The sequence below is a fragment of the Peromyscus eremicus genome, chromosome 14, assembly GCF_949786415.1.
Source record: "Peromyscus eremicus chromosome 14, PerEre_H2_v1, whole genome shotgun sequence".
NCBI classification, from domain to species: Eukaryota; Metazoa; Chordata; class Mammalia; order Rodentia; family Cricetidae; genus Peromyscus; species Peromyscus eremicus.
Genome location: NC_081430.1, coordinates 22,538,054 through 22,610,142, shown reverse-complemented (window position 1 = coordinate 22,610,142; position 72,089 = coordinate 22,538,054). Strand labels below are relative to the sequence as shown.

At 43.6% G+C, this 72,089-nt stretch overlaps 1 long non-coding RNA gene, 1 other non-coding gene and 1 pseudogene across 2 annotated transcripts in view; 2 read left to right on the top strand and 1 right to left on the bottom strand.

The window, feature by feature from the left end:
• Positions 1-23,202: 23,202 nt before the first annotated feature.
• Positions 23,203-52,375, bottom strand: LOC131924574 (aldo-keto reductase family 1 member B1-like; annotated as a pseudogene).
• On the top strand, positions 44,806-44,912 carry LOC131924830 (U6 spliceosomal RNA). Its single transcript, XR_009383084.1, has one exon. It is a non-coding gene; the product is annotated as a U6 spliceosomal RNA (small nuclear RNA).
• A 19,580-nt stretch (positions 52,376-71,955) lies between the features above and the next one.
• The window catches only part of LOC131924311 (uncharacterized), a 735-nt gene continuing 601 nt past the window's right edge, over positions 71,956-72,089 (top strand). The window contains exon 1 of the long non-coding RNA XR_009382849.1: positions 71,956-72,073. This is a non-coding gene — a long non-coding RNA (uncharacterized LOC131924311). The remainder of the gene's footprint in view (positions 72,074-72,089) is intronic.

The following is a 72,089-nucleotide window of genomic DNA, read 5'->3' as shown; positions in this document are numbered from 1 at the left end:
AATGTAACCCATCTTTGCCTAGTTAAAATAATATCCCACAGCAATTCTCTTTTCTAATAGTTATTTATTTTTATTAAAACTTTATTATAAAGAACTTGCAAATAAAAAACACCACATAGTGAAATTAACCAGACCCAAATTCTATACATCCTGATGAACTTCCATATAATTAGAATAACCTTTCTGAAGCTGTGGGGACTCATACTGGATTTTGTACTTTCACTTTTAAATATATTGTTATGCACTTACATGCCACAAAATAGAAAAATCTGTGATAGAGCTATAACTAGAAAACAACTAGCCCTTTATCATTTCATGACTAATGCCCATTATCTGCATTTATTCCTTTCTCATCACCTAATATTTATCCTTTATTTTTCTCCTTTCTACATGTTATATTATGTTCACATGTACATTTGTTTACATGTACATATATATACACATACTACATGTTATGATCTGTATGAGGGAGATCATAACAGGTTTTTTTTTCTGAGACTGTGTGACCTTGCTTAGTAGTATACATTCTAAGTCCATCCATTTTCTTGCAAGTTTTTTATTTCATCTTTTTTCTGTATAGCTGAATAGTATTCCATGCTATATTCGTACCAGATTTTCAGTATTCCATGATGTATACGTACCAGATTTTCATTACCCACTCATCTGTTGATGGACAACTAGGCTGGTTCCAGTTCCTTGCTACAGTGAATGTAACAGTGATAAACACGTAGATAAAAATGTCTCTGTGGTAGGGTATGGACTTCTCTGGCTCTAAATGATGTTTTCATTTTGTGTTTTAACCCTAATTCTTGATGAAGTTCTGAACAAACCCACTATGGCCCCTGATAAGGGAAAACAATGCTCATGCTCCTCTCCTGTGGCCCAAATAGTAGTTCAAGCTAAATTTTTTAAACAAGAAGCAATTAAGGGTTGATAGAACTATTATTTTCATTCTCAAATCAGGCCTCTACCTATACTTTCACATAAATGATGGAGCTTGGAGATCCCAATTTCATGCCAAATCCTGCTCCCCCATATGGCAGAAAGGGCTGTTGCCACACAGGACAGCTGCTAAACTGTGGTTCAATCTGACATCGGGCACTCGCTGCCCAGAGGGTGTCACCTCCAGGATGTTCAGGCCTCCATCTCTCCCTTCCTGCATGCCTATTAGGCTCAGAAGCAGGCGTGCAGCATAATCACCCTGCATCTCCAGAATCCCAGAGGATAGCCCCTCCTCAGGGTGGAGCGTCTGTCATATGGCTACCAGGCATCTGGTTTCAAGCAGCTTTTTGTTGAGGGGTGAAATGGTGCCAGGATTGAACTGTTTTCCCTCCCTGTGGACTTTTATAGTAAATGATGAGAGCAGACTAAGCCAGCAAAGACCTGAGTCGGACTTGGCTAAAATGGATTGTTTGGAGCCAGAATCTTAAACCTCAGACACTAGAGAGCTCCGTCAGTGTTAAAGTGTAAGAGGAAAGGCTGAGTTGTCTTCTAGAGTTTACATCCTTTTCCACCTACCTCTCACCAGATGTACACTCACATTTTGCAATCTCTAGCGGGCTTAACTTTTTTTCTCCATTTACTCTCTCTATGTCCTTGTAGTTACATCAAAACAGCCCATACTTTAAACTCAGGTTGATGAATGCCACGGTTTTCAACTATCTCAGAAAAGGCTGAACAATACTACCGTCAAAAAATGCTATTTCTTCCGTTCGCCCTAGAAAGGGCTGGAACTAGAGACATTGGAAGACTAGCAAACAGAAAAGTAGAAATCTGGGTGAGAAGGATGTTATTCAATAAATAAACCAAGAAAGAGAGAGAAAAGAGATAGAAGGAAGCCAAAGAATAGAGACACTATGCAGGGATATGCACATTAATTAAGCATCTACTGTGAACCAAACCTTACAAGATAATTCCAGGTATGTTTAATCCCCATAATAGCCCTGTAACAGAGGCAGCCTTCCATTTCAAGAAGGTAACTTCCCTGGTATTATGGAGTCGCTACTAAGTGTGACACAGGACACAGGGTCACATTTATTCTGTTTAACACCTCTCTCTTTTAAATGCATTGTCCTGCCTCTCTAAAATCCAAATGGCTGGGCTCAAGCCCAGTCACTAAGAGATGAATGTAACTATGGATGCACTTCACTTTCACGTCAGAAAAAGCTGGGTGACGAGTTTGTAAAAACTGTACTACCCTTGCAGCTCCTCGGCCACACTAACTCTGTTTCTGAACAAACAGTTTTTAAAAAGGAACGTAACTGCATTTCACATGGCCCATAACCTAGATTAGGAATCGCTAAAGTGGTACACTAAGCCCAGGGCTTTGCAGATCAATGGAAGATTCAATATGATTTACTCACCGCCCCTTGACCTCAGATGCTAATAAGCCCAGCTAGTCCTTCTCACTAAAATTAAATGCTTTAAAAACTGCTGCCCATCTTAAGATAGTTCCCAGGGAAAAAAAAATCTGCTAATGAGACTAGTTTAAGCATTGTATCAAAAATTGCAATTATTCTTAAGGCCACACATATAATGATCATCTTATCACTGGGATTTATGCCCAGGAATTTCATTCCTATTATGAGCAACTAAATATATTAAAATATTTTAAGTTTTTTAGACAATGCTGTGGCTTGAATGTATATGTTAGCCCAAGATTCATTATGATAGCATTCCTCATGGGTTGGGTCGACAGAGGGACATGCATTCTGATGGCTGCTGTCACTTTCTATGACACTTTGCACAAATTCTTCCAACTGGAATCCCTGAAGCTCATGGCTTCTGTCCTTGCGAGATCTTACTTTCTGTTTATTAGTCAGCTTCTCCTAGAGGGTCAGAACATTGTATCTGGAAGACACCTTAGGAATGATTTAAGAAGAGCACACCCTACCCCCAACCATTATGTTGAAATTGAAGAAAGTTACTTTAATTTGCATTTAGTCTTGCTAAGTGAAAAGTCAATGATTTTGTCCTTGAGATTAATAGCACACTAGTATGAACAGTCTCGGAGGGCTTTCCTATAAATATTTCACTATGTTGCTATTCAGGGGGCGGGGGGAACTTACCTTGAAGAGTTATGATGCCATGAACTAGTTTTCTCCCTAATTGGAGACCTGACTACATAGACTATTAATATTTCAAGTATTTTCTGTTAGTGAAATGAGTTAAAGAATACAGAAAGTACCTCTGAACTTTATCTTAAAGTAGATCCTTTTAATACGGTATTAGAAGAAACTGTTTTAAGAATTCCCAAATCTCTGTGGCTTAGCACATTAATGTATTTCTTCTTGCCCAGATCAAAGGTCAGTGAATATTATCCAAAAGACTACTCACAAAATTATTCGATACCCAGATCCCTCCATCTGTAACTGTGACTTCCTTTGAGTCTTTGGATCTTCTGTTCAGAAATGGAGAATAGGGCTTCTCCATGGGACGTTTGTACAGGTCAGGCCCGGTGCAGGAGGTATCTCCCACTCCCTTTCCACTCAGCAGCCCAGTCACCAGGCAGCCCCTAGGAAGAGGTGTGCAGCCGTGACTACAAGGGCAATGTGGAATGAGGTCCGACTGTGTGCCCAAGAAGGCAAGCGCACGGACACTAGTGTGCCAGCTCTGCTCTATGCAGAAAGTTCCTTGACTTAAAAAAGACCAAGTCCAGGGTATTGATCTGAGTTAAGTTCCGTGGCATAATTTATCACATAGACATGCAGAATCTTCCCTGCTTGAATAAGCCACATGCACACATGCATGTACGCGCACATACTTTTTCAAAAAAAATAGATTTATAATGATATAGAAAAACACTGAAATTAAGCAATCAAGATATGCAAAATTTGCCTCTTAAATAATCAAAGTCAAAAAATGTACTAGAAGGTAAAGAAAGTTGAATGGTTAGGCCCCATTCAGAGAAAAGTATCTTCAAATACCCACTTTGGCCTTTCCTGGCCACCCCACCCCCACCCCACCACCACCATCACCACCCCCAGTCTCTTTCAATGCCAGGATAATCACTGTGAGTAAAGAAGAAGTGGGCAGAGAATCGGGCCACGTCAACTACAACCAAGTGTAGTCCTCAGAAAACACCTAATCTCCATGTTCTGCCCCTGATGTCACCTGAGCTAAGGAAGCATGGTTCTGGTGTCAGGAGCCATGAGGGACCTTCCCAGCAGAATTTCCTGTCTTCCGTGGGCAGAGTGACCCTGCTGTCACAGTGCTGCCCCCAAGCAAGAACCTGATCCCAGCGTTCCTTGTGTGATGAACTGCCCTGACTCACTCTGCTGCTATGCCACCTTCTCATTAATCAGGTCTTTGTTCTCTGTCTGGTCCTCCTTCTTTGGGAGTCTCTGGGATCATCCCTACTACTACAGGGGCTTCAGGTTTACAGGAAGAGCAGTGAACAGCAATCCTCTTTCTTAATCCAAACACCCAGGAGCAGAGAATGGCTGCCAGGAAGAACATGTTTCCCACCCAAATAAAGCCATTGGCCCTGGTGATCACTAAGATCACAGGTCTGGGATTATCCCTTAATAAGAGCCCAGGGTATGAGCGCCTCCCTCCTGGCACACCCCACCCCGGAGACTAAAGCCTCTTAGCTCCTGGTGTTTCCTAATGATTACCCAAAGCACAATGGCTAGGAAAGACAGGGAGGGGAGGCCAGGGCGGCCAGCAGGTCAGCCTGGAAGCAGTCGACGGTGGGTGGGGCAGGCTCTAAGGCTGCTGTTCTCCAAAGAGGGTCTGTTACTGACCTGATCAAAATGGCAACGTGAGAAGGGGGCAGCTGTGGCTGGAACCAACCTAAAGCCGCCTTAGCTAATGAGCTGGAAGGATCCAGAGGGAGTCGGGAAAGAATGAGTCCCCGGGGACATGTGGGAAGGCCTCTCCATCCATGAATTTTCCATTTTTAATTAGGCTGGATGATTTGGTGAGGATCAGAGTCTTCAGGGAAAATACAGCCAATGTCTACCTCAGCAGCTCTCTCTGGGTAACAGACTCCATACTCCCCCTTGCTCACGCTGCCTGACGTATTTTGATGGAGCCAAAGAAAAGAAACAATATATTTTAAGTATTTTTATTATAAAAGGAATATACTATAATTATTTTTAAAAAATCAAAACATATAAAGTATAACAGATAAAGAAAATGTAGTCTACATGCATCCATCCCTGACAACAGTTCTTTCATTTGGCTCGTTTTTAGATATTTAAAAACACTTACATGGGCTATCTGTATATATATATGTAGATAGTTAAGACAAAATTGATAAATTATGTGCTTTTTTACAACTTGTTGTGTTCTGACTATTATTGTTACTTGATAAATATACTTCATTTACTCTGATAGCTAAAAATAGTATTTTGTTCTAAGTATGTGTTTATTTAACCAATCTTGTATTTACTAGTATCATTACTACTCAAACTATTTTAGTAAACTAAAATTCCTTACAGAAGGATTACTAGATCAAAGGATGATATATTAATATGCATTGATGTTCTATTTTAATGGGTATTTCTAAATGATGACTTTATATGTTTTGTTAATTATAAGTATCCTTCCAAAACAAGTCTAGGGCAAGTTACTTGAATGATATGGACATTAGATAAAACAAAGGCATCAGAAGAATTCTTGCCCATCTAAGTTGCAAAATCCAGACACGTGGCTAAGGAAACAGGCGGCATAACTAAAGTAAGATCCGTCCAAAATAGACAAAGCATAAATGTCTATATGAGCATGCAAATCTGAAAATTGTTTTATTTTTAATTTCAGATTCTGGAAATTATTTTAAAATTGTACAATATCAAATTCTTTGAAAGTAAAAAACTTGTCCCTTATGTTTCTATTTTAAAAAAATAAGTATAGCCGGGCGGTGGTGGCGCACGCCTTTAATCCCAGCACTCGGAAGGCAGAGCCAGGCGGATCTCTGTGAGTTCGAGGCCATCCTGGTCTACAGAGCGAGATCCAGGACAGGCACCAAAGCTACACAGAGAAACCCTGTCTCAAAAAACCAAAGGAAACAAAAAAGTATGAACCAGAAATGGGGGCCATGGAGATGGGCGGCTGGGGAAGTGGCTCATTTGGTTAAAGGCCCGCTGTGCATGCCTGAGGACCAGCGTTCAGTACTCAAGCACCCATACGGGAGCAGGGTGGAGCCAGGCGTGGTTCTGCGACACCAGCACGTGGCTGATAGAGACAGATGGAGATCAGAAGCTCCTTGGCCAGCCATCAAATCAGTGACTTCCAGGTTTAGTGAGAGACCCTGTCCAAAAAAAAAAAAAGAAAAAAAAGGTAGAGAGTGACAGAAGCTGACACCTCTAGCCTCCACGTGCACACATGCTCATGCACAAGTTAGTTCATACATGCACCACACACACACATGCACTTGTGCACATGCCCACACATGATCATATATACACCACACACATGCATTTGTGCACATGCACATGCTATAGCGGAAGGTAAAATATATCCAAAAGGTATTTTCTACTATATGATTCAGCTATCAGAGAGAGGTCCACTGGCCCCACGAGAGGACGTGCCTGCCTCAGCCCTAGAAGATAACTCTCCTTTCTTGATTTTATAATTGTAATTACACATATTTATGAGGTATCGCGTGACATTTCAATACCTGTGTACAATATGTACTGATGAGATCAGGGAAGTTGGCATGTCAGTACAACCTTAAGCATTTATTATTGCTGAGAACACTCACAATTCTCTCTCGTAACTACTTAGAAACGTTTTGTTATTTTCAACCATAATAATCCTTTGGTGCAAAAGAACATGAGAAGTCATTCCATCCTGTCTCCAGATCCATCCCTCCCCACACCTCTCCCGTCAGGCTCCGGTCACCAATATTCTATTATCTACTTCTTTGAAATCAACTTTTAAGAGAGTGCAAACATTATTTTTTGGCACCTGACCTATTTCACTCCAGTTCCATCCCTATTCTAAAACTGACATAACTACATTCCTTGAAAGACTAAGAATATTTCACTGCATATATATATATATATATATATATATATATATATATATATATTCACATATGTGTGTGTCATATTTTCTTTAGATATTCACATGTTACACAACAACTAGGTTGACTCCATAGCTGAGCTCCTGTTCATGTGCTGCATTATCATACCTTCTCCTCAAGAAGCAGATGGTGAACAGCCCCGAGTCAATCACAGTTATGATTGATTGACTGTCTGACAGTGACTGGGAGAGGAATAGGCAGGTGACGTAATTCTGGAAAGTAAAATAGCACTAAAGAGGCGTAAGGAAAAATTCCCCATGTTACCCAAAGACAAACTAGACTTTACAAATTGTTGATGGAAGAGATGGTTCTTGGAGTCCTGTGTCAGGTAGGATAACACCCCCAAAGACATCCTCATCCTAATCTTGGGAACCTGCAAATATAATATCGTAGGTCTGGGGGATCAAGAGACGGCTCAGCGGGTAAGAGTGCTTGTTGTGCAGGCATGAGGACCCGGGTTCAAATCCCTAGCAGCCAAGTGAAAAGCCAGGCATGGCCCTACGCACATATGTAACTCCAGTACTGGGGGAGGTGGAGACAGGAGGATCACTGAGACTTGGTGGCTGCCAACACAGCTCCTGATCTAGCTATCTAACAGTACATGTCGGCTCACACGGAAAATGGGAATTAAGGTTGGAAACAGATGGCTGCTGTTAACGACATGACTCTCAAACAGAAGGGTTACCTTGGTTTGTTCAGGAAAGCCCGACATAACCACTCAGTTTCTCACAGGGAGGAGGAAGAGGCGAGATGGCTCAGAGGGTAAAGTACTTGCCACCAAGGCTGACGACCTGAGTTCAATCCCCAGAACCCACATGATGGAAGGAGACCCCAGAACCCACATGGTGGAAGGAGGAAACCAACTCCAGAAAGTTCTCCTCTGACCTCCACATACATGCCATGGTACATGTGCACACACACACACACACACACACACACACACACAAAATGAAGTATAATTTTTTTTAAATTGGGCTTATTTTTTATGTGTATTAGGGTTTGTGTATATATATATATATATATATACATGTATGTATATATGTATGTGTGTGTAGATATACACATACATGTATGTATAGGTATATATATATATATATATATATTTATGTATGTGTGTATATGATGCCTAAGGAATGACACCAAAAGTTGCCCTGTGACCTCCACGTGCACCTGCACATACCTGTGTGCCCTCCCCTCCCCCTGACTCACACACGAAGAAACAGTAGAGAAGGAGCCGACAGAGACAGGTTAGCTTGGTGTCTTAAAAGATCTCATTCAGTTTCCACAAGGACAGTCTGGGGCCTGTGGGCTAAATAGCTTCCACTTGCCATGGAGGTCACAAACAGAAGGAAGAATGAAGCAGCTATGTCAAGGGACAGTAAAGAAAGAATCGACATGCCATGTCATGCCTTGCTCCACGCTCCATGGAGGCCTGGATATATTCTAACTCGGGGTTCACGTGCGTCACCCCTATATCATCAACATTATTTTTTCCTTAGCTAGGACTTTTGTAAAGCTGAAGGTTGAACCTAGAACCCTGTACATGCTAAGCAAGTACTATACCCTAAGCACATCCCAACCCTTCCTTAGCTGATTTCAATGGCAGTCTGTTACCCACTTAAAAACACGTGTACAGGTAGAGCACTGGACACTTGTGGTGGCTTTGTGATATGCCAACATGGCTGAATGACATTACTTCCTGTGGATTTCAGTAAAGGTTGGACACAGAACCTTGCCTATGGGAGGCAATGTGCAGGAATGATGTGGACAGCCGTTCTGTTGCTCAGGACTGTGGTGATAGTGTGTCCCCCAATATATTTTGCACCCTAATAAACTTATCTGGGGTGAGAAAACAGAACAGCCACTAGATAGACATAGAGGCCAGAAAATTGTGGCATACACGCCTTTAATCCTAGCCTTCTGGAGGCAGAGATCTATCCAGATCTCTGTGAGTTCAAAGCCACACTGGAAACAACCAGGCATGGTGGCACACACCTTTAATCCAGCACTTGAGATCTCATGTCTTGCTTGGGAAAGACACATGCCTTTAATCCCAGGAAGTGATGGCAGGAAGCAGAAAGGTTTATAAGGCTTGAGGACCAGGAACTAGAGGTCTTTTTAAGCTCTTAGGCTTTTAGCAGCAGTTCAGCTGAGATCCATTCAGATGAGGACTCAGAGGCTTCCAGTCTGAGGAAACAGGATCAGCTGAGGAATTGGCAAGGTGAAGTGGCTGTGGCTTGTTCTGCTTCTCTGATCTTCTAGCATTCACCCCCAATACCTGGCTCCAGGTTTGTTTTTATTGATAAGACCTTCTAAGATTCGTGCTAACAACTTGCTCTGCTTCTTCCTCGAACTGCCTTCCACTGCTCCATTTCCTGTGTCATGTGTATGTTTACTTGTGAGAGGAAGAATTCTAAGAGCTACTTTTATCCACGTACCATTTCATCCAATGGAAACTAGGCTTACCGCCCAACCACTTGGAATCATTTTGCTTATCTGTCACTGAGTACACTGGCTTTGGTCTAGCCACACACAGTCTGATCCCCAGCTGCCTTCCCCATAACCTTATTAATAATCCTAGGGACCCTTCACCTTCTAGAAATATGTTAACTGCAGTGAGCAAGAATGGAACGAGGCCAAACATTTCAATGTACATCCCCTCCCTTATTTATTTAAACAGCTAATTCTGAGGATAAGGACAGACCAAAAGGAAACTTCAGTTAGCTTGGCTGGGTGGTAAAAAGGGCCCCAAGGTAAACGGCTACCTGATCTGACGACTCCTGTGAACATGGGCCACCACGCCAGCATCTCTCATCTTCTCTTACAGTTGACAGACATTTCTTCATCCTTTCTCTTCCTTCTCAGAACTGTGAATCATGTGGTTATGGAGAATGCCCGACGTGTTCCCAGACTCGTCTCCTCACACTGCCGTCCGCCTGGCACAAGTAGACACTCGACAATAGTTTTGCTTTTGTTGCAGAAGCTTGCACAAAGTCAGGAAATCCTAACCACCCCTGAAAGTCTGCTCCACAATCAGCAGATCCAAGTACACGCAGCAAATACATTCCAGCCACTACCTTGGGAGACTTACGAGTAAAAAGCAGAAGAAAGGAAGGAAACATGGCGGTCGCTTCTTATCAAGCCCACAATTCCAACTCAAGACTCCACTTGCTGCTGTTAACAGAGGACTTGGATCCTACTGCCCACATTTGGCTCACGGCCGTCTATAAAGGGAATCCCAAGAGTCCTGATGTCTTCCTCTTCTGGCCTCTGTGGGCACTAGGCACACACGCAGCCAAGCACTCATACACACAAAATAACAACAAATAAACCTGCTCAAAAGGGAACCACAAACAACTGAAAACTTTTCAAGCCAGCCACATTAGTCATGTCAGTTGCAAAACACTGTGCTTCTTGTGTGGAGGTGGGAAAATGAGGGATCATTTTGATGTTAAGAACAGATTTCAATGTTGAAGAAAGGAGAGGGGAGTGCAAGATCATTTAGGGATAAATAGCTAAGCAATTAAGAACACTTCCAGAGGACCCGGGTTCAGTTCCCAGCACCCACATGGCAGCTCACAACTGGCTGTAACTCCAGTTCCAGGGGATCTTATGTCTTCTTCTGGCCCTACTGTAACAGCAGACATGTACATGGTACAGAAATACATGTAGGCAAAACATTCATAAAATGTAAGTATTTTTAACTTTAAAAATTCAATTACATTACATAAAATTCATCTTTTTAAAACTAAAAGCATCACTATGAATTCATATTGTATTTTTACTTTAAATTTTTTCCTGTATCTGTCTCCTGAAAAAAAAAAAGCCCACTATAGAAATAAGGGATGAAATAAAATGAAAGCGATAAGCACCAATAGTACCTAGGTAGTGTGGCCTCTCAGACACTCAGACTTTCTGGAGACATGGTCAGCCTGTCACAAAGTAGAAAGTCATCAAAAACTACTAGGGTTGCACCCAGAGAACTCAGGAGCCACCCGAGTGTTCCAACGGACCAAATAAGGAAAAATTTAGAGCCTGGTAATGATTATATCTACAATGGCTGCTATGGGTTAGAACATATCCAATGTGTTTAGATATATGTGTTTATAACAATCCTATAAGGAAGCATTGGTTGGCTGAGTGTGGTAGCAATCCAGTGAGTTCGAGGCCAGCCTGGGCTACAGAGTGAGTTCTGTAGTCTAGCCTGAGGTACAGAGATAAAAAATACAAACAAGCAAGCAAACAAAAGAAGCGTTGGCCATCATGAGCACCCTGTAGGTACTACTTACTAGTTTTACATTGGTGAACTGAGGGGAGGGAAAGGTCCTCCTGCCTTTCCTTTATGAAGTGTACCTCAGAGAGAGGGTAATAGCTGAGGGGAAGCATTCCTTTGGCTGGAAATATTGCAACTAGTAAAGGAAGAAGTGGAAACAGAACACCCTCCTCTAGAACACCTTAGGAATTAACAGGTCTAGAAAATAATCATTAGCAGCCGTTAACATCCTGAAAAGGGAGAAGACACTGTGTACCTTCTGGTGACCCTACACTCCAGGAAGTATCCAGTCTGATCTGCCACTACATTTTCCTATCAATTTATACAGAAAAATCACTAATAGCATGGAAATACAATAAGCAAAAATCCAGATACGAGACATTCCACAAGGACGATGACAATAACCAACCTGCAAAGGGGCGGGATCAGAGCGGAGCCGTAGACTAAGAGAAACCTAAGAAGTGCAGCCTCAACAGTTAACGTTAGATCCTGACTACACCGAACGCTTAGAAAAGCATGTGCTCCTCGGACATTAGATGATGTGGAACATGACAGTTAGCGGTTTGGGTTTGATTGGGTTTGAATTGAACCTAAGGTCTCATGCATGTTAAGCAAGCACCCTACCGCTGAGCTCCATCCTGAACCATTTCTAACTTTGTCCTTTGAAATGGGATCTAAGTTGCCAAGGCTAGCCTTGAATTCACTCTGTAGCAAGCCTTAAACTTAATATCCTCATGTCTCAATCTCCCAAGTGTCTGGGCTTGCAGACCTGCACCACCGTTAGGCCTAGCTTTCACATTTTAATTATTGCTAATAATAATATATTTTAGGTAAAATGGGTATTCTGATAAAATGTTATAAAACAACTTAGGTATTTAGTTGTCTCTTAAGTATAATAATAGTTTGTGGTTATGTTTACTTATAAGAAAGTGGGCTGGAGAGATGGCTCAGAGGTTAAGGGCACTGCCAGTTCTTCCAGAGGTCCTGGGTTCAATTCCCAGCACCCACATGGTGGCTCACAACTATCTGTAATGAAACCTGGTGCCCTCTTCTGGCCTGCAGACATACATGCAGGCAGAACACTGTGTAAATAATAATTTTTTTTTTTTAAAGATACAGGGTTAGCCGAGCAGTGATGGCACATACCTTGAATCCCAGCACTCCAGAGGCAGAAGCAGGCAGTTCTCTGTGAGTTCGAGGCCAACCTGGGCTACAGAGTAAGTTCCAGTAAAGGCACAAAGCTACACAGAAGCCCTCTCTCAAAAAACCAAAAAAAAAAAAAAAAAGAGAGAGAGAGAGAGATACAGCGTTCAAAAACAAAAAAACAAAAAAAGCTTATTTTTTTACTGTGAAAATCTCTACAAATAAAATAAATATCCAAGAGTTTCTTTAAAATAGTTAAAAGTACCAGAGGAGAAAAGTAATGGAGAGATCTAGATGAAACAATTTTTTGTTAGTTGAGAATTATGGCAGCTAGATGATATGTGAGGATTCATTAAAATACTCTCTTTTTATTCATTTGAAATAGGTAGATAGAGGAGTAAATTTAACTGTGCTCTGTAGTGTGTAAACAGACTGTGGTTGTTACTGATAGCACTGCTGTCTGTAAGGTTTTCTGTGTGCCTGTTTCCACACTCTCCTGAGTACACGCCTGCATGGGATAGTATCATACAGTAACTCTGCTCAGAGTCCTGAGGAACTGCACATTGAACATCAACCGGAGAGGAGACCTCCAGCAGCTCTTCGTCCTCACCTGTACCCGGACTGTCTCTCTGATCCCAGTCACCCCAGTAAACTGTGAAGCAGAACATCAAGGGGGTTATATTTGCATTCTAAAGAAGATTCTTCTTCTTCTTCCTCCTCCTCCTCAGACAAAGTCATGCTATGTAGACCAGCTTAGTGTTAAACTAGCAATCCTCCTGCCTCAAGTTCCTGGGTACTAAGATTATGGGTATGTGCCGCTATGCCTAGCTGTAAAGATAACTCTTTTTGAGCCTTTGCTGCTCAAAGCCAGAACAGATCCTTTGAAATGAGGACACACTGCTTCAAAAAAAAAAAAAAAAAAAAAGTCAAGCCAGTTTTCAACAAGAGTAAGTCCTATAAAGAAAGAAAATGTGGTTTTGTGTGGGAGTGTTGGCTAGTAACTTGACACCAAAGAAGTGTACTGAGTGAAAACGTATTTCCAAGAACTGCTTTTTCAATAAAATGGTGTCAGAATAAGCTTTAACTCCTAAACCTCACAAGAAAGGAGGATGGAGGAAAGTAGGTAGCTGGTCAGTGCAGACAGACAGGAGGACAGCGCAGGTCAGTGCAGACAGACAGGAGGACAGCGCAGGTCAGTGCAGACAGACAGGAGGACAGCGCTGGTCAGTGCAGACGGACAGGAGGACAGTGCTGGTCAGTGCAGACAGACAGACAGGAGGACAGTGCTGGTCAGTGCAGACAGACAGACAGGAGGACAGTGCTGGTCAGTGCAGACAGACAGGGGGACAGTGCTGGTCAGTGCAGACAGACAGGAGGACAGCGCTGGTCAGTGCAGACAGACAGGAGGACAGTGCTGGTCAGTGCAGACAGACAGGGGGACAGTGCTGGTCAGTGCAGACAGACAGACAGGGGGACAGTGCTGGTCAGTGCAGACAGACAGCATTCGTGTTTTGAAGCAGTTCATATTAACGTGGACTGAAGGGTCCATGGACTGGACACCACTGAAGCCCTCACTTTGAGTTCAGAAGAGCATCCCTAAATGTCAGCGGCATGTTGGTGTGCCAAAAGATAGGGAAAGGCCTAAGAAAACATTCAAGAAAACTTTTGGAGAAGCCCATGAAGTTTAGCAGGAAAAAAAAATAAGTTGTTTAATTTACACAAATTAGTGGAACCAAAACAAATAACAGGATGTCACCAAGTTTTGACATTTTGAATATGGTACTTAACAATATAACATGAAATAAGCTGTTTATTGACCCTTCCCCCAAGGAGGACCAAACTGGTAAATCAGTCCTCAGAAGTGACTGCTTATATATTCTTAAAGAAAAACTAGAAAGCATTTTAGAAAACAAACTTACCAAGGCCCAGAGGACATGTTGGGACCATTCCCCAAGAAGAAATATCAGAAATTTTCTCTCGGAATCACTGTCCCAGTAAACCAAGGATAACACAGAAGGAGTAAGGTTTTCTTACACATTCCAAAAGCCTACCCGCCAAGAGATGATACTGCCCACTTTTGGATGGGCTCTCCTGTATCAATTAGCAATTAAGAAATGCCCCCACAGGCACAACCACGGGCCAATTAGCTGGAAGCAATTTCTCAGTAGAGCGTCTCTCTTCCCAGATGTTTCAAGTTGACAACAGGAACTAACCGACACAGGCCTTTTTGGAGAAAATGTTGAAATGAATTAAAATGGAGACTTTGGTGCTCAGATATAGGGATGATTTCTCAAGACTTAAACTTGATGTTTATTTTTCCTCAACTAGGTGCCCAACTCTTTTCCTATAGAGACAAGAATTTTCAACAGTGCACTCCATTGAAGCTTTCGAGTCTGCAGTCACGCCTCCAGAAAGACAAATACTGCTTGATTGAACTTCTGTGAGGAATCTGAGCCAAGGGGAGAGGAATGTGGCTCTTGCTTCGAAGATATGTAAAGCTTTAGTTAGATGATGAGTGAGTGAGTCCTGGAACTCTGTGGCACAGCATCGTTTATGGTTGTTCACACTGCATCTGGCACAGCACCGAGAAACGTGTTAAAGAATATGAGCCCCTTTCTTGTCATGTAGCAGAACACCTGACTGAACCAACTTAGGGGAGGAAGAATCTGGGCTCATGTGGTAAGAGAAGAGAGCCCGGCATGGTGGAAGACATGGACGCCTTCACGGTTGGGGGAGCATGTGGCTAGAGTACTCACATCTTGGAGGACTAGGAAGCAGAAATCTCTGGCTGGAACCAGAGCCAACTGACAGTCCCTAAGCTCCATCCACACTGGGCCTCGTGTCCACAAGGGTCTACAACCTCCTAAAACGGAGCCAATCAGCTGGGGACCACGGTTCAAACACATGAGCCCACGGAGGACACTAGACATTCAAATCACAAGGGGTAGGTTTTATGTTGTCTTCTTAGCACAATTTTAGAAAAGAATAATTGTTTGCAGAAAGAGGTAGGAGAACTATTTCCCTCCAAAGTCACTATAATAGAAACTGGAGAGAAAGGTCAGTGCTTCAGGGTTTGGGGGGCCTCTATCATGAAGACTGGGGTTCAGTTCCCAGGACCCGTGTAGAGCAGCTCACAAAATGCCTGAAACTCTAGCTCCACGAGATCCATCACCCTCTTCTGGCCTCTGCAGCAACCACACAGACACTCACACAAACATACACACTCATAAAAAAAAATAAAATTAAAAATGTAAAGTTTCCATAACTCACCCAAGGTGAACAAGTTCTTCTATGTCTGCCCAGTTCAAGAGGGATCTGAGAACTGCGGTTTCCAATGCTGTCATGATTACTCTGTGTGAGCCAGCCCTGAGGGCAAGAGAGCAGGAGCGCTGACCCCCTCCCCCCTTGTACTCCTCCTACAGTAACCAGTAGGGAGGGCCCTGTACCTTGCCTGGACAAAACAGTAGAGCTGGCCCTGTAGATGTGAGTGAGGGGGACCTGGATCTGAGGGCCTGAGAGCAGAACTGGCCGCACTCATTGCTGTAGGATGCATTGGGGAGGCAGTGCTGGAGAGCTCATCTGGGTAGTAACCATGAGGGAAAGCTGGCGAGCTGACCAACCCAGCTACCACCCAGGCCCAGAACCAGGGCTGAGCTGGCCTACCCCAACATCTGTAAACTGTTGGAGCATGTGAAGGGGAAGAACCTACAAATGCAAACAGCAGGATCTCCATGACACAGGACAACAACAGGATATCCAAGAGGAGCCCCAGTGAGGGCCCATTATCAGTACTGTAGCAGAAACCAGAGGCCTGAACCAGAACAATGACTCACAGCAATGAGTACACACAAGATGAACGGACTAAAGGGTAAACTGTGACTCAGTGGGCCACACGAAGGCTTCCAGAACAAGATTCTCCTTCTTCTTTCCTTTTTTTTTTTTTCTTTGTTTGTTTGTTTTGTTGGGTTTTTGGTTTTTCTTTTAAATTTAGTTTTGATTGGGGGAGTTGCAAGGGCAGAGGGCAGATTCAAGGAGACAGGGAGATAAATAGGATTGGAATGCATGATGTGAAATCTACAAAGAATCGATAAAAGTTAAAAAGAAAAGAAAATGCAGAGTGATTTTTATTAATGAAAAATTACAGTCATTGTACTAGCTTCTGACTAGTCCATTTCACCTCTAGGCTAATTTCAGGAAAGTCTGTAAATAAAACACGATGCTTAGAGAATATTTGTCCTCATCATCCACAGCGGTATATACGAGGCAATCAACGGTGAACAGATAAGGGAATGAGAGGGGAAAACAGATGTGCACCCAAAACACTACCCCTTCCCTGAGACACCACTCAACGCTTCTAAGTCATAACCAAGAATGCTGAGAAGCGGCTTTTAATTCAAGCAAAGAAAACTAATTCAATATAAAATACAACATGGATCTGCTGTAAAGATTTATTTTTATTCTTAATTGTGTGTCTGAGTGTGGGTTTGTGCATATGTGTGCAAGGCCTATGGAGGCCAGAAGAGGATGTCAGATCCCCTGAAGCTGGGGTTGTAGGCAGCTGTGAACTGCCCAGTAGGGGCACTGGAATCCAAGCTCAGGGCCTCAGGAAGAACAGTACATACTCTTAACCACTGAGCCAGCTCTCTGGGCCCCAGATCCACTTTTTAAAATCTTCTCTTTTGATAGATTATAAATAGAAATTGTAGACTCAGAACCGTCACTAATACTTAACAGAACAAATACCCATTTTCTGACCTAAGAGCGGTCAGGTCATCGCCTCGTCTGTTTTTCTTTGTTCACTAACCTTGGCTGTCGCCTGAGTGGGGGCTTCCTTGGCCAGCAGCATTTTTTTAATGTACAAATGTTCATGGAATTTGCCTGGAGATAATTAGAATTAGTCAGACGCTCGCATGGCTGCACTTTTTCATTAATAGAAATGTCTGCGGTTTAGAAAGCTAATCGTCATTTTCCACATGATGACTCTTCTCATCCAAAATTCACACACTCTATGGTCAGAGACAAGGTAGGAAAGGTACGATTTTAGTTCTAAATAAAACACACTTCAGCTTCACATCAAAGAAAGCATGTTTGCACCAAATGAAAAAAGATAAATCTACACAGACCTGCCATTGTTCATACGCATCCCTTCCCTACCTCGGGGTGGGGGCACATAAAAGTGGGGAAGGGTTACAAGGAGACAGTCGGTGGCATGTATTTGTTAACCTCCATCCTGAAGACCTTGAGTTTTTGAAGACGCGGAGCAAATGCGATTCCCTTCTGATCCTGCACCCAACATAAGATGTTTTCTTATTTATCTCGGGAAAATAAATAAGACTCTTCTGGGTTTAAGAGTCAAACAACATATTAAATTGGCCCAGGATCTGGACAACCACCTGAGACCACGTTGGTGTCTGAGGGCCCGCTGTCACCAGGGCCATACTGATCTGGGTGGCCTATATTGCCACCAGGGCCATGGTGATATCTGGCCTGGAGCTGCTGCTGAGGGCCATATCTGGATCTAGGGTCCTGCTGCAGCTGGGGTCTGTGATGATGTCCATGGCCCGTGTTGCCAGAGAGAGTCATAGGAACCATGCATGTTGCTGTGCTGAACTGGCCCAGCCCCTCACTGACCCTGTGATAGCTGACCCTGCCCCTCACTGGACACTGCAGCAGAAGAGCTGGCCCCGCCCTCCATGGGAGAGCTGCCCCCATACTCAGGAGAGACAGACCCACTCCTCACCATGGGCATGGGAGAGCTGGCCCCGATGGCATGGGCCTAGAACTGCCTCTGTCCCTCACCTGAAGGGGGCGGTCCCAGTGGTCCCAACCAGCTCAGCTACCACCCAGACTCACATCCTGAGCCTTGGGTTGGCCCAGCCTAACATCTACCCCATCTGAGACCACAGGATCTCCCTGACTGCAGCAACAGCAGGATACCCAAGGGGAATTTTAGTGAGGGTCCAGTGATGATGGAGTGCCAGAGGCCTCGAACCAGACCAATGAATGACTCACTGCAAGGAGCATTTTGCAGGTGGGGTGATTGGACAAAAGGATGTACTGTGTGACACATTGCAGCTCCCGATGCCACTAGGATGAATGAAGAGGCATTGGAAAGATGGAGGAGGGAGGTGGTCTTTGTTTGTTTGTTTGTTTTGTTTTGTTTTTAACTGGTTTTGGGGAACCTGGGGGTTGCTGCGGGAGTGAGGGAGGATGTGGAAGGACTGGGAGGTGAGCAGGATTGGGGTGTAAAATTCCCAAAGAATCAATGAAGGATTACGTTATAAAAAATGTTTTTTAAAAAAGATATTAGCCAGGCAGTGGTGGCACACACCTTTGATCCCAGCACTTGGGAAGCAGAGGCAGGTGTATCTCAGTGAGTTCAAGGCCAGCCTGGTCTACAAAGCAAGTTCCAGGACAGCCAGAGCTAAGCAGAGAAATCCTGTCTTGAAAAAACCAAAAGAAAAACAACAACAATAACAACAAAGGATATTAAATTGTAGAGGATTTGCTATATACTACCAGGCTATGAGCTTAACATTCTCTTCAGATTTCTAGCTTGGAAAGTCCACTTTTACACCTGGCAAACTTTAATCAACTGCTAAAACAAGGTGCCGTTTGACTCCTTGGAGAGAGACGAAAACAAAAGTTCCTTTCCCTACCATCTGCATTCTAGTAAAGGGAGACAAGTGATCAGGAATAAGGATAATAACTCATAGCCAATGTTAAGTGGTAAGTACTATGGGGGAAAATATAATACAACTGGCTAATGGGTACCATTATCTACCACGGGGGGCGGGGATCAATTGTACAGTAGGGGGGTGACTTTGATTTGAAACACAGAAGTCAGGATGGACTTCCTTACAAGGGGAAGAGCTAAACAGAGACCAGGAAAATGTAAGAGAACAGCCAGGTGGGCACTGGGGGAAGGTCGGGGAGACGAGACGCTTATGTAAAGGCTCCTATGTGGGAGAGAACCTGGCTGGTCTGGAAGCTAAGGACGAGCACCCAGAGCAGGTGGGCAGAGACGGCTTGAAGCCTTTGTGAAGACTGCTTTGTAAAACATAGTCTGATTGCAAATTATTTAATTCATATAAGTTATAAGTATGAATTATTTTATGGCGAGAAGGAGTACAGTCTGCCTTAGATGAAGGGAAATCACTCTTACTGCCTAAAATCCCTTCCTCCTACCTGCTTTCTCACCCCAGCTTCAAGTGTGTCTGTGTAAGTCTATAGATGCAGATAGGAGAAAGGGGATTTCTACTAGAAGAGACTGAATCAGGGAATAATAGGGAAGCTCTCGTCAAAATATCCACGAGAGACGGTGTCTGCAACATGTTCTCAGAGCCTCTGTCACAGAGCACAGCCTGGGGACTTAAGCAAAGGAAATCTGCAATCTCCTAGTTCTGGAGATTAAAGGTTAAAATCAAGCATTGGCAGGGCCGTGCTCCCTCCCTCCTGTTCCGGTCCTGTCTCCTTGCTTCTGGTATTTTCTTTTTTAAATACCGATGTAGGCTGGGTGGTGGTGGTGCACGCCTTTAATCCCAACACCTGGGAGGCAGAGGCAGGCAGATCTCTGTGAGTTCGAGGCCAGCCTGTTCTACAAAGTGAGTTCCGGGAAAGGCGTGAAGCTACACAGAGAAACCCTGTCTCGGAAAAAAAAAATGATATAGAGAAGAGGCTGTTTTTTTTTTTTTAATTTATTTTTAATGTGCATTGGTGTTTCAACATCGGTGTCAGACTGCCTGGGGCTGGAATTACAGACTGTTGTGAGCTGCCATGTGGGAGCTGGGAATAGAACCTGGGTCTACCTGAAAGAGCAGTCAGTGCTCTTAACCACCGAGCCATCTCTCCAGCCCCGCTTCTGGTATTTTCAAGCATCCCTTGGCTTGCAGATGGCATCTTCTCCCTGTGTCTCTGACAGTGAGGGTAGTGAGAGCTAATGCCAGACAGGACTTCAGAGTTTGGACACGAATTGTCTTAACACATTTAGAAGTGAGGGATCTTTAAAAATGAAATGTGATCCTGCGATTTTTGTCCTATGCAACAGGAAATGTAGCCACTCATAAGGGACAACCAACTTTGGGGGTACCATTTGGGCCTCCCTGCTTTGGGGTGTGTACCCTGGTAGTACCCAACAGATTGCATGCTCGGGCTCTAAGGCAGCATTCAGACCAAGGCAGTAGTCTCCCTGAACTGCTCTCAACCAATGCCCAACTACCGCGGGAGTTCAAGGGTGCTTCCAAAGGCTCTCTCCTCTCTGTCTCCTTATTTGCCGGGTAAGACTTCCTGGGAGCTGCAATCAGTCTGTGTTTCTCCACACCCATCCCACAGTCTTTCTTTTCACAGGTATCAGACAGACATGTCCAGTCTATGCCTTCCCTTTCTCCCTTTCTCCTATCTACATCTGTGGAGCTTGAGCAGACACACTTGAAGCTGGGGTGGACAAGCAGGTAGGAAGAAGGGATTTTTAGGCTGGATCATCCACTACTCATCTAGCAGTGATTTTGTTCCAAGTGATTTTAGATCATGAATAGTCCCTGGCACAAGGTAGGGACCAGCTGCTCAAGTTTTTACTGGTAGTGATGTGGGAACACGTCCCATTAAAGAGCATTCTCCTACTATGTAGACTCGAGCATAAAGCACAGCAGGCTTGGCTGCTCATCACTGTTACACTGCCCTACACAAGAATAGCTAAGCACCTAAGAATGCATGCTAACAGTTAAGTACCGCAATCTAATGGCCTTTTTGGTAATTTACAAAGAGACTCTTAATGCCCGTGGTGGAAAAAAAGACACTGGGCTTGCCCTATAAATATTTATTACTGTTGTGTAAATGTAGTATATGTACTATACATATTTTTTGTTCATTTGTATGTGTGTGTGTGTGTGTGTGTGTGTGTGTGTGTGTGTGTGTGTGTGTGTAAGCCATGGGTCACAGCATTTGTCTTCCTTTATTACTACCAATCTTTATTTTTTGACTCTTACTGATCCTGGAGCTCACTGACTGTTTAGGTTGGCTGGCTAGAAAGCCCCAGCCCCTCCTGTCTCTGCCTCCCTGGAGCCGGGGTTACAGGTGTGCGCCCTCCATACTTGTCTCTTTTCCATGGGTGCTAGCAATCTGAACTCAGGTCTCATGTTCGCATGGCGAGCACTTTGCTGACTAAGCCATTCCGGTACCTCCAGTAAGCATTTAAATGCCTAGCCAAAACAGGCATATTTTATAAAAGGCCTATTCTAGCAAGTCTTGGAACTGGATTAATGTCCCTGACCACTGTGAGGCATCAGGATTAACGTCCCTGACCACTGTGATATCTGCAGACTCACTGGAGCACTCAGAGCATACAGAAGTAGCCCACCTCTGTCTACTAGGAGCCAGCCTGTCTCCCACAGGGGAAGATTAGTCAGAATCTTCTCTGCTACAAGGCAAACATGTCACCTTTAGGTGTTGCCCCACACTGATCCCTGCCAAGCTGATAACTAGGGATAAATTCCAGCACAAGCTGTGCTAACACGTTAGCACTGACGAGAGAAGAATGAAATTACACCCCAAGGGAGCTGTGAAAATCCACACACATGCCCCAACAAGACCTTGGGAGGACCTCTGTAGCTGGATTTTGAGGATGCCTGATCAAGGAGGATGAAACACAAGACTCATATGAAGAGTAAAGTGACTTGGGGATGCAGAATTTAACACCCACGCAAGGACCACAAGGATCCGGTAAGCTTGCTAAGGTTCTACCAACCTGTTGGCTTGTTGATGCCTAAAACATCCACGACTGATGCTCAGAAAAGTGGACATGCTGAAATAGATACATTCTGTGATGCTGACCGCTTGGTAGAGGGCTGCAATTCATAGAAGAGCCAAGAAGATGCTTAATTCTCTGAGACCACCAGAAGTCTTCTGGTAAAGGTGAACCACCCAAAACTTCAGTCCTTCAGAACCTATAGTAGGCCAGGAAGCTGTGAAACTTAATCATGATTTGAGAAAACCCAATACCAATACAGGCCAGGGGGCAGTACAGAAGCCAGGTGACCAAAATTATTTCAATGATTGTCAGGGTTAAACATATAACTATCTAGCCAAAGGCCTGAAGAGAAAAATCTATCGGAAGACAAGAGATAAAAAGGTCCACGTAAACAGACAGATAGTTGAGAGCATAGAGGCAAAAAGTGTTCCATTCATGGATTCACCCTCCCGTAGGCACTGTGCAATCAAATGGGCAAATGTTTGGGCCAGTAGACATACACTGGTCTCTGTCGTTAATCGCCTGAGAATAACCTAGGGCCAGCGCACAAGACTCTTATTTACCAATCCCCTAACTGTTTTATCTTCCTACTTAAAAATTCCTCATCCTGGACTTTTTTTTTTTTTTTTTTTTTTTTTTGGTCACAAAAGCAGTGTTTATTTGAGACAAAGAGAAGTCTAACCCAAAAGATCACAGTTCTAAGCACTCAAAACTTTAACTGTTAGTGACACCACTTGGACTATAAAATCTTGCTTCTCTTTGGTTGGAAAGGGTACTTGTGTTAAAGGTTCTCCAGGGGGTTTAAGAAGAAAGACCAAGAACGGCTGGAAGAAACACCTCAGCTACTGATGCGCCTTTCCAGAGCCTATATCAAACTACATCAAACCCTCATTGTCTGATCTGCAAGGTTCCGCCATCCCAGAGGGACACAGGCCACAGGACACCTGCAAAAACAGATGAGGCAGGAAGAACAGGTGCCAGTCGCTTGGGGAAGAGCAGGCATCCACAGCATCAGACTTCTGTGTGGAAAGGGCAGTCCTTGTGTTCAGCACGGCTCATCAAGGCACACACCCTCCAGTTACTGTTGTAGCTGAGCAGAATGGTCACATCCTCGTGGCTCAGCTTGAAGCCAAAGACCTTCAAGTTCTCAACGATGCATGCTGGTGTCGTAGACTTGGGGATTGCCACCAAGTTCCTTTGTATGGGGAACCAGACCAGCACCTATAGTTTTATTGTACTTAGATGCAATTGCCTTGATCCTGGGATCCTCCAGGAGACAAAGGTCTTCAGGCTTGGCCCAGGGCCTGCCAGGAGAACCAAGGAGACTGTACACAGTCAACATGATGCTTCTCCTGAATTAGGTACGGGTGGCACTCCATCTGATTAACTGCAGGCTTACATTGTAAGCCAGGTTTGTTTAAGAGCCTCTTCATCTGAAGAGGGTTAAAGTTGGAGACACCAATCCATTCCACCAAACCTTCATCTGCCAGTTGCTCCATGGCCATCCAAGTGTCCACAAAATTGGTGTCACCGGGAATCATGTTTCCTGATGCATCCAGTGGGAAGTAATCAGGCCCAGGCTTGAAGCCTGTTGGCCAGTGAATAGGGTAGAGGTCCAGGCAGCCCAGCTGCAGACTGCTGAGCATCTTTGGAAGGCTCCGTTCACCATGCTCGTCAAACCTCCACCCCAGCTTGCTGATGATGAAGAGCTCCTGGTGCTTCACCACCTGCTCTCTGAGCTTCTCCTGAAGGGACATTTCCACCTTTCTCTCATTCTGGTACACCTGGGGGCAGTCAATGTGGCAGTACCCAATGTCAATAGAGCCTCAGTCACCTGGCCAGAAAGGGACTTCCAGGTGCCCAGGCCCACGTAGGGCATCTTGGCAACGTTGTTGAGCTCCAGGTGGCTGGCCAGAACTGCGGCACATTACACACCCTGCCCAGCAACCGTGCCTCATCCTAGATTTTAAGTAAGTTAACTATAATATGTCCCAGTGGAGGTCTCTTGAGAAACGCTTTACCTATCTGCACTTTAGGAATCTGTGGGTCTGCATGTGCGTGCCCAGCACCTCGTTTAGAAGGTTTCAGAGTTCATAGGTGACAAGGACTGACTGCATCAGGAACTGAAATTAAGAATGAGAGAGAGAGAGTAGGCAGTTTGAAAAGCAAATGTGAATGGTTGTTTGGTCAGAAATAGATGAATAACAGACAATTAGCGTCCTCTGTGTGTCTCCTCCAACTGTCTTGCACATGAGGAATTTTCTAAGTTATACGGATATTTAATACAGCTTGGTCACCTGAGACCCCATGGGGTCTAGAAACAATTTGACCTAGGCAATCTCAATGCTGCTGGAAGCTTCTTGGAAGACAAACAAGGCTGCTACCCAATTAATACAGACCACGAGGTCCCTCTTTCCCTGCCTTTCACTTGCATTGTGAGGTTCTCTTGGAGCATCGAGTTAGTGTGATGATAACTGTTGATATATAGCCATAAGACGTTCTAAAAGTAGGTGTGTGTGTGTGTGTGTGTGTGTGTGTGTGTGTGTGTGTTTATATCAACACCCAGCTACAAGAGGGGCTAGTATTAATCGCTGTCATACAGTTCACCTGGTCCACAATATGCTGTCTGCATGGTCTGTGGAGTAATTGAAATCATAACCTTCCTCCTTCAAGAGATAGCAAAGGTGATAAGAAAAAAGTCATAATCCTTGACATAGACCTCTATATATTTGATGCCTATGACTACCATACAGTCCCCAGCATCAACTATCTGCCCACACCCACAGAAATGGCTGTATGTTCCCGAGCAGACATCACCTGTCTTGATCCTGTTCAGTTTCAGCCAGATTGGCTCCCTCCTTTCCCATGTGCCTTTGATTTTGCAGTGCTGTGAATGTGGATGCTAGGCACATGTCATACCTCTAAGCTGCTTCCCCAGCCCTGATCTATTCATCCTATGACCCAGTGTTCACAGCTTTCTCTGGTATCACAGGTACATGTTAAATGTAGATGCCCGTGTTCCCCTTCTTCAACTTGGGGTTTAAGATATAGACAAGATATCACCAACTGTACTTCCATGGCCCCTGATCAGACAATGTGTACAAAGTAAAAGTCTCAGGTTTACGGTCCCTTGTGTAGCTGGCCCCACCACTATTTTAAAATGTTTGATACATGAAAAGGTTATCCTCTGGTTTACATATATGTTGCCTATAAAACTGTCAACATACTTAAATTCTTCCTTGATGGCTGTTTCTCATACAAATGCCCAGTTTAGTGAGCGATCAGAAGAACCACTTGTTGCCAGAGGCCTGGGCTGGGCTGGTGGTGAGTCACAACTTGTCTATTTAACTCCTCTACTTGTCAGCTGTGAGTGATGCTACCTGCTCTTAGGAAGGAGGGGAAACAGCATCATAATGAGCATCTGAGGCCAGATGTTTAAAATAATTGGCTTTATTCCCATCTGCTGCAGGAGGAAGCTTCTCTGGTGATGGCACTAGGAATGAGCTCCATGTGGCTGGTGCACTCCAAATCCCACTGCCTGTGTTACTAGGAGAGCTGAGGGATGATGCAATACAAAGACCCACAGCCAGACATTATGCAGAGAGAGAGTGGGATGGGGGGGAGAGAGGAGAGGTGGGGGAGAGAGACCTTTGGACACACAGCTCTAAATGGAATGTCTCCACCAAATCCCTCCTGCAGAGCTCAGAGAAGAGGAAATGGGAAGTGTGAGAGCCAGCGAGATGGAGGACACCAGGAGACCAAAGCCCCCCAGATCAACTGAGCAAAGCTCGTATGAACTCCCAGAGACTGAAGCAGCATGCACAGGGCCTGCACTGGTCTGCACCAGGTCCTCTGCTGTGTATTATATTATAGCTTTCAGTTTTGGATTTTCATGGGACTCCTGAGTGTGCAAACAAGGTCTCTGATTCTTGTACCTTCTCTTGGGGCTCTTTTCCTCCTGTTGGTTTGCAGTGTCCAACTTCGATGTGATGGGTTTTGTTTTTCTTATAATTTATTTTGTTGTGTTTGGTTGATACGTCTTAGAACCTATTTTTTTCTTAATGAGAGACAGAAAGGGGGTGGATCTGAATGGGAGGGGAGAAGCTATAATGAGGGTATATTATATGAGAAAAGAATCTGTTTTCAGTAAAAGGTGAAAATATTACATAAAAAATAATAGGCTTTAGCCATAATGAAACAACATTAGAAATTAAGTCCATAATATGCAAAAGCTAAAACGAAAGGCCTTTATTTTCTGAAATGAATTAGAAAATAACCAGCTGCTTCTTGACTGATGGGAAAAGACAGCACCTTGATCACATGTTTCTTTTTAAAACTCCTATTAATAGAATATTTTATTAATTCCTTGAGAATTTCATACTGTGTATAGTTTTCAATATTTTTGAGATTGTAATTCAATTTCAATATCTCTCTCTTCCCAATCCTCCCTCCAAACCCTCTCATATACCCCTTCTCACTCACCTTGAAATCCATGGCCTCTTTTATCATGATTGTTATTGTATACATAGATGTACTTGTGTATTCTTATGTTATATATATATATATATATATATATATATATATATATATATATATCCCTAAATATAACCTGTTGAGTCTGTATAATGTTATATGTGTGTAAGTATGTGAGAGTGTGTGTGTGTGTGTGTGTGTGTGTGTGTGTGTGTGTGTGTGTGTTCTCAGGGCTGATTGTTTAGCAATGGACAAACAATTGTTGTGTTCTTCCCTCAGCAAGGACGTCTCTCCAGCTCCCAGCTTTACTTAGTTGCCTGTAGTTCTCTGCCTGGGGTGGAGGCCCTGTAGGCTTTTCCCCATCCGGTTTGGAGTGTTTGATGGTGTCCCTCGTCTAGCTCATGTTTGGTGGTTATGTTGGCGAGACTCTACAGCCATAGCCTCCGACATACAGTGTATTCTGATCATGTCCACCCCGCCTTCTAAAATTCCTAAGACACTTGTGATATTTTGTTGTGATGAGTAGAGGAGACATTTTAATTTTTGAAGTATTCAAAGAAGTCATGGTCTGGATAAGGCCTGTGAGATGATGCCTATACACTGAGAGGCCATCTCAGAAGCTTGTACATCTGAGAAGAAAGAAAAGAGAAATATGTAAATGCTTCTGTCCTTCTGAAAATGAGACATTTAAATATCTTCCTTTAAAGTGATTTTCTCACAAGGTTCAGAATATACATATTCCGTAAAACCATCCTTCTAGATAATTCATAATCAACAAAATTAGACAGCTACTATGCTTCAGAAACAGAACCAGTCCAAAATGCACCCACTTTTTAGGATAAGTTTTATATCCAAATATAGTTTCACGTATACAGGCCTATGGACTAAAACACAAGGGATAGTTTTCTAAATACAAACTAGGAAGCCCAAAAGGCATCCCCCAAGACATCCTTTGCTTGGCATCAGGTACAGTTAGTGTTTATTTGGTTGGTTGATTTCTTTTGGTTTGTTTCCTTGTTCATTTGTTTTAAGACAGTCTCACTATGCAGCTGCCCTTGAACTCAATCCAGCCTGCCTCAGCCTCTCTGGTGAGGCCTGAACACAACAGCTGTTGGTATGAAGGCTCTTCTGTGGAGGTTTCATTTCCTGGAATGCCTAGAGAGGAGAGTCCAGGCCAGCCTCGCCTGTCCTTTCTGAGAGGCAGCCAACCCCGAGTGACAACCTAATTAGGGCAGCCAAAAAGTTTTAGTTTTGATCTTTTGTAAAGAAAAGTTGAGACTTTGCCCAAGTCAGCAGAAAAGGGAAAATATCATGGTGATTGTAAAGCCTCAGATGGTGTTTGCCTCCACACTGGGCAGGCATGTTCATGTGGAGGCTTCCTGCTTGCCCACCTAGGCAGTGGACAATAATGGAGCTCCTATTGTCTGCATATTTACATAGAAATTATATTTGTGGACTGTTTCACGTGACTCCAAGACATCTTAGAGAACGGCCTTCGGGATGGCAGATGGTCCTGAGTTAGAGAGAGAGCAAGACCCTTTGGCCTTTGTAAGGCTCTTTCCTGGGACCTCTAAATTAGCTCCTTGTTTCTTTCAGTGTTGGACATGGAGGAGGGTAATGAACGAGATAGCCCCTGCTGATGGGTAGCTGGCTATATGGTTTCAAACCCAAATCACAAAGTCAGAAATGTATCAGTCCCCAGCTCCACTTGCCTGCTATGTAAACCCCGAGTTTTTAACATCTCTGTGTGTTATTCACTACTACAGAACACAGGACAGGAACAATGTACAGGGATAAAGTTTATCTTGGCTTACCATTTCAAAAGTTTCCTCTGTCATCGTAGGGACGCATGGCAGAGGTCCTGGTGGCTGGAGCGTGTACATGTGAACACACGTGAACAAGGCAGCAGACCATGAGCACAGAACTAGATGAGAACCAGGGGTGGGTATGACCTATGACCTCCAGAGGCCCATCACTAGGGACCTATTAGCACTAGCCAGGACCAACTCCTGAAAAGCTCCACAGCCTTCAAAAATATCAAGCTGGGGCCACGGGCTCGAAATGTGAGCCTGTGGGAGACATTTCAGATGCAAACTCTAACTGCTCTCCATAAGCCGTTCTTTCCTTACCTGGAAATAAAAGAACAAACTGACCCAAGAATAACTTATACACGCGATACATTAATTACACGTGTGATACATTTAGCATACAGGAAGTTGTTGACAATTTATGTCACCCTTCTGAACCAGCAGAGCAATGACTGAGGAAAGGGGAGACAAGAAAACCCACTCCTCAGCTGTAACACTGTTGTGAGTGTAGAAATGGTAACACTGTTGCAAGTGTGGAAATGGTAACACTGTTGCAAGTGTGGAAATGGTAACACTGTTTGTGAGTATGGAACTGGTAACACTGTTTGTGAGTGTGGAAATAGAGGCAGGATCACTCTCCCCATTTACACTAGCTGATACTTTGGAAGACAAATGAAACCCCGGAACTGACCCCACAGGGAAAGAAGCACAGACCGTGTCACTAACAGAAGGCTGTGACCTCAGGACATGAAGGCACAACCTTGATATTTGCCTTCTTCCTCATTTTCCTAGGAAATTCACAGTCCCAGTTTTGCTGAAACACACTGGGATTTTAAGATGTAAGTGATGTTGAGATCCCATTAGCTCTTTAGTGCAAGAAAAATTGAAGAAAAGTACAGGGTTCCAGGAAATGCTATCTGGAAAGATTTTGTTAACAGGCCAAGTTCTCTCCAGTCACCTCTTAAAACAATCATTACATTTTTTTTCTATATATTGTGGGGGAATCATACACACCACAGCTCTGACCTGTGGAGGTCAGAGGACAACTTGTAGACTTTGGTCCTCAGCTTCTATCATTTGATTTCAAAGATGAAACTCAGGTAGGCAGGACTTGGAGGCAAGTCCCTTTAACCGCTCAGCCACCTCCCTGGCCCCTACCTAGTCACCTTTAGTAAAAGAGTTTAAAGTAAATTAATTCTATCAGCTATCCGACTGGGGTGGATAAGCAGGGAAATACCCCAGTCTTTATCAAAGTTCTGGCTGCAAAGGTTTGGTTTTGTTGAGATTCTTTCCTACACTTTAATGCCTTTCTTTGAAAACATTAAAAAGTCCAAAGTATTTACCAGCTGATATAGATCTGAAACAAAGCAGGGGGCCTTTTCTACCTTCTCCACGTGGCCTTGAGGACGCAACTTCCTGTATGTGTTCATGAGAAACCCATAGCCCAAGATCATGGTGATTCTCAGTCATTCAGAAGCTGCTGTTATCAATAAATAAATATACAAAAAAAAAAAAAAAAACCTTCATTCCTTGGGAACATCTATTTACAATGAAGTCATCGTGTGTTCTAGCTTCAGTACGAATCTATTTTCCCAGCCTCCACCCACTCAGATCACAACTATCTACGCTTTTTTAACTAAAATTCTTCTCAAATGTTCAGTTCTGGTTACACAAAGCCAACTTCCAAGCCTGCCTCAATCAGGGTAGCTCTACGTTTTCCTCTTTTAATTGTCACAAGCTTGCTTGAATTAAGGCTTCAAAACTTCTGGGGGGAAATTCATAATGCTATCCCTTAAGAATGAAGTCAGTTTTATTAATTTAGTTGCTGGCATTTTCTTTCAGCTAGTCATAGATATTAAAATGCTCTGTTCCTGTGTGAAAATATTTCGAAAGTATTGAGTGTTTGAGAAATTTCAATAGGCAGGGAATCTGGGCCTCCACATCCTGTCCCAGTTGCCTTGAGGGCCTGGCTGCCAAAAATCTAAGATTTCCCCCATGGGAGTCCCATATACACATCCAACCAGGAAGGTCACACTCCAGTCAGAACTCCAGGGAAAGAATGATCCAAAGGGCTGTGAAATCAGGCCAAGCATTTACTACAGACCAGAATCCATCTCTAACGCAGCGACCCAGTTAGTGAAGAAACATTACCCTCATCCCAGCACACTATTATTTTTGTGTTCCTATGTGGGTCACGGCACAGAAAATTCTATGGAGAATTTGCCGGGGGAAATATGGAAGTTACAACTGAGAATTGTTGGCCTTCCTTTTCTGCACAAGTTGTCTCTCGAAAGACAAGGTGAGGTCATAGGGTTTAAAACCTGTGATCATCCAAACAGGGGATTTCATAGATGGGGAAACATTTGTAAAGAGTTCAGAGACTGATTTATGGTTGTTAGCATTTTCTTTTGCCAGGAAAATGAACGTTTTTAACTTGTCACCAAAATTCCTTCCCTAAGGGAAATATAAATGTCTACCCTTACACACACACCCCCCAAGACTCAATGACAACAAACCAAAGCTTTGATTCCACCAGATTTTACCCTGGGGAACCCAAAAGTTTACTGGACTTACGTTTGCAGCATGGGTAAAGGGACACTGACAGAACCCCAAAACAGCCACACTAGGGCGTCGTCACCCAACATGGATGATGGCTTCCCCATACTACACAGATGGATGCCCCCCACCCCCAATCTTCCCCAGCGTATATACTCCAGCCCTTTCCAAAGACTCTGAGGCCATGTGCATTGGGGGCAGAACTGTGTGCATCTGGCTGGGGAAAGCGGTCAAATGCAGAAGTGTGGGTGACTCTCGACTCTCCCACACCTTCCTTCCAGGAGGTAAAGTCGGCAGTCCATGGGCTCCATCATGATGCACTCTAGCAAGTACATAGAACGTATCTCAAGTTCTGAAGATGGCGGTAGTTTGGCTCACAGGGTAGTACTTTCCACCTCTTATCTGTACCATTTAATAAAAAGCTGTTTTGACACTCAGGAGCAGGGAGAGTACAATCTTAACAGAAAGAAAAGGGGGGTATTTCTTTGTTGAGTAGGTCAATTGCCCCTCACCTACTGATGAAGGCACCTAACCTGGATCAAATATTTTGTTGTGTTTTCATTTTCAACCAATGGAAAGTAGTTTAGGGCAGCCCCAGTCAACACACTGGATCCCCAGAGTTAGGACGCTTGAAGATGATATGAGACAAGTTTCCAGCACAGCCTGGGCCTGAGCAGGGGGAGAGAGAGTTCAACAGGACAGAGGGGAAATCCCTGCATGACAACCAGCTCCCAGCTTGTGAGAGTCGATGGAAAACAGCACACTTAGACCTTAGGTCTTCACCTTCTTCTGCCCAGCCTTGGGAGACGGACAGAGGGACTACAACTCCACACCAGCTCTGCTCTGCTTCTCGGTGTTCCAAGCAGGTCCCTTTCCAGCAGGTGGCAGAGCACACACATAGAAGATTCCAAAGCCACCCAGCATTTTCTATTTATTTATTTATTTACTTGTTGTCTCTCAGACGGCCCACATTAGCTCTTAAGAAGTCAGCAGGGCTACATGTGTGCTTAGGGAGCACAAGACCTTGAGCTCAATTCCCAACATCGAAAATAGTTGTGTGTGTGTGTGTGTGTTTTTAATGGTCCAGGTGTTGGAAGGGATTCTGCAAGTCTTAAAAACCTCACTCACATTCCACCCTCCACTCCTGTTCACGTGACACTTTGGTTTTCACAGAGAAGCAACCACTCTTCAGAAAGAAGAGCCACCACACAAGGAAACCCTGCCAGTGACCTGCAAAGACCGGGCTCAACACCCTCCACCTGCTCAGGAACCCAGCAGGTGGCTTCTGCATGGACAAACAGCACCAGGCCTCATGGAAGCCTTGGCTAGTCCTTTATCGCCTGTGTCTGTAAAGTTACAGTTATAGTAAAGAAATAAAATAAAATAAAAAAAGAAGTCCATGGGTTTCGCATTGCCTCTTTTTAAGGAGAAAAGTTAACAGTTGTAAAGTTACACACATGTCAGAAGAACAACCAGGATCCAGCGAGTGAGTGTCTCTATACTGGAACTCATAGGGCAAGCTGAAAAGCCATTTCCTAAAATATAATCTAACTGGGTTTTTCAGGTACAACACAAAGTGGGTGGCTTGCTTTCTAGGCATCAGAGTCCCAGTCTGCAGGACTGTGCCCTGAACAAGAATGCTAATGGGAAAAACAAAACAAAACAAAACAAAACAACAAAACCACCCCATACAGCAAGAAAACCCACATCACATAATTCTTTTAGCAGCCATTGCAATTGGGAACGGGGACTACAGTTGGGGGCTTTGTGAGTAATTCTGAAAAATAATTTGAACTACAGAGGTAAAACTAATTGTGCTTCTACAACAATCACAGTCACATTCCCACCTTCATGCCCAAGCAATTTCCAGCAGAAACTGAATCTGGGAATAAATGTGCTAGAAACATGTTTAAGCAGCCTGGATTTGATCATCAGATCCATATTCCCTCTTCATGTTCCCACCGTTGCTTTCCAGTTTCAGTCTGGTCTTACCCTTGTCCCCAAACAATAGGGTCCCCAAGATGTCCTGTGCCCTGTACCTTCTCAGATGGTGCCCACCTCGCACGACAGAATACTTCTTAGAGCTAGAAAGGGCCTGGCAGGAATCAACGCAGCTGTTTCCACGGGAGAATAAAACTTGCCCCTGAGAAACACACTCCACAAAGCCACAGCTCACTACTCCTAGGTTCAGGATTCACACACACATACTCACACACACTCGCACATACACACTTGCACACACTCTCACACACTCACACTTGCACACACTCTCACACACTCACACTTGCACACACATTCACACACATACTCATGCACACACACTCACACTCACACACACACTCATACACTCTCACACATTCACTCACACACACATTCACACACATACTCATGCACACACACTCACACTCACACACACACTCATACACTCTCACACACTCACTCACACACACATTCACACACAAACTCATGCACACACTCACACACACCTGTGCACACACTTGCACACACTCTCGCACACTCACACACTCACACTTGCACACAAACTCACACATACACCTCATTGTTGCCATCCTGTCTCCTTGAGTTTTTCATTTTCACCAAGCAAAGTAACTGGCTCCATTATGGCTTCTTTAGAAAACAGCCCTTTAATGGGCAAGGCATTTGGGGTTAAATATTTCAGAAAAGACATACAGGGCAAGCAGGAGACAAAGTCTTGAGCTATGGATGCTTTCCATACTCTCAAATCACATTCTGCCTGTGTATGACTCACGCTTGAAACATTTGAACATCAAGGTCTGAGCTGTGACAAGCTGATCCTTGGCAACTGAGCAAAATATGGGCTTCATGAAAGTGGGGTCTGTTTTACCCACCCCCATATCCCTGTTTCTTCTCTCTGTGGTCCATCCTCACCACCACCTCCTTTTTAGCTCCCTGTCTTACTTAGGCCTAGTCCTTTTCATCAAAATTCTATTATTAGTAAATATCTATCAGCTAGTTACACTTTGATAGTCTTATTGCTTGGCATCTCTAGAATTTCAGTTTTTGGTCCCCATCATAGGCCTCCAATCTGAGTGACGTTTGTGACCCAGCCCTAACCACTCTCCCGGTACACAGTCAAGTTTTGTAGTCTTTGGAAGAATGGCAAATTGTTCACAAGAACAGCTCCCTTCCCCGGTGACCCCCCAATTCCCTCCTACTCTACGATCTTCTCAGCCTCCTCATTTTTCTACAGTAATCTAAAGCCGAACTTCCTGCTGCCTTTTCTCTTTCCCAGCTGTCAAAACCTAGAAAGCACGGCGATATTACATATCCAGACCTAGCTCCATTTCTTTATAAACACCACGCCGCCTGTTTCTCACACCCTGCTCCACCTCATGTTATTAGCTAGAATCCTGTTTTCACCCTGGATCACACTAGGGGTTGCTGTTGCAATAGCCAGACCCAAGGAGCTTGGAAACAGCAAGGAGAAGCAGCAGAGCCTTCAGAGTTCTGGAAAACACTCTAGCTAGGCCTCTCTCTTCACAAGATCTCTGCAGCACAGAATCCCTGGTCAGAGCTCGCAAACAGTGCAACTTAGGAGGAGAGCTGAAGATCTCCAAGCTGAAGGCTTCAGTGTAAGGCTCATCGGCATGACTACTCGTCATCTTGATATCTGCTGGATGGGATCATTCATCCTTACTTGCCACCGCCGAGTTCTGTTTAGACAACCGAGTGATAAACACTGTCAGGCCGAGTTACACATACCAAACGTACCCACAGCAGCTGGGACGCTCTTGAGCTTGCCCCTGCCTTTCACAATCCTCTTTCTTGGTATGTGATATCTAAGGCTTCGGGAATGAATTCTTTATATACAAATGACTGTCATCGACCTCTGTCGGCCCCCGGCTTAGCTACAACAAAATGCTTGCAGACTGCCCGTCCCTGGCTTCAGTCAACTGTGCTTCCATGGTGGGCACATATGGCAGGGAAAGCTACACCCTATATCAAAGGCCTTTTTCAAATTGCTAAGCAAGTTGTTATGACAAAGGAAGCATTTTGTTCAACTTGTGAATTTTTTAAGGTCAACAAAATGATTGCGTGTGCTTGTGTGTGTGAGTGTCTGGGGGAGAGGTCGGAGGACAATTTACAAGAACTAGTTCCTCCACCATGTAAGTTTCAGGTATCAAGCTCACGTGGCAGATTTGACAGGAAACACCTTCACCAACTGAGCCACCTTATAAACTCAAGTAATTTGTTTTGTGTTTGTTTGTTTTGTTTTAGCATACAAATTTTAAAAATTCATTAATGAAAAAAAATAAAGACAAACTTACCTACTAGTATGAATAAAGATTTCCACCTAGAGAATGGGTCAGTATCAAGAGAAATAACTCTGGTATTGACCTAAGAAGAAACGATATCCCCCATGACCACCGCCCCTCTATAGCCTCGTGGTTCTCACCCTCTGTAAATATGGTTCAGTCGCTCCTCACAAACGCTAATGACAACTCCCCAGCCAAGTCCCAGATTTGAAGAATCTCAAAGTGACTCAAGAAGAACTCTGATGCAGACACCATTCCAGGGCCAGTCTTCCACAGAACAGTTTCCTTTCTGCCCTGACCCCCACCCCAGGAAGAGAATTCCAGCCATGGCTACATCATACTTGCAGATAAAATATAGGACTTTTGCAAGTACTGGGTTGGTGGATCCACGAGAGCTTTGCTAAAGACAAGTGTAAATATGTCACACTTCATAAAGCATGCAGAGAGCTTGAAGCAAGCAGCTCTCGATAGGCCCTCACATATTCCAGACATGTACTTCAGCAGTTACTGGGGCTGACGTCATGTAACAGAGACCCAAAACAGAACAGGGTGGGCACAGTGCTGGAGCTCGTATGTTGAGAAAGCTATAGCACTGGCTAGTTTGATGTCAACTTAACACCAGCTGGAGTCATCAGACAGGAGGGAGCCTCAGTTGAGGAAATGCCTCCACAACATCAGGCTGTAGCCAAGCCTGGGGGCATTTCCTTAATTAGTGATTGATGAGGAAAGGTCAAGCCCATCGTGGGTAGTACCACCCCCGGGCTGGTGGTCCTGGGTTCTATAAGAAAGCAGGCTGAGCAAGCCATGAGGAGCAAGCCAATAAGCAGCACCCTCCCCATCGCCCCCATCAGCTGCTGCCTCCAGTTTCCTGCCCTGCCTGAGTTTCTGTCCTGACTTCCTTTAATGATGAACTGTGATGTGGAAGCTTAAGGTGAATAAGCCCGCTCCTCCTCAAGTTTCTTTGGTTATGGTGTTATTTGGTTATGTTACTATCATAGCAATAGTAGCCCTAACTAAGACACCTGTACTCAGAAAAAAATCAACTCTGGCTAGCCCTCTAGCAGTATTCTGCTCAACCTCTGGGAAAGTCGCTCTGGTTAGCACAATCATACACCAAAGAGAAGACTCGGGTGGCAATAGCAACGTATCCATGCCCTAAGGTCCTGGTAAAAGGCCAATAAACATTTCCAGCCCTAGAACCCTAAAACTCTACCCCCTTTAAATAAAAATCCAAAGACAAAGCCTTGCTGTTATCACTGCCCAGAAAATTTCATATGTAAAATGATTGAAAAGTAACAACGGAAAGCAAATTTCAATTTAATATTCTAACTATATTTTAAAAATTCTTTTATACTAATTCATGTAATTTTCTAATCAAAACAGTAAAAAATAAAAGGGCTTGCTTCTTCAATAAACTCAGCAGTGACTCCATGTTTGCCCTCAACCTCATCTGGAAAGATTAAAATCCCATGACACTACCACCTGATGGATTGCTGCTTTTAACCAGTTTGGAGTGGGATCTAGAATTTTTTTTTTTAATTCCTCCAGTGTATATAACCAGAATGAGTACATCTAGGTCAACCAGGAGAATAATATTTGTTTGTTTGTTTGTTTGTTTGTTTGTTTGTTTGTTTATTCTGAGACAAGGTGTATAATCTTTATTTATTCTGAGACAAGGTGTATAATCTTTATTTGTTTTGAGACAAGGTGTCACATAGTTCAGGCTGGGCCTTGAACTCATTACATGCTCAAAATTGACCCTGAACTTCTGATTCTCCTGCATTTACTTCCCTCCTGGTGTGCTAAAGTTACAAATGTGCACCACCGCCCCTAGCTTATCTGATGCTGGGGATTAAACCTGGGGCTTCTCTTGCTCAGTGAGCACTCTACCAGCTGAGCTACATCTCCAGCCTCAAGCGGGGTGTGTCTGTGTGTCTGTATGTCTCTGTGTGTGTGTGTGTGTGTGTGTGTGTGTGTGTGTGTGTGTGTGTGTGTTTTAGTAGGGGTTGAACCTAGAGCCTCACACATGGTAGGCAAGCACTCTATCACTGAGCTAAGTCTTCAGCCCTCAATGTAGCTGAGAATGACCTGGAACTCCCAATCCTTCTGCCTCTTCCTCCCAAGCGCTGGGATGACAGGAGTTTACCACCATCCCCAGCTCCTAAAGCTCTCTTTAAATTCCTGTACCTGGATTTTGTTCTGAAAACTGGCATTAATCTTTCTCCTACAGGAATAGAGTGGAGATTAGACTGGAATCATAAAGAACTTTGAGGTGACGAAGGAAGGAAGTTGTAACTGGTACCTCCATGTTTGAAGGCAGATGTTAGCGCTGCTGACAGAGAAGCCACGAGATTTTGATGAGATAGTGAGATCACATAAGCAAGTGTGCAATAAATCTGTAATTCTGAGGTATACATCTATATCTCCTTACCGAAAAACTGATCGAACTGCCCAGATTAATATTCCCTTTAAATCAAAAAGTAATTAAGATGCAAAAAGAAATCGGGGTTAAGAGGCTCGGACCATGACGTCTAAATGAAGATCCAGGGATGGTGGAAGGACAGGTCCGGCCTCCAGCGTTATTACGGTACCACAGCAAAGTCACCTTGGGAAGAGACGGCTGGTGTCAAGGCCTGCCTGGCTCTCTCTCCTTCCTCTTGCCCTCTGTCCCCTCACTGTAGGACGGACAGACTCAGTGGAGCTCCTGACTAAGGCCATCCCTCAGATACCTCTACCTTTTCAGGACAGGCCCCCCACTGCTGAGAGAGAAGAGAGGGATCACCCCACAGACCTAAAACCTCACTCAGGGCCAAATCAGACTTCACAGTAAGAATCCACAGTCTGAATCACAGAAACTGGGTCTCTGCGAACTTCAGTGTGTTTTTTTTTTTTTTTTTAACTCTTCCAGCTTAGAAGAATAAGCCAAGTGTCTCCTTAGATACACAAAGTCTGCCTTGGCCAACTTCACCTTCTCTGAGAATGAGATTCACAGAGCCACTTGGCTGCAGGGGGTGGCAGATCTCTACTTACCCACAGCTGATACATCATCACCATGACACCAACTCGGCTGACTCCAGAAGGACAAACCCAAAAAAATCCTTATGTAATGACAGATATGCTGAAATGTGACGGGTATAGAGCTGTGTCAGAATTTCACATGGGCAAAATCTCTAGCTCCTTCTGAATGCAACATTTTTAACGACCTAATTTGGTCAAGAATTGATGATACACCTTAGCAACCAACACAAGGAGCTGCAGCATCTCTCCCTGCACTTTACCCCCAGCCAACCTGACTCCGCTGTTCCCTCACTCCCCTCCTGGCAGGGTAAGACCCAGGTCTTCAGTTTGCTAAACAGGGCCTGAGCTACTTCGCCAGTTCCCCAGGAGGCAACCGACAAACTCCTTCTGGGCTTTAAAAGTCAACAGTCACCAAACATGTGCAGTGTGTTTGGATCCTCATCTCACATTGACCCTCACAGCTGATGAAAGAGTGCTCTGTTCCTGTTTGAATGAGATGTGCAGTGTAGAGAAACTGAATAATATCTGTTCAAGAGCCCATAAGAAAAGCCACACGACAGGCTCTGAACTCAGTTGTGTCTGATCATAAGCCCAGGCTCTTTAAAGTAATAATAATAATAACGGGTTCTCTCCAGCATCCATCGAAACACTCCTCAAACAATAACTTGTTTAATTGTCACAAAAGCCCTAGGAAAGAGGTTTGGTTTGACCACAGCCATTTTACAGATGAACACATGAAGGAGTAGAGAGGCCCAGCAACTCCCCAGCCTTGCAAAGCTCTGCGCTAACCGCACCAAGATTCAAACCCAGGCCAGCTGGCTTACGCATCCATCGAGGCTTTAACTACTGTGCATATTTGCCCCCTTTCTCTCTGTAATTTAGTGTGTTCGATATTCATTCATTCAAGTATTGCTTACCTTCCACTGTGTGCCTAAGACTTGACCAGCTGTTGCAGAAAGGTAAGCAGTATTCCCTTGGAAAGCAGTAATACGAGAGCAATATTTAAAAAGTTATCATCAGGATAAAAGGCCAAGCAATGCTTATGGGATACCAGAAGGCCCTAAGCACTGGGAAACGATGGAAGACTTCCTCTAGCACCCAAAGTGAGAACAGATAGGGGATAAGTGAAGGGGAGTAAAGAGACTGGAGGTGCAGCCGGTGACCTCCCCACTCCACCCTCCTGCTGTATCTGTGTTAGCTCAGTCAGTCTTCCTATGCAGCAGCAGCATTTAACAGGTAAAGACACTGTGGTGTGTGGAGTCCAACAACTGATCCAAGGTCACACAACAACCTAGTGTCAGAGCTGGGTTTGTTACATCTGCCTCCTCCTGATACCCTTTCCTTAAACCTGGAAGCTATTCCCAGGGGTAAACACAAACTAAACAAGCCAAGGTACTGGGCAAGCGCAGACGGAGCCAGGCAGAATTCGATCACTCTCATTTCTAGGCTCCTTAGAAACCAGCAGTGTTCTTTGCCTTCCTTCCATCTCCCAGAGGGATAAGTACTCTTTCAACCCCGAAGACTCTTCCCTATTGGGTTTCTACAGGAAACCAGATTCTTCTCTACATGCCGACATATAATGACTTGCCTTGCCCAAGTACAAAACAGCACCCGTGAGCCAGCCAAGCTCCCCATGGAAGGACCAGGTTGTGAAGACACAGGCAGGGGACTCTGGAAGACTCCCTCTGTTAGAGGGAGAAAAGCCCAGAGTTGAGTGTGAGGTAGTCAAAGCTGTACATTCAGCACCCCAACCCCCCCTCCCAAAAAAAAAACCTTCTGGGTTCCCTGAAAATGCTTTGGCGAGCAGAGATCTGAAATTCCTGCACCAGCGTGGAGAGGAGGTAACTAAGCATCTGCCTTCCCACAGACTCTGTCTTTAGACTCAAATGCCGCTAAGACCAAAAAAGAGCAAATCTGTTTTCTTAGTTGACTCAGGTTCTGTGTTGTGAGGAAAATGGGTAGGAGTGGAGGGGCAGCTAGGCGTGAATCATCAGCTCTGCATCAGCACCCAGGGCGGGGGTGTTTGGGGAAAGTGTACCTTCTGGAGACCTTGCTGGCTCTCTTCCCACTACAGGGAAAGAAGGCCCTGATGTTACAGCGCCCACTCGCAGCCCCTTATAGCACGCCTTTTCCAGTACCCACTGCCTAGAACAGAGACAAATAGAGCTGCTGTGATGCTTCTGCCACTGTGCCCTTAGGTAGCCCTCTAAGTAGATTCGAAATAATGGATCCAATCACTCAAACGAGAACCCGCTAGCCAGACAGTAAAAGAGGCACCCATTACTTCATTGTCAGAATGGTTAAAAAGGGTATCAAGGTCATCACTCCTCAAACCTCCCTCTGGGAACAGATTTAGTCCGCTGCTCTTTGTAAGGCCATAGGACTGTACGCCACCTTCTATTAATATTTCCTGCCATTCTTCAGTTCTATTCTCACCGATCATCACATCAAGCAGTAGCAAAAAGACATGACCTTTAAAAAAAATGGACCAACCTTAATGCACTCAGAGTATTTCTAGGTCGCTTTCCTTGCTGGCTAGTATTTGTGAACTTGTACAATAATAAATAAAGAGGATTTCTTCTCATCGCCTTTAGCGTTAGGTAAACATCCTCAGAGATCAGAGCCCAGACAAATGTAAAGAAGATATACCAATGACCTTTAGGCAATATCATTCACACAGTACTGGCTGGATGGGTCTTCTTACCCTTCCCCCAGTATGGGAAATTTTGATCATGGGTAATCTAAAATATTTGGGGATGTAGAAACAAGATGACTTAAAAGTGAAGAAGCTATACAGTTCCCCTTTCCTTCAAATTCTTCCTTCCCAAGCCCACTCCCTGTGTGTATGGATCACCTCTCTGACAACTCATGATTAGGTTCTTTACATATCTATATCTATATATCTATGCCTATGCCTATGTTTCTGTTGGCGTACACTCGATCTCCCTCCCTCTCCCCCTCCACACCTATGAAATGCCTCACAAGCTTCTCCAAGTCAGGCTCTAGAACCCAGAACTCGTCATCTCCCTCTCTCACCTCCCACATCTTTTCTCTTTCTTTTTTTTTTTTTTTTTTAATAGCACTACTTACTGTCACTGTTCAGGCAAACCTGCAAGTCACACATCACTCCTCTTCTTCACTCAGGGTCCCTCCAGTCCAACCAGTGTCAGGGACTGTCAGTCCCTCTGAGATAGAACTCTGTGTCTCCAGTCTCGTTACCACTAGCCTAGTTTAAACCAAAATTATAATTCCCCAAAATCGCCCTAACAGCCTTCCAGCTGGTTTCTCTGTCCTTACTTACAATCTTCTAACCCAAGACTTACAGTTCATCTGGTGACCTTCCTACAGCTTACTTAAGCATGTTACCCTGCTCACTGAAAACCCTTCTATGGTTCCCTTTAGGACGAATCCCAAAGGCCTTGGCTGAAGGGCACCTGCCGTTCACCTCTCTCCAAACTCACCTGTCAGATGAATTCCTTCACACCCCATGTTGTATCAACAGCAAATCTCTTTCAGAATCTGAAACCTGCCTCTTGACCCTCCCAGAACCACAAAATTGTACAAGGGACTGAACATCAAAGTCAGGGTTTTCTACCAACATCATTCTTATCATCAGAAAACTCTACACAATTGATTAGTGAGGGTTCACTGGGGGCAAAACAGTACTTTAGTAGCTACAAAGACACTTAGCTCAGACCCACCATGTCTCAGTGTTGTCCTTACCATTGAGGTTCATCGCTTAAGTCCTGAGCTGTGTGTGGTAGTGCACACTGGATCTCAGCACTTGAGAGACCGAGACAAGGATATTGTGACTTTAAGGCCAACCTGGTCTATTATGTGAGACCCTGCCTGAGGAAAAAAGGTTCAAGTTCCTAGAATAGTTCAAAACACACTGAGAAACTGTCCCCGACACAGTTGGCTTGGGCGTCTATATAGGTTTACCGGGATATTTCTTCTTTCTCTGCTAACCCAGATCCCACGCGTCTCCTCCCAATCGCTATACTGTAAGTAAACTCTCTGCCACAGCCCACATGGCCGCTCATGCTCAGTTTAGAAAGCTTAGTTTTTTTCTGTTGGCTTTCTCAGCTGTTGCCTAAAGCACAGAGCTAATGACCAGAAACCAGAAACCTTGCATTTAATAGGTATGTGTGGCATTGTATCAATCAGGGCTTGATAAGACTTTTTTTCTAACAAATAGTTTAAAATTTATTTTTATTACATTTATTTATTTTATGTTGGGAGTGGGAGGGAACCACACACGTGTCATGAAATCCAAGTAAGGGCCAGAGGACAACTTGCAGGAATCGGTTCTCTTCTTACACCATGTGGGCCCTAGGGACCATTACCCATGAGCCATGTGGACGGTCAAAGATGTTTGACTCTAAAATCGTGATGCTCAATAAAGGGGGCAGACAGAAGAGCTTTTCAGCAGATTTTTGATAGCATTTCTAGATTGCTCCAGGTCACCAACAGAGCAAAATAAAGAAGATGATAGGCAAGATCATCACTCTGGAATCAAAAGACTGTCTCCTACATCCACATTGTTCCAGAAATGCGCCTTAAGTAATGGAGACATGGTTTTTTTTTCAGTGCTGGGGACTGGATCTGGCCAGGCTCTGAGTTACATCTCCAGCTCTGGATGTGGGTCTGGGCCGGTGTTTTCCTTCTGGTTGTTAAGTAGACAACAAGACTCTTAGTATTACTAGAACTGCAAAACAACGTCCTTACAGAGGCAAATGACCAAGTCTCCCCTTCCTTCTGACCAAGGGCAGGGGTACATCCTCACTCGCTGGAAGCAAGTTCTGGGCAGAACCTGCACATTGTGCACAGAGGGTCCTCGATGATACCTCTCCACCTATCACAATAGTGAGTCTCACCACATAAATGCAGGTATTGTGTCAAATTTCCCACTATTCAGTTCTAAATAAAAGGAAGTCTGCTTTCAATAAAGAGAAAGTGGATGTAATCCATTTTTCCATATTTTCTTTATCTTTCCATAATGCCCCATTTGTGCAACATCACCCACCACCCGCCTCCGCAACAGGGGAGCAGAAGTGTTTATGAATCTCAATAGGAATGGAAATTCTAGCAAGCAGACTTTGTCCAGAAATTGGAACGAAGTGTAATAATCCCGGGCTAACTCGGTGACTTTTAACAGAGAGGAGCAACAGGAAAGTGTCAGAGAGACAGACAGCATGCCACAGCAGGGTTGAATACCACCTCATCAGGAAGAGGATGGAGAAGTCACTGGCATTCTTCCCTTTGTTTTACGCCCTTTGGGTTTTTTCAAGCATGACTCATTCAAGTTCAGGATTAAATAGGACACATATTAGCCTCAGGGAGCTAGAAAGGGAGCCAGCTCAGAGTTCTAGATACTCCTTACCCAGGGCCCTCGTTTAACCAGGCATTATTACGTTAAGGTGTCTACTCTACCCCCCACTGCAAGGAGAATGTGTATGTGTATCTTAGATTGCGACCACAGTAGACAAAAACTCACGGTGTTTAATGTGTGCCCAGAGCCACCATTTGCCTGCGTCGCTCGAGAACTGAAGAGTCTGCATTGAGGGTGCCCTGGTGGGTTTGGTTGGTTGTTTTTGTGGTTACTGTTTGTCAACTTGACACAAATTAGAATTCTCTGTGGAGAAGAAGTTCAACTGAAAAAAATGCCTCGGTCACACTGGCCTGCGGGCAAGTCTGCAGGGAATTTTCTCGATGACTGACTGCCGTGGCGCCACCCCTGGATGAGCGGACCTAGGTTATACACGGAAGTGAATTGAGAGAGCAAGGAAACAAGGCAGTATGCATTACTCTCCCACGGCCTCAGCTTCAGTTCCTGCGTCCAGGTTCCTGCCTCAAGTTCCTGCCCTGACTTCCCTCAGCAAGGCTAACAAAAAATGCCAAGGAGGAACAGACTCCAGGTATCTGGCGTTGCAGTTGCTACAATGGTACCAAATTTGGAACTTTGCACACTAACAATACTTCCAAAGCATTTTTCCTTCTTCTGCAATAAAACTCGCCAAGGATTCAAAACTATGACAAACAGAAATATTTAACTTAGGGAAGATTGTATTATTTTGCTATTCCCTAGACAGAAATACCGAGGCCTATTTTCAAATGCAGCTGGTTTTGATATTGATGAATGACTTAGTTAGCAAGAAAATAAACTAGCCAACAGACACAAGGCCAAGAGAAGCCCACTGAGGTGAAACCATGATCCCTTTTACCACCAGGTACCGCAGTCCGGCAGCCAGGCTGGGGGAGCACAGGCTTACTGATCCAAAAGAATGCTGTCATAGCATGTCTGTCCCCAGGCCCTATCAGGACTTTAGATTCTGGAGAAGCCACGACTATGGTCCTGGCAGGGAGGTCTGTGAACAAGCGCAGCACCTCGAGAGCATTACACTAAGCAGAAGGAGGCTTTGCCGAGAGAAGAAGAAAGGCATTCAAAAAAGCAGTGTGGAGTGCTCGCTTCGGCAGCACGTATACTAAAATTGGAACGATACAGAGAAGATTAGCATGGCCCCTGCGCAAGGATGACACGCAAATTCGTGAAGCGTTCCATATTTTTCAGCCGGAACTGACCTACTCTGGTGATGGGATGGCCAAACACCCTAATTGTCGTGCTAGAAACTCCATCCAATGACTGAGGGAACTGGATGCAGAGATCCATGGCCAGGCCCCAGGTGGAGCTCTGGGAGTCCAATTGGCGAGAAAGAGGAGGATTTATATGAGCGAGAATTATTGAGACCAAGGTTGGATAAAGCACAGGGACAAATGGCCAAACGAATGGAAACACATGAACTATGAACCAATGGCTGAGGGGTCACCAACTGGATCAGGCCCTCTGAATGGGTGAGACAGTTGATTGGCCTGATCTGTTTGGGAGGCATCCAGGCAGTGGGACCAGGTCCTGTGCTCATTGCATGAGTTGGCTGTTTGAAACCTGGGGCCTATGCAGGGTCGCTTGGCTCAGCCTGGGAGGAGGGGACTGGACCTGCCTGGACTGAGTCTACCAGGTTGATCTCAATCCTCGCGGGAGGCTTTGCCCTGGAGGAGGTGGGAATGGGGGGGTGGGCTGGGGGAAGGGGAGGGAGGCAGGAGGGGGGAGAACAAGGGAATCCGTGGCTGATATGTAGAACTAAATTATATTGTAAAATAAAATTAAATTAAATTTTTAAAAAAAGCAGTGTGGAATGCTGGGAATCCTCAACCAGATACACCTCAGGCTGATTACAATTCTTGACTCCAGTCTTAGCTCTGAAAGACAGCAGATACAGAAAGGGGGGGGGGTGGAATACTGAGAAAGTTTATGCCATTTGGGAGATAAAGAATAATACATGTAACAGATGACATGGAGAAAGGCAAAGGGTTTAATGAGATTCATTATAGGATTAGGTGTTTATTTGATTTAAGTCAGCCTATGCAGGGCAGAAACAGAAGGAAACCACACCGCTCTGACTTCTCATGCTTCAGAGCGTACAGCCACTGTCATGTGGGCAGAACCACATGGGGCCCAACATGCACGAGCTATGGGAAGAAGCGTCATAAAGGGTAAACCGGACTGTGAAGGTTGTGATTGCACAAATCACCATTATGAAAGTCAAGGCCAAGGACAGAGCAGCTCAAAGAACTGACAAATGTAATAATAACAAGTCCAAAAAGATTCTGCACTACAAAAGAAACAACCAGAGAGTAAGGAGACAGCTTACAAAAGGGGAGATAATCTCTGCCAGATGTTCATTGGACAGGAAATCCATATCTAGACTATATAAAGAACTCCAAAAAATGAAGAAAATAGTAAATAACACAGTCAATAAATAGAATGAACAATGGAATGAACACTCTTCAAATGATGTGTGAGTGGCTAATAAACACATGAAAAAGAAGTCCAACATCCTTAGGCACCAGGGAAATGCAAATAAAAGTTACATTGCAATTTCTTTTTTTTCCTTTTATTGAAAATAGATTTTTCCCCATAATATATTCTTATTAGGGTATGGTTATTATTAATACTATATCCTCCCTCCACTCTTCTCAGTCCTTCCCCAGCTCCCCACCAAACCGGATCCACCCCCTTTCTCTCATTAGAAAACAAACAGGTTTCCAAGGCATAATAATAAAATACAATAAAACAAAAACCAACACATAAGAATAGGATTAAAAACAAATAGAAAGAAAAGAGCCCAAGACAAGACACAAGAAACGGATGCGGATGCAGAGGTCCATTTGTTTAAACACCCAGGAATTCGACAAAAACCCTAAACTGGAAGCCATACTATACACGCAAAGGACCTGTAGGGTAAAAAAATAAATATCCATTAAGTTCATTTTCTGTTGGCCATCGACTGCTGGGCATGCAGCCTACCCTTAAGGGTATTTGTTTCCTCAACAGTCCTTGAGACTCACTTTGAGAAAACTAAATTTTCATTTGCAAGTGTTATCAATTGGCTATAGTTTCTGGGTTAGGGATGGGGTCATGTGTCCGTAACTCTCCTTTCAGCTCTAGAACCCCATCTGGTGCAGACCTGTGCATGCTACCTCTGTAAGTTCACATGAGCTTTGTTCACACTGCTTTAGAGGGCCTTGTTTCCATAGTGCCCACCGCCCACTCTGCCTCTTCAACACTTTCCACCTCCTTTCTGCAGGGTTCCCTGAACCCTGAGGGGAGGGATATGATGGAAACATCCGATTAAAGGCTGAGTGATCCGAAGTCTCTCACTCGCTGCATATTGTCTGGCTGTGGGACTGGTAGAGGTTGAATCTGTGACCGTATGTCCAGGTTAACCTGACAGTCTCACCACTTTGCATCAGCATTAGTAAGGGACACTCTTCCTTGCAAAAGCATGTCAATTTAGATGGCATATTATACTATTCCATAGGTGTAGTCGATCACTAAAATGATTGGTTTCTACTAATCTGATTACGACAAATATCCTTGGGGCTCTGTACTTTTCCATCAAGTTACTCCTTACTTACTCCTGGGCCACTTTGGTAAGGCTTTTCTCTCTGTTCTCCTTCTCTATTCCTCTTCCCATGTCTCCCTAATTTTTTCTACCCATATCTTTCCCTTACATGCCTTGCTCTGTCTCTGAGGAAAAGGAATGCAAATCAACTTTATTCAGAGTCCTTCGGAGTCTCAGAGGGACAACACTTGCAAGACCACCATTCCTGGTACTACCACGATTTGACATCTTACACAGTACAACTTCATTCAGCACTCTGTTAAACTGACGGAGCCCCTTCTAAGAAAGATAACCAAGAGAAAGAAGAAATCCCCCATCTTACTACATATGAATAAATAAAAAGTAGCTTGGGTGAAGGGCCTACATGTAGGCAACAAGATGGATTATTATCTCTATGAATTTTTTCTACCTACCAGAAAGAAAAGGCTAACTTATGTCCTTATGTAAGCTGTCCAATTTATTCCTGAGACTTTTATCTGTTTCCATTTATTTATCTCAGAGTTTACACCAGCAGGACTCAAGAACAAATTCTATTTTGCTCATGACAAATCATCATTCACTCCAGGAAGCCCAAAGGCATCACCAAAATAAAAAGAAACAGGGAGAAAGGGATGAAGGTCAGGAAGAACAAAATCCATTCCTAAGCTGGGATTTTCTGCATTTTATTTTTTATATAAAATATTTTTAACTTTTCTCCCAGAACAGGAGTAGGAATTTGCCTGGTTTGTAAACTTAGCGTGATCTTCTGTCATCATTACTAATAAGGAAATTAAGAGTAGATCCATGATCTCTTCCTTAGGAAAAGGCAGGGGCTCTAGCCACATCCAATGCAGAACTAAATTAGGAATCTTCAAACGATGATCCAACTGCACAGAGCATGACTCTGAAAACACGGCCTGAGCCCCTCCTGACTGCTCCTCTGTGGCCTCGGACAAACCTCCTGGAGCCTCGGTTTCTTGCCTGTGGAGGCTGGGAATTTTTTTTTTAATTTTTTTTTTCTTGCTGTAGCACCTCCTATACACAGTTCTCTGTGTATCTACGCCTTGATCATTTGTTCAGGAAATTTTCCTTTCTTCCATCATCTCCCATCAGGGAAGATGATTCATCCCCATCTCCTATACCCCACACTGCTGTCTTTGGTCTAACACCTCTGTGGTGGTTTATCTTGGTTGTCAACTTGATGGGATTTAGACTCACTACAGAAACAAATCTGTTGGCATGTCTGGGAGAGATTATCTGGACCTGGTCAACTGAGGTAGGCTAACCTACCCTAAATATGGATGACGCTATTCCACATCCAAAAGCCTCCCAAGGGAGTGAAACGGGAGAGGGGAACCAGCACCTTGCTCACCTGACACACTTCGTTAGGGTTCTGCTGTCACGCCTTCCCGCCATGATGGACGGAACCCTCAAACTGTGGGCCAAAACGAAGCCTTCCTGCCTCGAGTTGCCTTTGTTGGGTATTTTGACCCAGCAGCACACAGACAGACTAACAAGTACTCTAGTAAAGCAGCCAAGATCCCGACGCACGCGCACTGCCTCCGTCTTTCCTTCAGTCTGATATGCTGCATGACACAATTCCTTGATGCTGATTTCTGGCGAGCGAAAACTATGTTTGCCTATACTATGTAGATATCCCTTGGCCATTAGTTCTCAGCACAAATACCTCACGTCAAAGAATCCATACTAAACTATCATAGAGAGTTTGAATACCAAACTTACTACAATGGGCCTCTTTGGGTGAGTGAGAAAATACCGCTGAGAAATTAATTATTCACGCTTCATGATTCTCCTGAGGCAGTATGTGGATTCAACATATACTTTCAGGCTCCATGGATTCAACAGTTCCAATCCCTGTTCCTCCTTGGCAAGGAACATTACATCATTTCACTTGCCTAGAAAGGCCCCAACATTCCCTGACTTGCAATCAACATTCATTGATTCAAATCTGACTCCAAGACATATTTGCTCATTTAAAAGAGACCCAAGAAAATCATAAGTTCCTTTGTCACTAGTAGAAGATCTTCTTTAGGGAGCCTTAAACCCGTTCTAAAAATAGTGGTCACCATTTGCTTGCACTCTCTTCCTGTGAGATGGAAATCTCCTGACATGGTCAGGACCAGGAACATTAAATACCACTTCGAGATTTTTTGAAAGATCTCATAATAATTCCATCCTTATTGGCCAACTCACAAGACTTCTGAAACCATGAAATAAGGTGCTACATGTGAAAAACATAAAATGCAGCACTTTTCAGAACAGGATTTCCCTAGTGGGGAGGAATGATGCCTTAGGAGGAAGTCAGCTGCAGAAGCTTTAATAATAGTGAAGGATGATTGTGAGCAGTTGATTAAAAAGAAGAAATGATTAAAAAGAGAGAGAAGTAGAAACATTTTGTGTGTGATATGAACACAACACAGCTGAACTCTCCAGGCTCTGGATTTTCAACACTCCAAATGGCTACTATCGTGAAAAACCTCATTTTCTGGTGGATCTCAAGTTCTAATCTACTTGTAACACCAGTGTCTATAGTCCGTCTATAAACTTCCTGTGCTACTCTCTAAAAGCAGCAGACATCAGAGCATACTCTCTGCTCCCTGGTACTTCTGCATAGCATCTCCCCTGTGGTACCAATGTCATCCACATATCTATGTTAATGTCTGTGATCTACTCAGAAACAGGTGCCTCAGAAGCTGTTTGACAAGCAATTTGGTGAGGTCCATGATGTCAGGGTCCCAAGCTCTCTGGAAATTTTATTTCCCACTGCTCTGCCATACTCACGTGACACTGTCTTTATAGTAATCATGGAATTAATATACAGACTTCCAGGTGTTCTCATGGCCTGGTTGAAAACATCGATGCTGATGCCCCCCCACTGGCCAACTCTCTCCAGATTAATATAATGCTGTCTAAGAGAGAAGCTCATCAAAGGCCTCCCTACTTCTAAACCTAAAGTCTTAATAAGTGACCTCATCGCCCTCACCCCTCAGGTATAAGACACGTTCCTCATGGTCTCTGATTCTTACTGCCTGGTCCCTACAAGATCAATTTGGGGACAGTGTTACCAAAAGGAGACTTCTGCAGAAAAAAAAAAGGCTGAGAGTCATTCTCATCAAAGGTAGTTTGTGGGAGTTACTATAGAGAAAATGACTCAGTTATAACTCAGCTAAAAAAAAGGAAGCTTACACTTTACCTGTCAGTTCCACATCACGATAGGGAAAATCCCAGCCTCTGATGTTTCTCCTGGCAACCAACAGTTTGGCATGACAACCTGGTACTAGGCCCTCACCCTGTCTCCAGCACAACCTACTGAGACCCCCAGCACAGGATTCAACTGCATCCTGTCTCTAAAGATGTCAGAGAGGATGTTAACAACCTGACTCTCTTACCCAAGGTGTGGACAAACCTGGAAAGAGACTGTAGATGTGTTCTAGTAGAACTATCCCAGTTTGGGTTTCAGTCTTCATGCACAACACACAGCCACACAGATGTCTCATCCCTTATGCCAGAGGCTAAAATTAAGATAAGTTTTAAACAAAGTTCTAGAAAAGACAGGTATTCTCCATAATACCCTCTCTTCTTGTCTTGCCTAGCATTGATTGGAAGAGAGGGTATTATGGAGAACAAGGATGGAGAAAGCCCAGTGTCCCTGTCAGGATTCGCATTCCCTACCCTAATGACACCCTGACATAGCTCCTGAGATCCAACATACTCCTATCATCACTTTTAATCGCCACCATCTACCTCTGAAGAAAATCAAAAACAACTTGGGCTTGTTTGCTCTGCTTGCATTTTGAGATCCAGCAAAGACATGGATAATCAAAAATGGGCAGAGCGATGTAGTGATCAGGGAAGATGTCAAAATGAACAGGGACAGCTCTCAAATCAAGACAGATGGTTCCTAAAAGAGGAACGGGACTGTCCTGTAAACCCAGAGAGACAAGAGGAAACCCCACAGTCCTGACATCAAGATCACTACAGACAGACCCTAAGTACGCTACTCACAAAAGCGGGAAGTAAATATGTAACCTATCACCCTATCACAAAGGACAGGAGTCCTGCCACCTCTGTATCAGGCACCGAGAGAGCTGGGATTTCTGGGAATTGAGATGCAGACAAACAGTCCACGAGGGACAAATGAAGAGAGAGAGAGTATCTCTCAAAGAAGAAAGAAAAGAGCCAGAAAGGTGAATCTGTGCTTAAGAGCACTTGCTGCTATTCCAAAGGGACCCAGGTTCAGTTCCCAGCACTCAAACAGTAGCTCACAACCATCTGTAACACTGGTTCCAGAGGGTCAAACACCCTCTTCTGGCCTCTGCAGGCATTGAACACAACAGACAAGCACAGGCAGAACATTCATACACTAAAAACAAAAACAAATAACATCTCAAAAAAATTCAAAAATAAATGGAAATAATATCCCCAAAGCAATGTGTGTATTTATAGGATTCTTACAGAGATCTATGAAGGAATACATTCTTTGAAAAGTAAAACATATAAATAGATGCAAGTGAAGCTAAAGACAATCCTTAAGGAGGAAGACATCCACAGCCCACCTGATGCCATTCGGCTCAGGCAGGTGCCAGTCACTCACAGGCCAGCCTGGGTCCTCAAGGCCTGGGCTTCTGGGAAGACATCCATGGGCCTGCAGGGGCACAGTACCGGGTGGGTGTGCCATTAGGACGATCAAATGTGTGGTGGAGAAATGGGAGACAAAGAGAAGCACAACGGTCCATGTGCTGTGGAAAGAAGAGGAACAGAAGATGTGAAGGTGGTGAGGAGCAGATGTGGGAGGCCTGCTTGTCCCCCGTGGCCATGGTGACATTCGGGTCCAGGGCTGCTACCAAGGGCCTTGTCTGGGTCCATGGTTCTACCACAGCCAAAGTCTGTGTTGAGGTCTGTGGCCCATGTTCCCACCAAAGGGCACACGGAGGCCCAAAGTCTGGGCCACAACCTGAGTGGCCTTGTCGGAGTCTGATGGCCATGCTGTAGTCGGGGTCACACAGATCTGAGGAGCCATGGTGTCATCCAGGCCTGAACTGCTGCCGATGGCCATGTCTGGGTCCATGTTCCTGCTGCAGCTGGGGTCTGGGTTGATGCCTGTGGCCCGTGTTACCACAGGGGGCCAAAGGAACAATGCCTGATGAAATCAGAGGGCAGTGTTGAGCCGGCCCCGCCCTTCTCTGGTCACGGGATAGCTGGCCCTGCACCTCACTGGACAAGAGAGTTGGCCCTGAGCATCACAGGAGAGCTGGCCCCTGCACTCGGGAGAGATGGCCCCACCCCCACCATTGGCTTGGGAGAACTGGTCCTGATGGCATGGGAGGAAGACAACTGGTTCTGCTGCCCCACACCTGAGGGAGGCAGCCCCAGCGGCCTGGACTGACCAGTTCAGTTACCACCCAGGCCCAATGCCACTAAGACAAATGAGCAGGTGTTGGAGAGGCAGGAAAGATGGAGGAGCAAAGAGGTTCTTCTGTTTTATTTTGTTTTTGTTTGATTGGTTTGGTTTGGTTTTAATTTCTTTTAATTTTCTTTGGGGGGGATGCTATCAGGGTGACGGGCAGATATGGGGGGACTGGGAAATGAGTGGAATTGGGTGTACGATATGAAATCCCCCCCCCAAAAAAAAATCAATAAAGAAATTATGTCTTAAAAAAGAAAAAGAAAATGCACAAAAAAAACTGGAAAACTTAATACATAAGAATGTCAGTGAAGGCAAATTTATCTCTCATCCGTCATCTGAGCAGCTCCTAATTACTGAAGCAGATAATGACTAACACAAAGCCCCACAACTGGCCAAGGTGCAAAGAATAAGAAATTTAGGAATTCTCGGTCCTAAAGGGAAGATTATTTCTCAACTCCCTCCCGAGGCTCAGGGATCATTGTTGAAGGGGGGCAGAAAGCATGTATGATTCTGAAACTGTGGTTGGCTACTAGGAAACACATACAGTCTGGATACAGGAGGGCAGCCACACAGATGAACCCACAGCCAACGCAAGAGCACATACAGAACCTGTGTAATCCCCAGCCAGACCGATCCCAGCAAGGAGAGAGGAGCTGGGCACACGATCCACCCCAAGCCGGGGCGTCAGTGATGACCAATAGATGCTGGGAGAGAAAGACAGCTTTCTTTAGGAGTGTGGCCTCCCAAAGGAAGGCCACACACTTAAGAGGATCTGGGCAGCACAAATTCGTCTTTCAGGATTTTATTTTTAATAATACAAAGCTGGGTAGATATAGAAGTGGGGACAAGTTGGGGAAGAATTGGGGGAAGCGTGATCAAAACTCTCAAAGAATTGGTTTCTTTTTAAAAAGAGTTTATCTCCAGTCTACACACACTCAAAGAAGTATTGAAAACATGTGCTAAGAACATATTCTGGGAAGAACAAACAAATATAAAAGGCAGTTCAGAGACATGAAAAATATATTGAGACATTTCAAAATCAATTCCATAAAAATAGAGTTAATGGAAGATAGGCAATATTTGGAGGGGGTATGAGCCATAATTTTAAGAACTGGAGAGACATGAGTTCAAAGTTTGAAGATACAGTCTCAGAAGCAATATGAAGAATCAATTTTAAAAAAATCACACTGTGGTTAAACTACAAAGCTTTGTAAAAGCTACTAGAGAGAAAAGAGATCCATCCAAGGAAAAGACATTTAGACTGTCAATAGATTTAGCATTAATATCAATCAATATCAGGAGCAATATCATCTCCATACCAAGAGGAAAATTTTAGACACAAGAATTCCATACTCAGGTGTGGTGATACTTTGTCTGTGATCTAACTAATAAAGCTTGCCTAGAGATCAGAAGGCTGAGCTAGCCACTAGTTAACCAAAGAGGCCAGGCAGTGGTGGCACACACCTTTAATCCCAGCACTTAGGAGGAGGAAGCAGGAAGATCAGGAGTTCAAGGCCACCCTGGGCTCCATGAGAGTCATCCAGTCTAAAAGAGAAACAGGACCAGGTGGTGGAGGCTCATTCCTTTAATCCCAGCAAGAGGGAGGTGGAGTCAGGAATACGGTGGTGGAGACAGGATCTCAGCTCTTTCAGTCTGAGGATTGGTAGAGGTAAGAAGTCTCTCTAGTAGCTGGCTCCTTTACTTCTCTGATCTTTCAGCATTTACCCCATAATCTGACTCTGGGTTTTTATTGTTAAGACCAATTAGAATTTGCACGACACCCACATACCTATGTGGACACAACAACTATGAGATGTATCTGCCACATCCTCTTTTGAGGAAAAAACATGGAGACTGTTCTTTACATGGATGTTACTGTGACCAAAGTCTGGGCTTCATCAATAAAGATTTCAGGAGAAATGAGCACAGAAATCTAAAAATACATGATGTGTATTTATTTCATATTCATAATGATTTGTATGTTTCTTTAAAGTTAGAATTAAGCCACGCACTGCCATGAGAAGGATATATGCTGCTTTAGTTGTGTGGGGAGAGGAATCGAGAGTTTCTTTTCTTGTCTGTAGAGAAGAGATATACTAAACAAACATCGGCTTTATGGAAGTCTCAAAACTTAAGGAAATATGTTAGAACTGCAAGGACAGCTACTAAAATGAAGAAGTGTGTGTGTGTGTGTGTGTGTGTGTGTGTGTGTGTGTGTGTTCCAAGCCAACAGAGAGAATACAAAGAAATAAGAGAGGATCAAGCCTGCAGAAATCAGGAGTGGGGGGAAGGAAAAGCTAGAGCAGGAGGAAGGGAGGAGGAAGAGAAAGACAGAACAAGGCAGCGGGAAAGCTGTGGCACAGGCACCTACATGTCTTCCAAAGGTTTGTTCTTCTACTCAATGAGGAACCGCTGTTAGGAAGTGGCTGCTGGGCCATTTCCCAAGTTCATCCTGCATCCAGGTAGGTCTCATCAATGAAAGGTGAAGAAAACTTATCATGACGTATTGTCAAATGTGTTAAGAAGCAGGTGTGCCTTCTCCACTCTCCCTTTCAATGCTGACCTTGGAACTCAGACCCTGGGGTAGCAGAGCCACTGGATGGAAATAGTCTGGATGCCTGAGTGACTGCAGGAGACCATTCCTCTGGGCTTAAATCATTCCCAACACAAGCATCTTCATGTCGACCAAGGACACCGAAGCATTGCAAGAATGAAACATTTATTTCATAAGGATTGGCTATGTCTCCTGAGTTTATGAATAAATCTAAACTTGAAGACATGTCAAAACTAAGCTTCAGTTTAACTATTATAAATAAGTCTAGCTTCAAATTTCCCATGAAGCAGAGGATGACCTTGAACTTCTCATCCTCCTGCCTCTACCTCCCCAGTACTGTGACCACAGGCATGCTGCCAGTAATCATGTGTAGAGCTAGAGATTAAATATAGGGATTCCTGCATGCAAGGAAAGTATTTTATCCAGTAACTGTCGTCTCCAGGCCAGGAAATGTTTTTTTAAGTTACTCCAAACTCAGTGTGTGTGTGTGTGTGTGTGTGTGTGTGTGTGTGTGTGTGTGTGTGAGAGAGAGAGAGAGAGAGAGAGAGAGAGAGAGAGAGAGAGAGAGAGAGAGAGAACGTGTGCGTGCACAAACACTTGAAATTTTTCAATGGGAGGTGAGGAGATGGTTTAATGGTTAAGAACACTTGCTGCTCTTCTATGGCCACATGAGTTCCCAGCATCCACACCAGGCAGCTCACAGCTGTCTACAACTCCATCTTCAGGGCAATCTGATGTCTCTAAGGGTGACTGCACTCGTGTACATACCCACATGCACACACACACACACACACACACACACACACACACACACACAACTAAAAAAGTACCATTGGAGAGATGGATCTTTGGTGGTTAGGAACATTCGTTACTCTTGTAGAGGACCTAGGTTCAGTTCCCAGCACCTACCTGATGGCTTCACATTCATTCATTCATTCATTCACCTCTAATGCCTTCATTTGACTGTTACTTCTAATTGTATAAAAATGGCTTTTTAACTTCTTTCCCATATAATAATACACAAATATCATTCATTTATAGACAGCTATCCACTAGGTAAGTACACCAGTCATTCTTTTTAGGAAAAGAACAATAAAAAATGAATAATAAATCTAAAATACTTCTTTCAGAGCATAGACATTGTAGGGGAAAACAGAAACTGAGAGAAAAATCAAATTATCAAGCCATGGTGACCTGTTGCTTTAATCCCAGCACTCATGAGGCAGAAGCTGGTGTATATTTTCAAGTTCTAGGCTAGCCTGGTCTACATAGCAAGTTCCAGCTAAGGCTACAGTGTGAGAACTGGTCTTTAAAACAAACAAACACACAAACAAGCACACACACACACACACACACACACACACACACACATTATGTCAGGAGTGCTGGCACATACCTCTAATCACTGCACTCAGAAAAGTGAGGCAGTAGGATTGCTGTGAGTTTAAGGCTAACCTAAGCTATAGAGAAAGAATCTGTCTTTAAAAAACAAAATTTAGATTATGTATCAGAAGGCAGTAAATTGCTGCAGGGAAAATCAAACAGAATAATTGCTTAAGAAAAGATACTGCTGGGCCAGGCATGGTAGCCCATACCTTTTAATCCCAGCACTTGCTAGACAGAGGTAGGAATATCTTTGTGAATTAAGGCTAGCCTGGTCTACATAGTGAAGTCCAGGAAGCCAGAGATACATAGTGAAACTCTGTCTCAAAAACAAAACAAAACAAAACAAAACAAAACAAGATATTGGGTATCAGTCATCTTAGGCAACGATATGTGGGACCCAGCTGCAGGAGCCCACACAGGCCACCACTGGTGCTCTGTGTCTTCTATACCCTGTGTTCAAGGACATCACGTAACAGCTCAAAATCGTCCCTGGGAGCATTCACACCACAGCAATGAGCAAAGCACACCTAGAGAGCTGGTTATTGGATCTCTATCAAGACAGGACAACGTAAAGGGGTAGGGGTAGGGAGAAAAATCCAGAGTCATGGCGTTGGCATTGGAATTGCTTACTGGTTTTCTAATGTGGAAAGAACTTTCCCCATTGCAGACTCTGTTTCTTCAATTCAACAGGGGAAGGGAGGAAACCTGAAGAGGGTGGCTTGAGGCAAACCACCGGAAGTGACTTTGGGGTTCCTGGGTCCCCTCACTCACTTCCCCATCCTCACCACATCTAACCTGCGCTCTCAGTGGGTTTCCTGTGCTACAGAGAAACGTGCTTATTTCCTGCACATTGTTGACCAGCTTCTCAAGTTTTGTTTTGTTTTTTATAATTTTTGACATTAAAGGATGCAAATTGTGAATAATTAATGTTTACCTTGTTTTAGTATCAGTGTTACACAGGTATAAGTGACTGAGAGAGACCTTGGTGGGTTGGAGCCAAGGAGCCCCACCGCGGATAAGAGACAGAGACACGCCATGCACACAGCGATCTCATCAAGAGTTTTATTAGTGGGGGAAGGGGGAAGGGGGGGGGCTCAGAGCTGCCTTGTGGGAAGAGAGAGGGAGGGGGAGGGAAAAGGAGAGGGGGAGGGAGAAGAAAGAGAAGGTGGGCGGGCCCCACCATTTAGGAGGGGACTTCATGCGCATGCTCAGAGAGACCAGGTAGCAATGAGCACTGGATGATGTCAGGACCCTGCCTGCATATTGGCCAGGTCCCCAAAGGGTGGGTCTTCAATTTTCTGTTCCTTAGGAGAATTTTGTTAATTGTTTTTGTTGTTGTTGTTGTTTTATTCTTTGAACTTTCATACTATTTGCAGTGGTGGGAGATGTTTTATAGGCCTAAAGTTAGTTCATCTAGAATGTTTCACAGAACTTGCTTCTTCCAGAATTGCAGTGTTTGGGGACATATTTCTAATTTCTGGTTCTAGTTCTTTAGAGGTTTCGGGACTAGTTGGTTATTTTGTGTGTGTGTGTGTAATTCAGTTTTGTTATATTTTTTCCAAGAATTGTTTATTTTATCAAGCCATTAAGACCAACAAACATTTTAAATATACGTTTTGAAAAATGATTGAGAAACTAAACAGGTGCCTGGGGTGGTGTTGTTGTAAGCTTTGGGGTGGGGAGAGTGATTAGCCTCAAATGTGCTTCTAAAAGTTAAAATACCTTTCCAGTGATTTTTTTTTTTTAAGGCAAAAGTTTTTACAGTGTAACAAGTTTAGAGCTGTTCAGTTGTGGCCGTCCTAGGGGTTTGTGGGAAATTCTCTATAGGATATAGTCAATGTCCTGGAGGCAAACACCTAAATGTTCTTGAGCTGAATCAAAAGAAAGGCAATTGCTACAAGCCTTCAAAACGTAAACCTTCTCACGCAACAGCAGTGATGCACGTGCTCATGGTGCTGCGTCATTCACAGCGACGCCGTGTGCGCAACAGCAGTGAGCGCAACAGCAGTGACGCACGTACGCAACAGCAGTGACGCACATGCTCATGGTGCTGTGCCATTCACAGTGACACACGTGCTCCCATTTTCGACAGATGCCCTCACAGATGTTATCACCATCCCCGCTTGACCAGATGTGAGCAATCCAAGGCCTGCAGCTGGGGTTGGAACTCTGGCCATCAGGTCCTAATCTCTAAGACACACAAAATCCATAGTTGATTAAAAACAGATCATTTTTCCCTCTTTTAAAATAAAGCCACAGTTGAGCTTACTGGCGAGCTCCTTTAATCCCAGCACCTGGGCTGCAGAGGCAGGCAGAGCTCTGTGAGTTCAAGGCCAGCTTGGTCTATAAAGCAAGTTCCAAACAAGCAAGGGCTACATAATGAGATCCTGTCTAGAAAAGAAAATAATATAAGTAACTAAATATTATTTTTAAATAAAAATATAGTAAGTCAGAGAGGAAAACCTGACTGATAAATAATTTTGGTGCAGTTAATATTAGCAAATACTGTAGTCTATGATGATGGTAATGGGGGCGGTGGTTGGCTCATTGGTAAAATGTCTGCCATGCAAGTATGAAGACCTAAGTTGGATGCCCAGCACCCATGTAAAAAGCCCCATGCTGGGGAAACAGATAGGTCTCTAGGGCAGCCAGTTTATCCTTAGCATCCAGCCCCAGGTAAGAGACGAGGTGAAGGCTGGAGAGATACCTCGTGGGTTAAGAGAAGTGGCTGATCTTGCAGAGGACCCAGATTTGATTGCCTGCACACACACGCTGGCTTACAACCGTCTATAATTCCAGTTTCAGGAGATCCACTATTATCTTCTGGTCTTCTCAGACGCCAAGCACCCAAGGAGCGTAGAGACATACATGCATGCAAAACACCCATAACACATATAATAAGAAATTAAAAAAGAAAAAAAGAAAAACAAAGTTAATGGCTCCTGAGGAAAAACACTCGAGCTGAACGTGCACATACAAAAATGATAAGGGTGATAATTTAATAATGGGACCAGCCACCGTTTTTCTGGTAGAGCTGAAGCTTAAATTTAAGCTTAAGCTTTATATTTGCTTAGAAGCAAAAACCTCAGCCTGTGAATGAACTGAGATGACAGGAGATGTGAGGGCATGGAATGGGGGAGGGGTAATGAGAGGGAAGTGTTTCATTAGAAAGTAACTCCCACACATGTGCATCCAGGAATGTCCGAGCCACTCACAGAAGCAGTGAGGCTTCCCGATAATCTTACAGAGCACAGAGGTGATCTTCTACAGAGACCAAGTGGGTCTGCTGAGGAAAGAGAGAATTCAGACTCAGAATACAGGTTGGTGGTGCCACATCCAGAGTAAGTCCTGGCCGGTACAGAGGAGGCTAAGACAAAATGAGCAAGTTAAAAACAGAAACTGTTCAACATCTTCCTGAGACACTGAGAACACACAGCAGCCCTCTTGTAGTACTGTTTGTGCTGAAGGGCCATATGAGAGCACCCTGGGGTACAGAAGTTACTTCTGACATGACCCCCACGTGGGCACAGGGTACTCTACCATGGAGCGAGTAGGACAGACTCATGGAAATCTTATGCTGTTGCTATAGTATGGCTTTACTATGTGTTAATGGATTCAGATAGGCTTGAGGTCAGACTGCAGTAGTTTGTTACAGGGAGGTGAAACGCAGTAGTGAACAACACAGACGAAGTCTTGACCTTCGGAAGTTTTAGTCTAGTAAGAGAAGAAGTATATGTGTGTGCGTGTGTGTGTGTGTGTGTGTGTGTGTGTGTTATAAATGTGTATATATACATATATATGTACATATATGTGTGTATAATATATATTATAAGGTGCAGATGTCATAGAAAAAAGTAGATCAAGATAAAAAGGAACATGGCTTTGTAAAACATAAATTGTGTGTCTATGCTAAATGCATTTTAAAGAACCACTAAAAAACTATCTGACTGATCTTAGTTGTGATTTTTAAGAAATGCTTCATAATCATAACAGCCTCTGCACTGGCTTTGCCTGGTGAACTTCCCAGAACCTCACCTAACAGCACCATCCACCCGACAAGGCTTAGCTCTGGCCGAGATGCTCCCGTGCCAGTCTCCCCAGTGAGTTCCCTCAGAACCAAGTCAGCTTGCACGGCCTCCACATTCCCAGGCCTAGCCCTAGACACACAGTCCGCATGGCCTTTGCCTGGCGGGCTTCCCAGGGTCCTGCTTGCCCCTGCCATCCCCGTAGCACTGGCTCAGCCTGAGGCAGGCTAGCATCTCATATCTGGCACACAAACAATGAAAGAAATCCACATGTCCATGTCACGTTGCAAAACCACAAACAACACGAAACGCCAATATATTATCCATCCCCAACCCACTAGTCCTATGGAAATGTTCTCCAAAGAGAATTACCGTGAACCCCAGGACACAGAATATTAAAGATCACAGAAGCCTGCCAGAGAAGTGAGCAGGCCAAGGAAGCAGGTAGATGAGCTTTAGATGGCCACTTCCTCTCCTCTCCTCCAGATCCAATCCCCTAGTCCCATCCCCAGCTCTGTAGCAGACTATTTGTGGTGGCCTTCCCTCAGTCCCTGTCCCTACTTCCATGGAACTAAGCAGGTCCTAAGTTCCCCCCCCGTTTGTAGACCCCCACGGCCCCCTTCAGCCCATCCCATTCCTACGTGTGAGCTCCCAATACCTAGACACACATTTTACCCAGAACCCCCATATCTATCAGGATCTCAGAATTATGTAACAGACAACACACAGCCACCACACCCTCCTAAGTATCAGAAGGGGCAACAGAAACCAAGGAACAAGACACACACAGAACAAAGACAAGACCAGATATCATCATCTAAAATTACTAACCCAGATGCCTATATACCAGCATAAAAACACAATCAATAACAGCCAGGACAATATTTCTACCACAGTAGACCCTGTGTGTTGCAACATAGCTGAAATACAAGACAAAGACTTAAATGGCCTTTATGAATAGGATAGAAGTCCTTAAAGAGGACATTAATAAATCCCTTAAAGAAATCTATGAAAACACAAACAGTGGGAGGAAATGAATAGAATAGTGCAAGACCTGAAAGTGGAAATAGAATCAATAAAGAAGACCCAGCCTGAGACAAATCTGGAAATAAAAACTTTAGGAACTTGGACAGAAACCTCAGAGGGAACCCTCAACAATAGAATGCAAGAGATGGAAGAGAGACTCTCAGGCAGTGAAGACACATTAGAAGAAATGAATACTTTGAACAAAGAAAATGTTACAACTAAAAAACTCCTGGCATCAAACATCCAGGAAATCTGGGACACTATGAAAAGACCAAATCTAAGAATAATAGGAATAGAAGAATGTAGTCAGACTTTCCTTTGGGCTGTCAGCTCACAAAAAATGACACAGAGATTTAGTATTAATTATGAAAGCTCAGCCTTAGCTTAGGCTTCTTCCTAACTGGTTCTTAAAACTTAAATTAACCCATATCTTTTAATCTATGTTCTTTTACGTGGCTTGGTTACTTTTACTCTGCACTGCCCATCCTGCTTCCTCTACACCCTGCTGGCAACTCTGCTTCTCTTCTTCCTTCCAGAGCTCACTCTGTCCAGAAGTCCCTGCTACACCTCCTGCCTAGCTATTGGCCATTTAGCTTTTTATTAAACCAATCAGAGTGACATAACTTTGCACAGTGTAATCAAATACCTTGCAACAAAGGAAGGAGAAAAAACTCGGGTCAAAGGCCCAGGAAATATTTTCAACAAAATCATAGAAGGAAATTTCACTAACCCAAAGGAGATACTTACCAAGGTACAAGAAGCACACAGAACACCAGTAGACTAGACCAGAAAAGGAATTCCCATCATCATAGAATAATCAAAACACTAAACATACAGAACAAAGAAAGAATATTAAAAAGCTACAAGGGAAAAAATTAGAATAACATCTGATTTCTCAGTGGAGACTCTAAAAGCCAAAAAAGACTGGAATAAAGTTCTACAGACTCTAAGAGACCACAGATACCAGTCCAGACTATTATACCCAGCAAAACTTTTAATCACAATAGACAGAGAAAAGCAGACATTCCATGAAAAAAAACAAATTTAAGCAATATCTATCAACAAATCCAGCCCTATAGAAGGCAAACTCCATCCTGAACTCCATCCTGTCATCCTGTTAATGACATCCAAGAAAAAAATAATCCCAAAGCAGCAAATCATAAGAGGGAAAAATACACACACATATATACACACATACACACACACACACACACACACACACACACACACACACACACACCACAACAGCAAAAAAATAGGAATTAACAAACATTCTCATTGATACCTCTCAGCATCAATGGTCGCAATTCCTGCCCCCACACACACCCAATAGACACTAATTAACAGAATGGATGCAAAAACAGGATCTATTCTTCTACTGCATAGAAACAGACCTTAATATCAAGGGTAGATATTATTATATTATATTATATTATATTATATTATATTATATTATATTATTATATTATATTATATTATATTATTATATATATTATATTATATTTTTCTTCAAAGAAAAAGAATGGAAAAAGATTTTCCAAGCAGATGGACCTAAGAAGCAAGCTGGGGTAGCCATTTTAGTATCTGACAAAATAGACTTCAAACCAAAACTAATTAGAAGAAATGGAGAAGGACACTAAAGGAAAAAATCCATCAAGATGACATTTTAATTCTTAACATCTGTGCATCAAACACCAGGACACCCAACTTTGTAGAAGAAACATTACTACAGCTTAAATCACATGTTGACCCTAATACATTGATAGTGGGAAACTTCAGTACCCCACTCTCACCAATGGACAGGTCATCCAGACAAAAACTAAACAGAGAAATGCTGGAGCTAACTGATGTTATAAACCTAATTCACCTAACAGATATTTACAGAATATTTCACCCAAACACAAAAGAATATACCTTTTTCTCAGTATCTCGTGGAACTTTCTCCAAAATTAACCATGCACTGTACTCTGACAAAAAGCAAGTTCCAAAAGATAAATTGAAATTTTCTGATAAGCAGAAAATTGAAATAACACCCTGTATCCTATCTGACCACTATGGATTAAAACTGGATGTCAACATCAGAAAGCTTACAAACTCATAGAAATCAAACAACTTATTACTGAGTGAAAAATGGGTCAAGATAGAAATTAAGAAAGAAATCAAAGACTTTCTAGAACAGAATGAAAATGAATACACAACATACTTGAACAAAGCCCTCTAAATCAACGCGATTGATGCACATATGAACTCCTGGAGACTGAGGTAGCATGCACAGGACATGCACAGGTCTGCACCAGACAGGGTTCTATAAAGGGAGGAGTCAACACAAGCCCATCCTTAACCCAAAGGCACTCTCCACTGGATAACCACTTGCAAATGAAAACTTCGTTTTCTCCAAGGGAGCCTCCCTGGGGAAACAAACTACTCCTAAGGGTAGACTGCATGCCCAGCAGTAGATGGCCAAGAGAACCCACACTTAACAGCATCTTTGGAGGGTCTCAGTCTCATAAAGTTGCATCAGAGCTTTTTCTTTTCTTTTAAATTTAGCTTATTGTTTTTTATTTTACTTTTTATCCTCTCCTTTTTTATATTTTTTTTTTATACTCTCTACAGGTCCTTCCATATATAATATGTCTTCTAGCTTAGTGTTTTTATGGGATTCCTGAGTATGCGAGTGAATGGGTCTCGGCTTCTTGTGTATTTTTTTTGGGCTCTTTTCCTTCTGTGTAAGAGCCCACAAAAGCTTCCTAGTGAGATCTGAGCTTGCTTTACACAGCAGGGCTGCATTAGGGGATGGCTTGACCAGGTACCTGGGATGGTCTGCACTTCGCTGTGCTGGGGGAGGTCTTTTGCTCCACCCCTTGGCATTCCTTTAAAATCCCTTTAGAAGAGACAGAAGGGGCTGGTAGGTTTTGACCCAGGTCCTCCCGAGCTATCCTGTGTTTCTGTCTCTCTCCTGTATACTTGTATCCACATACTTCTCACTTCTCCCTCCTCAAGAGTACCCTAGGGGAAAAAGAGGGAGCAGGTTTCCCTTACTTCTGTTTGTTTTATCCAATTCCAATGTGTTAGTTTTTATTTTATCATATTATATTATACTATATTATATTTACTATTGTCTCTTAGAAGCCTGTTTTCTACTGAGACAGAAATCAAGTCGATCTGTATAGAAGGGGAGGTGGGGAGGAGCTGAGAGAGTAGAGGGAGGAGAAACCATAATCAAGATATATTATATATGAGGAAAACAATCTATTTTTCAATAAAAGGGGAGAGAATGCTTTCAAAACTAGAACAACTTTTGAAAATTTTCTAGATCCTTTTTTTCAAGGATGTGCTGGCCAGTTTTGTCACCTTGACATAAGCTAGAGTCATCAGAGAGAAGGGAGCCTCAATTGAGAAATGTCTCCATAAGGTCAGGCTGTAGGCAACCCTGAAGGACTTTTTCTTAACTAGTGATTGATGGCAGAGGGCCCAGCCCAGCCTGTTGTGGGTAGGGACCCTCTGGGCTAGTGATCCTGGGTTCTATAAGAAAGCAGGCTGAGCAAGCCATGGGGAGCAAACCAGTAAGTAGCATCCCTCCATGGCCTCTGCATCAGCTCCTTCCTCTAGGTTCCTGCCCTGCTTGAGTTCCTGCCCTCACTGAGTTTCAAGATGTTGATATGGAACTGTGAGTGAAATAAACCCTTTCCTCCTAAGTTGCCTTTGATCATGATGTTTCATCACAGCCACAGTAACCCTAACTGAGATGAAAGAATTACAGGAGTATTTTACTTATATATCTCATAAACTGAGAAGAAATCTTAATTCATGAGATTTAGAATCTAAATAATTTAAATCATCTTAAATCAATGAGAATGGGGTTCCTTTAGGATATTTCACAGCCTAAGTTAGTAGCATTACCTGTTTTTAGGAAAGTATTACATGTTCACCAAGAGGCAAATACCTTTCTGAATGATAAAAATGCAGACATAAAGCCCCCAAATTACAATCAAAGGTGAAGAATTAGGCTGGAGAGATGGTTCAGCAGTTAAGAGCACTGACTGCTCATTTGTGGGGGCCCACAGAGGCTCCTTAGTAAGGCCTTACTCAAGGTCAGAGAATCTGAGCTTGCTTTACCCAGCAGGGCGGCATAATGGGATGATTTGGCCAGGGGCATGGTTACAAGGTGTTTTGAAGGGTCTACACTTGGCAGTACGTTGTGCGTTGATCTTTAAAGGGGGAAGTCTTTTGCCTCTCCCCTTGGTGGTGTATAAAAAGCCCATTAAAATAAATCTCTAGGCGGCTGGTTGGTTATTGACCCAGGGCCCTCCTGAAGCTATCCTGTCTGTCTTTTCTCTCCATCTCCCCCTATTTTTCTATCTAATACTTCCTCATTCCTCCCATGCCACCAACAAGAACCCTTTGACAGGTCAGAGCTGGACTCCCACTCTTTCAGAGGACCTGGGTTCAATTCCCAGCCCCTACATGGCAGTTCACAACTGTCTGTAACTCCAGTTCCAGGGGACCTGACACTCTTAAACAGACATACACACAGACAAACCACCAATGCACATGAAATAAAAAACCTAGATGCCCGTCAACTGAAGAATGGATAAAGAAAATGTACATATACACAGTGGAGTACTACTCAGCAGAGAAAAACAATGACATCATGAGGTTTGCAGGCAAATGGATGGAACTAGAAAAAATCATCCTGAGTGAGGTAACCCAAACCCAGAAGGACAAACATGGTATGTACTCACTCATAAGTGGATTCTAGATATAAAGCAAAGAACAATCAGACTGCAACCCACAGAACCATGGAGGCTATATGTATATATAGCATGGGGGACCCTAGGATGACTGTGGCTTATAATAAGTTTTGGTTTTACTCAATTATGAGCAAGCCTCAATGAAACATTTCACTATTAAGATAAGAATTTACACTGTATCAAGCTGATGATAGAAAAATTAATTAATTAATTAATTTAAAAAATAAAAAATAAAAGAAAAATTTGAACTATTAAAAAAAAACCAAACAAACATATTTTGCTAAAGTAAAAAGGGGGAACTAGGGGCTCATCATTCCTCTCCACATTCTATTCTTTCCCTTGTTTTATATATTTTAAATTTCTTATCGGTGGATTCTGCTGGAGTATCCGCTGCAGATAAGCACTGGAGGGCTCCTGTTGCAAATCACCCTCTAGAGCTATGGAAAGATCTTTCTACTGGCACTTGGAGGGGACCCAACCTGGTGTTGGTGTGGGCCCGAGGTTCTGTTTATGTCTTTCCTCAGGACAATGAGGTTCCATTTTGGATTCCTGAGCACTGTGTGCACCCTGTGGCTGCTGCTGAAGCCCAACATGGCAGAGAACTATTGGGCCTTCGTGAAAAACTCTCCCCTTCTGATGCCAATGGGGATTGAGAGCCCAATACAGCCAGCTTTGACAAGCATTAATGTAAGCCTAGGAACTTTAGCCATGCGGTTGGATTCTCCAGAAGGTAATGTATGGTAACTGCTTTTTCAAGTATGTTTAAGAACATGTCACCCAGACACCTTGGAGATTAAGGATAACCCTGAAGGTCACTGACCTCCATTTGTTAACAGTAGCATGCCAGCTAAGCCTTTTCATTTTCACAATCCTCTTCAAGCTGGTGTAGTACCTACTTTTCAGGAGTGGCTCTGTGCAACATTTATTGGCCTCCTGAAATTCATTTAACCCCCTTTGAAGATACCTTAAAATTTATGAGCCTGAATGTAGCCATTATGAGACCATTAGTTCTGCTCCTTATGAGCTGCCTGTTTTTTCTTTATGGTTCTTAGTTGTTCTTTTGCAGAGCTGCCAGCTTAAGTCGTGCTGGGATTGAGAAAAATGAGCCTTTGTGGTTCGTGTTCCTGGAGTTATGTCCATGCCAGTGGATGCCCACATGCTCCAGAAGAGAATTTGACATCGCTACAGCTGTTGTTGCTGTTATAGCAGTGGTGGCCACCACTGCTACTGTTTCTGGGATTACCATTTCATAATTGGTTACTACAGCTAGCACAGTGGAGACCCTGGCAGCAAAAATAGCTACCACAGTTAGTTAATCTTTCATTCTATTGGGCATGATAAATTTAATTCAATAGTTATATACATTTTGATTGGCTTTGAAAATGATAAATTTATAAACTCAAGTTCCATTTGCTTTTGGGATACCATCTTACAAGGACTCCAGTTTGCAGTAAGGCTCATTAAGGAAGGGAATGGCTCAGTTGCCTTTAGCCTACTGGCTATGGGTGGGATAGGACCTCTGTTGGTCTTTTCTGTGTCAAACACACAGATTGCAAGCCCAGTGCCACTTTGAGATCTTTGGCAGCAGTTAACTCTGCAGCTCACACACAATTGAGCCTGTATGATAATGAGTATTCACAGACGGGTAATGCCTGGGGGGTGCTCACCAACCTAAGACAGAGCGCCTGTGTGGCCTGGGCAGGCGTCTCCATGACGGGAAAGGTGACCTGCTGACGTCCCACGCAACCTAAGTCAGAAGCTCATTTTTTAGTAAAAGGGGGGACCTGTAGGGCCCTGGTCCCCATTTTGGGTAACTGTTGCCTTGCTTGCCGACCTTGACCAGATGTCTTCCCTATGCTAATTCCCTGCCAGTTCTACCCTCCTGAATGCTTAAGGGAAGTTCCTTGTCTGTGTATCCTGCATATTGGGTGTTAACAGCTTAGATGCAAGATTGTAAAACATTGGTAGCAAACTTCTGCCCCCCCCCCCCCCGGGGTTCTCCCATTGTGCTGTAAGCCTGTATTTAAGACCTCCTCCCTCCTTCAATAAACAGCATTCGGCATTAAAAAAATAATAAATGAATAAATAAAATTTAAAAAAAATTTTAAAAGATGAAGAATAAACAGTAGCCCCTAAACTTAGCAACTCTGGTATCTTAGAGGTCCTTGCTGGTGAGCACAACATCTTTACCTGATTGAGTCTGAAGTAGATGAAAGTCATAGAAAGATAAGTTTTTCTCAAGGATTTTACACAACAGGGACTAACTATATCTCTAAAAATCATTAGTCATAGAGTTTACTCAATAAATCATAACACCAAATTCCCAGTTATTGCTGTCGACTGTGAGCACTGATTCAACAGTTACAAAACAAAGAAACTAAATTAACAGAGAATATTTAAATGAGAAAGTCATCAAATTTCTATTGTCATTTAGAAATGAAGAAAAATATGTCTGAGCTTTAATTAGAACAGAAACTGTACTTTCTCTGATTAAAAATATACTCTGTTTTGTTAGCTGAATCCATTGGGAAACGCAGTGGAAGAACACCAAAATTATATAAAACTATTTCTTAATTAAAAACATGCCTCTTGTGTGGATCAATAAAATGCATCAGAGATTTTATGTTATATATTAATCAAAAGAGACACATGGTAGGTGTTACAGCCAATTCAAAGGAGAAGTTTTAGAATTATGTAGACTAAAGATGGAGGTGCGAGGAGGTGGCGGCGAAACCAGCTTCTTTCAGGGAGGTCAGCTGAAGGTCAGGCTGGCATCTAGAGGTCCATAAAGAATACAACTTTGTATTGCTGTAATTTACCTTCAACTTACATAGTTGTAAAACGGCTCCCGTGGAGTTGGAATTAGATATCACACTCCAGACAAGGAAGCTTCCCACCCACGCATTTTCCACACACAAGGGTCACCTCTCCTCTGAAACAAGAAAGAGGGGGGAAAGGTGAATTTATGCACAAGTTAGTTTAGAGTAACTCCAAGACATTAAAGGTATTTGTCTCTAACGGCTTCCCCCAATTCTCCGGCACCTTCAGTGAAACATTTGCTACAAATTAAGGGAACTGCTTACTGTGAGAAAACTCTATGCACAAAAAATATCTCACGCCAGTGTCAAAGGAAAAACACAGCTCTCAGCTCAAGGGACTGAAGAGAGAGTCAAGAGCCAAACATGAGTGGCCGTGGCCCAGGAGTACAAATTCAGGTTCCGAAAATTATGTTCTAAAACGATGGCCATCGTTTTATCAAGTTTTTACACTAACAGAATAAAGAGAGCCATAAATCAAGGCATTTTAAAACCTTTTTATTTTTTTACTCTTGTGTATGTTCACAGTGTGTGTGGACACCATGCCGGTACTAGAAGCTGGACTCGGGTCCTCTGAAAGGGCAGCAAGTGCTCTTAACTGCTCAGCCATCCCTCTCTGGACCCTAAAAGTAGCTTTTGAAAACACAGATCATCTGGGAGAGATTCTGGATCATTCTTTGAATGACTACAATAGATCAAACCTCTAGAAGCTGTCAGAAATTAAGTCAAGGACTCTATTACTAGGCAAGTTTGGGAAGTGGTCCTCCAGCATGTTTTAGTTTAGGGAGTTAGACACCAGAAATTAAATAAACTGGTATACCTTTAAAAAAAAAACAAAGACAAAAAACAAACAAACAAACAAACCTATAGTTCTTTCCAGGAGTCCTTCATGACCACTGGAGTCTTCCCAAATATGGCCATAAAGAGGGAGGGGAGGAGGAAAGGCGGAGGAATTGGCTTGGTGGAGAATTCAAGACAAGCCAGACCTGCTACACCGTGCATCTGAAAGAAGAGAGGAGAGAAAGAAAGATAATTGCCAGATGCAAAGCAAACCCTACCAAAGGCTGAGAGTTCCAGGAGAACCCACGACTACACAAAAAGACCTCACAGAAACTCGAGCCCCACGCGGGACAAGGAAATCAGAACCTCCACAGGCTGCCTCCCACACTGGTGTGTCCGAAGTTCCCACGGCTACAACCCGGAAGCCAGGTTGAGCACCTCAGTCTCCCAGCTTGAGCTCATCAGTTTCACCAGCAATGAAGCGTGTCAGAGCCTAGGCGTTTTCAAGGGACTCCCTGCTAAAGAGGATGTGAGAATTGGGGTTGAATTTCTTCTCTCTTAAACGAGAACAAAATTCCTGGGCAGGAAATAACTCGTGCTGGATGTTAGGTTTTTGTGGTCATTGTTTTTAAAGAGTGTCAACTCACAGAATGTCCCCTTCCGTTTAATAAAAACGGAAAAATTGACTTTCTAGATCAGTGGGTACTCTCCTGCTGTGGTTGGATGAAGGCTCAGAAGTACGGCTGTGAAATGATAGGCGTAAAGTCTTTCCCCTCCTTTGTAATCTACTGGAGAAAGTATTGACTTAGTGACGCTCAGGGGTGCGAAGGGAAGAGAAGCGGAGCTGGCCTCAAACACTGATAGGATCAGTATCAATATTGTTCAGGGAACTTAGAATACATCTCATTAGATCCAAAATGTCATTGATTCCAAGATGTACCACAGTTTGGTTAAATTACCCACTAAGCTAAATCGTTTCAAGTAGCTGTTTTTTGTTTTGGTTTGGTTTTTCGAGACAGGGTTTCCCCGTGTAATTTTGGTGCCTGTCCTAGATCTCGCTCTGTAGCCCAGGCTGGCCTCGAACTCCCAGAGATCCTCCTGGCTCTGCCTCCCGAGTGCTGGGATTAAAGGTGTGCGCCGCCGAGGCCGCCCGGCTTAAGTAGCTGTTTTTGAGTAAAACAACAGAATTACTGTTTATGTGAACAATTAAGATTATTACAACAATAATATTTACTAACAATAGAGTCCAAATGTTCCAGAATACAAAAATAAAATGTTTCCTTATTTAAAAAAAATCTGATCTGAGAAAAATCCTTCAAATAAATGTCTGCTAAAGCTAAGTTGTTAATCACAGCTATTAAACTTACCATTCTCACAAAAGAAAATCTTAACTCAAGATTACAGTCACTTTAAAAGACGCCTACCGCATCACTTTCCTAAATGCCTCTTCAAAGATGTGATTAAAAAAACAAACAGGGCCTGGCGGTGGTGGTGCCCGACTTTAATCCCAGCACTCAGGAGGCAGAGCCAGGTGGATCTCTGTGAGTTTGATGCCAGCCTGGGCTACAGAGTGAGTTCCAGGACAGGCTCCAAACTACACAGAGAAACCCTGTCTCGAAGAAAAACAAACAAAAAACCAATATTTCCCTCCCAAAAAATTGGAGATTCACATATACTTCATCAAGGGAGAAAGAACAGGATTTTTAAAATCTAAATGTGGGAACTTAAATGCATTTTGAGTTTAACAGGAGTTAAGAGTCTGAGTGTCGCAAATATGTAGTGTAAGAGATGAGCATAATATATAATAACAAAAGCACGAGATGAACTGAGTAAACATGTTGAGTTAGTCATGTGTGCAGTGTAGACGGGAGGAGCGCCGGATGGGGAAAAGAAATCGGAAAAGACGATAGGGAATGTCAAGAGCCGTGGAAAACAACAACAAAGGCAGCCGTGTAACGGAACAGAAGGGAAGGAAATCCCAGATGTGAAGTTTGAATGACCCTGGCAGATTCGCTTACTGGGTGAGTCTTTCAGTAA